General features: G+C 35.0%; 4 protein-coding genes across 4 annotated transcripts; 3 read left to right on the forward strand and 1 right to left on the reverse strand.

The window, feature by feature from the left end:
- Nucleotides 1-360: 360 nt before the first annotated feature.
- On the reverse strand, nucleotides 361-3,866 carry LOC116208777 (probable proteasome inhibitor). Its single transcript, XM_031542337.1, has 9 exons — nucleotides 3,584-3,866; nucleotides 3,183-3,360; nucleotides 2,933-3,079; nucleotides 2,294-2,410; nucleotides 1,502-1,579; nucleotides 1,369-1,403; nucleotides 1,165-1,234; nucleotides 980-1,057; nucleotides 361-693 (listed from the first exon to the last, which is right to left on the reverse strand). The coding sequence occupies exons 1-9, from the start codon at nucleotides 3,762-3,764 to the stop codon at nucleotides 612-614; spliced, it is 966 nt and encodes a 321-aa protein (XP_031398197.1). The 5' UTR covers nucleotides 3,765-3,866; the 3' UTR covers nucleotides 361-611.
- Nucleotides 3,867-13,586: 9,720 nt separating this feature from the next.
- Nucleotides 13,587-15,640, forward strand: LOC116209107. Its single transcript, XM_031542664.1, has one exon. The coding sequence runs from the start codon at nucleotides 13,689-13,691 to the stop codon at nucleotides 14,853-14,855; it is 1,167 nt and encodes a 388-aa protein (XP_031398524.1). The 5' UTR covers nucleotides 13,587-13,688; the 3' UTR covers nucleotides 14,856-15,640.
- Nucleotides 15,641-33,350: 17,710 nt separating this feature from the next.
- On the forward strand, nucleotides 33,351-37,305 carry LOC116208862 (protein NRT1/ PTR FAMILY 5.6). Its single transcript, XM_031542426.1, has 4 exons — nucleotides 33,351-33,682; nucleotides 34,975-35,192; nucleotides 35,460-36,007; nucleotides 36,218-37,305. Exons 1-4 carry the CDS (start codon nucleotides 33,478-33,480, stop codon nucleotides 37,098-37,100), a joined length of 1,854 nt encoding a protein of 617 aa, XP_031398286.1. The 5' UTR covers nucleotides 33,351-33,477; the 3' UTR covers nucleotides 37,101-37,305.
- Nucleotides 37,306-60,410: 23,105 nt separating this feature from the next.
- LOC116208487 (BEL1-like homeodomain protein 9) lies at nucleotides 60,411-65,482 on the forward strand. Its single transcript, XM_031541962.1, has 5 exons — nucleotides 60,411-61,614; nucleotides 62,850-63,217; nucleotides 63,306-63,366; nucleotides 63,805-64,489; nucleotides 65,184-65,482. Exons 1-4 carry the CDS (start codon nucleotides 60,667-60,669, stop codon nucleotides 64,357-64,359), a joined length of 1,932 nt encoding a protein of 643 aa, XP_031397822.1. The 5' UTR covers nucleotides 60,411-60,666; the 3' UTR covers nucleotides 64,360-64,489; nucleotides 65,184-65,482.
- The last annotated feature ends 6,607 nt before the right edge of the window (nucleotides 65,483-72,089 follow it).

The raw sequence follows: 72,089 nt of genomic DNA on the forward strand, positions 1-72,089 counted from the left end.
TTTTAAGCGACATTGACAAACACTCCACATCAATCGAATGATGATTTATCGGGGCATTTCTCAGTACCGTTGGCGGACAATTCTGTTAGGGAGTGGGATTGGTGAGAGGTTCAGGCATTAATTGCTGTATTTGAAATAGGACTCAGATCCTCGACAGTTTGATCTTTGGACTTAATAAGGGAAGAAAGATGAGATCTGAACGGTAGCCAAAAGGGACTGCAACCTTCCAATGGCTGCCAAACAAAACAAAGAGCCAACCCAAGACATGTATCGGCATATAGCATATAATCAATTGACACTGACCGAGAGTGAAATCTCCCACCGCATCAGACACCGAGACATAAATTTGAGGGAAGCACGTACACGAATAAACAATTATTCGTCAACTCAGCAAATATCAACCAGCCCTGTGTATATATACACACGCGTGCACATGTATATGTTCCAAAGATTAAATACTAAAACAAGGTCGGGTAAAACCGTAAGCTATATACTCGTTTGCAATCTTGAGTTCCCGTCTCCTAAAAACCCCAAACAAACGGAAAACACAGAGCACAAAATTCTGCAGTAATCAAAGAGGAGGAGGAACAGCCAAGCAGGACGAGAAGTATTTAGATGAAATCCGGACCCCCGGGAAAGTGTTGCAGGTCTGGATGAATTCCACCTCCTCCCCCAGGCCTCCTAGGAGGGTTCCTGCACGAACAAGAAGAACAATGGATTCAGCATATAAGTTTTCTTTCTACAAGGAACAGGTCACAAAAGACGCCCAATTCATGCTAAACTGATAATTCAGATAATTCTTTCATCCTTCTGTACTTCACTACAACTTTTCCTTCGATCTGGAATAAACGTCAAACTAGAGACTATTAATGGCTGAAATGCAAATGGACTTCGCCGTAGGACCAGTACAATATACAAACTAGAGTTTTGAGATCAAACTGTAGTTTTGAGAAAGCAAGGAAGGGGTGAGATTGGCTACCTCATGAACCGAGTGGGGTCAAAATCTGGGACATCAGGAGGACCATAGGGGTCAAAACGAGCACCTGGAGGGACACCTCTGTTTAATTTGATAGAACCTGCTGTTAGCACATAACACACAGAGGAAGCGCGCATGTACGCGAGAGAGAGAGAGAGAGAGAGAGAGAGAGAGAGAGAGAGTCTTACGGCTGCGGCGGGCCCCTAATGAAGGGACGCTGCCGATCCCCCCCGCCAAAGAAACGTGGATCGTCTGGTCCTGCAATTACGGACGCTCATATAGTGTTAATTTTTATTTTTTTGGGCCACAGTCAAGTGGGCTTGGGTTTGAGAGTGTTGGAAATAGAAACTGCGATCTTTTGAGATGAATATTTAGAAAATCATGTTACCAACCTAGGAGCATGCTTCCATCGCCACCAAAACCACCTCTGGAGGAGGACAGAATGAAAACTTAAGTATAACTGTACTAAATGCAGGTTACTTGGAAGGAGAAATCCATGGAATAATGAACTGCTAAAGAACGAACCTGCCAGGATACACGCCAGCACCAGGCCCTGGAACGGTATCACTGAAACCATCAGGATAAACAGGAGGAAGCACGACCCTACATTCCAAAAAGAGAAATTCATAAGGAGCAGTTCAGTTTGGGATTGACAAATTATTTCCCAAATAATACAATTTCCCTTTGTTACTAAGAGAAGTTCAACCTCAACTGTTAGCGAAAAATGCCCATGCTAATCAATGCATGTCTCACATGAATACACACCGACCACGAAAGCAGTCGAACTATACTATGTCTCAAAACCAATAATCTCATTCTCAACTTTAACAAGAGTCTTAACCATCAACAATGCACATGGACCTTAAAGACACTATAAAAGCTGTCATATGGCAATTATTTTCTGCTTGTTTCCCCATTCATATGTATGCTTACGGATCAAAGACGCACATCATGATGCGACAAAGTGTCTAAATATCATTCCAAGGAGGTCATCTAGGAGAACAGAAAATGCTAGTACTGCAAAAGATAAAGTACTGCAATATGTTTAATTTCTCCTTTCTCCTCTTCAGATCCGTTGCGCGCGAAAATTTTCCTCAAGGCACCAAGTAGAAAAACATCATCATTGATAATAAAAGACAACAACAAGCACTGCCTTATAAGTCTCTGGTATGTATCCGTTCCATTATCCAAACAAAAACATAAGCTAACCCATAGATCACCACATCCTTTGTCTATCAACGAATAGATTATTAGATGTTATACAGTTATTGCATGCCAGAGTGCCAAATCACAGAGAGAGAGAGAGAGAGAGAGTACCCTGAAGGATGGATCCGAGGTCCCCATGGTTCACCAGCTCCAGCACCAGTTTCATCTATAAGCCTTGATCTATGACCAGTTTCTGCAGTTGATCTACGACCAGTTTCTGCAGTTGTGCTGCACAGACAGAAAAAAGGAGCACAAGCGTTTGCCTCAGAAAGTGGAAATAAAGTCTCTAAGTTGTAAGAGCTCCATATAAGATGACTGACAGCAATTAAAGTTAAAATATCTGAAGAACCAAAGATTCAACAAACGCCCATTTGCTAGCCTACAAAGTAAAGCTTTTCCGAAACCCGCATAACAGTCACAGGATTAAGGACAATGCATCACTTGACACCACGGACAAGGAAATTTTTTCCACTACAAGAAATTTCTGGAAGACATTCTGATTATAGTGCCATGTGGGCAGAAAGGATCACCAGTTCAGCCTGGAATCATCATTGATTACAATATAAGGCAACTCTGCTAGATAATCTTGTACTACTTTAAAACACAAATTTGATGCATTGAGCTTGCTCAATGTAAATTCATCAAAAAGAATCTCAAGACACAATATACAATCAAGGCTGAGGACAATTATCATAGAACTAACAGCTTTATTTCTTTCAGCAATTGATCAACTTTAATCGGACAAAATACCTAGTGGCTTCAGCAGAGGAAAGGGGTCTCGAAGAACCGTCAAATTTTGACAAAATCTCTTTGTCGAAGTTCTCGACCAACTTCTCGAGGTCCTTATACTGATCCGAGTAATTCCTACCACCGCCCTCTGCTGCAAAATCATCAACGCTGCCGATAACAGCAGAGGAAACCCCCAATAAGCACAGCATCCTTCAAAAATTGCTAATCAGTGCACAGGAATAAAAAGTTAGAACAAGTGAAGATAACACACTCAATCTCGATATGAACCGGCTCGCGAGAGCCATTTTCCAGGGCATTCACGACCAACTTATCGTTCATGGCCAGACACTTGACCAGAACCTTCCTGGTGTTCCTCGAGCCTGCGGGCTTCGCGTACACGAAGGCGTACTCATCATCAATCTCGTTCCATCGATCAATTCCCACTTCCTCTGTCAAAACCAAAAGCATAAAAATTTCAATCGGACCGGTTACAGATCACGATTGCATCGTATCAGCTCGCCGAAGCATTGGGGAGTATGTTATTAGAGTGAAAATGAAGACTTTAGGGTTCATGAGGAGAAAAACCCAACAGGCGGAATATCAAAACAATAGTTACGATGGTTGTGGTGGGGGGGGGGGGGGGGTGGGGGTGTGCAAGAGGTTAGGGTGTACCGGATGAGGCGGAAGAGATAGCTCCGTCTTCGCAGGCGGCGGTTCCAGTGGCAGTGAGGAAGTAGCCGGAGGCTAGGAAGGTGGCGTGGACGGCGAAGGCGACCTTGTCGTGCTTGTTGCGGAAGGACGGCCTCGTCGCTCTGATCACAGCCATCACGCCATTCGTCTTCTCCGGAGCCATTGTAGCAGCGGCTGAAGTCGCTCCAGATTCTCTATGGAATTTTCATTTGCTTGCGCCCTTTTGTCCTAATCTCCTTCTCCTGGTATGACAGACGAGAGTCGGCGTTTGAACAAACAATTATCTAGACCGGGCGCATACGCCGACTTATATTTATATAAACGGGGATAACTTCTCTCCGAAGGCTCGTTAAAAGGAGCATACTGGAGAGGCTAATTAAAACCTGTCACGTAACAGTTGTCAGGTGATTATCATTAACAAAATAAATAAAAACTTTGTTAAATAATAAGGCACTTACTATTCAATAAGGAACTACTATAGAGTAATAAAAAATTCGTTAAATAATAAGAAACTTCACTATTATAATATAACAAGACGATTTCTAAAGAATAAGACTTTGTTTGGAAATAGCGTAATTTTTATTTTATTTTATTTCATTTAACTCCACTTATTTTTAATTCAATAGCACAATTAATAATTTTTTTTCTTTTCTTCAATTTTTTTTATCTTAACTACCATTCAATTCAAAATTTAATACTAAATTTTCTCAACTATTCATTCTTTTTTCATAATTCAACAATACTATCATTACTTTCTCTCAACTATTCATTACTTTTTTTTTCCTTTTTTTCTCATAATTTAACAATATAAAATTATTATAATTTCAAATAAATATAATTATTTTCAGTTTGAATGGAATGGAGTTAAACAAAGATCAAAGAAGTTTCTCACTAGATAACAAGAGACTTGCTATTTTTGGGTCATCTTTAAAATCCACCTTTGAAGAATTCTCTTAATACTAGCAACACTATATATATATATATATATATATATCCCATATAAATATATAATGATTAATATCATCATATAGCACGATATTTTAAAATTTTTCACCACATATCATATATCGTATTAATTTCACCATTCAGCGCGATATTTTGAAAATTTTTCATGACATAGCAGAACAAGTAATAATTTACCAAATAGCATAAAATTGTGAAATTTTTTTACCATATAGGATAAAAAATTGACGAAAAACTAACGTCGTGCTATGTGATGAAAAGATTTCAAAATATCAGGCTGAATGGTGAAATTAATACAATATGTACTATGTAGTGAAATTATTCCAAAATATTGTGATATATGATGATATTAACCAATTATATAAATATATATATATTTCGGTGCATACTTTGGTATTGGAGTCTACGAGAAAATATTAGACGAGACTAATACATATACCGTGGTGTGCAAGTCTTTATTAATAATATGTTATATCATGGGGCCCATAACACTTATTCCTTTTGTATTTTTCTCAACATTTAATAGGAACTTATTACATGCTACCTTATAATGTGGCAATCTCAACTAATATTTTCCAATTTGAAAGCTCAATAGTCCATACACTAATCCTATTTGAGTTGGATTAGTCCATTAAGAGGTAAAACTTTCATAATTAAGAATTTTCGCCATTCACAAAATCCAATCTTGAGATTTTATTTAAGGACAATAAGTGTCAACGTGCTTGAACCAATTACTATTAATTGGTGGCGGTCGATTTGTATATTAATTTAAACAAAATATTGGATATTCTAATTTCGACGCTTTTGGAACATACAAAAATTGATGACGTTAGAGGAAATATTTTTATTATTTATAAGAAATTATAATCAGATCACATATGGTTATATTTTGTAGTTATAATGTGACATATATTTAAGTTACTGGTGAAGTGTAAAAAAAAAAAAGTACTAGTTAAGAATTGGATTTAGAAAATATTTATTAGAGATGTAATGTTTGATAATGTGAATTACGTGCTGAAAATTAAAATTTTAACATTTAAACTGAAGTGATTCACTTTATTTATTTAACCCATAATGATTAAATAATTATAAATGTAATTATTTTTTCAAGTAATTCGCTCTCAAAATTTGGAAAGTTGTAAATTGATCCAATTTCGTCTATGCAGTACTGAATGCTCTGAGAGAGAGAGAGAGCGAGAGTGACTAGCGAGGAGGGCGACGGTAGTGAGTCCGATGCCATCGCCATAACGTGATCACCAGTGAACCAGAAGTTATCATCAAGCTTGCCTAAAGGGGTGGTGGCCGTCATCGAAGCCTCATCACTAAAGCTTGAGCCCCCTCTCTCTTTGATTTCGCAACTTGCGTCGAAACTTTCACCGCTTTGATCTCGCCCTCTTTCTCTATTTCAAAAAGAGAGAAAAATGGGATTTTGGGGTTGTGGTTGGCGACGGAGCCCCCACCACCCTTCTCGTGTCTTCATCCGTTTATTATTATTATTATTTTCAGATTTTCTTTTGCTTGTTTAAAAAGTTTTTGCTATTTTATAATTTCCTAGAAATCAAATTTTATAATAACATATAAATATAATTGGGCCAACAGATTTAAAAAAAAAAAGTTTTGACCTTTATCTTAACAAAAAGGAAAATAACTTAAAACACATAAACTTTTCTCACCAAATAGGAGTACTTTATTTCATCAAGCGCTTAATGTATGAAAAACTTAAAATCAAGCACTTAAAATTCAACAATTAATAGTAAATTCAAACAATATACACATAAAAAAAATCAAACAAATACTATTTAGATTTTAAATTTCTAATTTTTTTACGTCATCTGACATATACATAAAAACGAGTTGTCTAATCAATAAAGTCATTTGCAAGTGCCAACTAGTCATCCACTCAACAAAATTTAACCATGTATACACATTCCAGTATTTATGTATATGTACTCAAGATGAAATACTAAAACAAGGTCAAATCATAAGCTATAAACATGTACTAGTTATTGGCCAAAAAAAATGTATTAGTTTGCCACCTAAAAAATCCAAACAAGATGGAAAAACAAGCGCAGAATCCTGCACTTGCCTAAGAGGAAGAGCAGGCAAAGCCGAATGGGAGTACTTCAAGAAAACCTGAACCTCCGGGGAGGTGTTGCAGGTCCGGATATATTATTTCGTTGTGATAAGTAAGGTCCAAATGGCGAATGCATATCAGGAATAATAGGTTTCCTGCATGAACAGCACACCATTCTAGCAAATCGATTCATCACGCAAATGTCTTTCTACAGGGAACATTTTACAGACGATGCACAATTTTATTAGCAAAAGAATCCAAATGTTAACTCGACCAATAATTCCTGCATTATCCTTTCTCTTCACCATACGACTTGCCCTTCAATATTGAATACATATGTATTTTTATTGCAATGGAAGTTCATGGGCATAGTATAATAAAATAAAAATTTTAATATCTAATAAATGGGTACGGTAGTATCATTGGGTATCGAACATGCAACTTTTAGGTAATTACTAGGGTGTATGCTAGTGCGCTGCACCCCTTTGAACATCTTAAAAGTCCTAGAAGAATGGCCGAAACGAAAAACAGCTTTTGTCGTAGGATCAGTACACTATTCAAGCTAGAACTTTGAGAAGAGCAAGCAAAGGGCGAGGTTATACCTCATAAATATCGAGTGAGGTCAAGGTCTGGCGCCATGCTGGGTGGATTATAGGGATAGGGTAGAATCGGATTTCGAGTGGAGTCAAGTTCAAACGTGCTGGGTGGATCATAGTGTAGAAACGGATTTCCGGAGAGACGCTGCTGATCTCGGGGTACAGAGCCCCTGACTAAGTCATCAAGGAGAAGCGGACTAATGCCATCCGGAGGACGAGAACGGAACAAGGGACCCACCGGAAGCCGCAGAGACCATTTCGCCATCCAGTAAGCGCAAGCGTTCCCCTCCCGACCGGAATGGTGGACAGAAACGTCCCACTCTTTGCTTAAGGACCGATGGATAGCCACCACAAAAGTGGAAGTATGGGGATCACAATCACAGGAAATTAGTCTTAGAATCATCTCCCAGGCTACCTCGGATTCAAAGTTCCAACACAACTTCACGAAAACCTCGTTCCCAGACATGCTCCAGCCCTCTTAGAACACCCCGCAGTTCAGCTTGTATAGCGGTTGCCGCTTCAACGTTAGGGGTAAAACCCGAAAGCCACCGACCATTCTCATTACGGAGAACTCCAGTTAGTCTGAGATTCCTTCCATAAGCACTGCTGGTATCGAGTTTGACCCACCCCGGAAGGGGTAGACGGCTGGTTAATTTGCGAGGCGGCAGGCCTAAGGGAGGCCGACCATGACCCCAACTGAAGTAACGGAGGTCATCCCCAAACAGTCCTGCAATTACAGATGATCATGTAGCGTTAAGACGATTATGATTGCTCCTTTTCCAATATTTCTTTTTGGAGGGGTTTAGTGGCAGTCGGGTTGTTGTTTGAGAAGAAGTTAGAAATAGAAATTCCGATGTTCACTTATATGTAGCAAAGAGTGTTACCAACCTAAGAGCATGCTTCGATCAACACCGAAATCACCTCTGAAAGCAGGACCAAATGTTAGACAAATCAAGACATGATGATATATACCATCAGTCTATGAATAATTATCGTATAACTAACAGCACACTATATATCTATCTCAGCAATTGATTAATTGTAACTAGACAAGATACCTCGTGACAAATTATCTGGAAGAAGGATCAAACTTTGACAGTATCTCTTTGTCGAGGTTCTCGACCAACTTCGCAAGGTTCTTGTACCGATCCAAGTAATTCCCGCCGCCATCCACCGCAAAGTCATCAACACTGCCAATAACGCAAAAGGAAACCCCATAAGATCACAACATCCTTCACTGTCAGTCAGCACAGAGGTCAGAAAGTTGGAATCAGTGAAACACGGCGCACTCAATCTCGGTGCGAACCACCAGCTTGTCAGCACCATCCTTCAGAGTGTCCACGACCAACTTATCGTTCATGGCTAGACACTTGACAAGAACCTTCTTGGAGCCCCTCGAGCATGCAGGTTTCGCATACACGAATGTGTACTCCTCTTCTAATTCATTCCAGCGATCAATGCCCACTTCCTCCGTTAAAACCAAAAGCTTAAAAATTATAATCCTCAACTTCTATTACAGAGGGTGTAATTACCGGTATTAGCTCACCGAAGCTATGGGGAGATTGCTAGAATAAAAATGACGACTTCATGGTTTGGGATGACAAGGAATAAGGCTACCGGTGGAGGAGGTATAGAGAGCGTCCCTCTTGCAAGAGGCGGGGCCAGTGGCGGTGAGGAAGTAGCCGGAGGCGAGGAAGGTGGCGTGGACGGCGAAGGCGACCTTGTCGTGGTTGTTGAGGAAGGACGGTTCGTGGCTCTGATCACTGAAGAAAATCAAATATAATATGAGAGGAAAGACGAGATATTGAAACGTGATGGCCAGAGGCCAAAACCACAGGAGTTGATTATTTAGACTGACTCACTAACTCATTGTCTACATAGAATTACTAGCCTATTTATAGGCTCAGGAAGCAATTGGACTTGGATAGAAATAATATCAAAATACTATCATTAAATGTAAATGCGATACTAGTAAATCCTAATAATACCAATTAATCTAATTGATTGATACAATCTTATTTAAATGTTATATTTCCTAATATGATAAACTAATATCTCCAATACTCCCTTCAAGATGAACATGGAGTGCAACAGAATGTTCATCTTGCACACGATTATAATCTCCATAATTTCATGATCTGCATCGAACAATAACTTTCATCTACAACCAAATTTTGCGGCAATGACAAAAAAGTAGTTTCTTTGACTCCAACAAAAGCTCTCCGTTCTTCCCTTAGACGGAGGTGATATGCGTGATCGATGCACGCTCTTCAAATGCCGACTTCAATTGGTGGTTGCAGTGGGCTTGTCTCGACTGATCTGCTCTGATACCATGAAGAAAATCAAATATAATATGAGAGGAGAGACCGAAGATATTGAAACGCGATGGCCAGAGGCCAAAGCCATGGGAGTTGATTATTTTGACTGACTCACTAACTCATAGAATACATAGAATTACTAGCCTATTTATAGGCTCAGGAAGCAATCGGACTAGGATAGAAATAATATTAAAATACTATCATAAAATTTAAATGCAATATTAATAAAATCATAATGATACCAATTAACCAATTGATTGATACAATCTTATTCAAATGTTATATTTCCTAATATGATAAACTAATATCTCCAATAATCACGACCATCATGCAGTTTGTCTTCTCCAGGGGCGCCATTGTAGCAGCAAAGCTTTGATCCAGATTTTCTGCAAGGAAAGCTTTGCCGGGACGGGAAGAAGCCTTCTTTTGCTGTTCTCTTGCTATCATATAGGAACAAATGTCGGTGGGGGGGAAAAAAATTAATTTGTACGCAACCTTTTTTTTTTTTTAATGTAGAGTCGGTGTTTGGAGAAATATATATCTATCTACACCGGGTGCATATACTGATTTACTAATTTGCCCAAAAAAAATTTGATTCTTGATTTTCTAACTTCTGATTTTGATTGCTGTACAATATACAAGGATTGATCATTGATGATTTTTATTTTGCAAACTTAGTGACGAAGCAATTAAAATTGTGGGACTCCTCTTTTTTTTTTTTTTTTTTTGGAATTAGGGGCCGAAGCCAAGTTACAAATTAAGCAAAGCACAAACGAGGGTTATATATAGCAAGTGACCTACACATTTGGGAATGGTATTAAGTCCCATTGGCCCTATGATAGCCCGCCTAGCAAGTCAATTTGCACAAATATTGCCCACTTGCCAATCCAGGCTAAGGAGATCCCAAACACGATTCACAAGACCATGGAGTGATGGAGAAGACCAACCATTAACTGAAATCAATCCCTTGACAATCTATGAATCAACTTCTAGGATGATACTTATGAAGCCTGGGGACAAGGCCGGGCCTGATCGAGGCCCGAAGCAACTCTCTAAAACTCGGCCACAACCGATGAAGCGATCCCAATATTATGGATGAAGCCACTAATCCAATTGCCTTCACTATCTCTAATTAAACCACCTGCCCCAAATTGTGGGACTTGATTTGATTGCTAAATCTGATGAAATCAGATCTGGTAGGCCGCAAGCACTTGCATGTGTAGTAAATTTCATGGTCTAACTCTATCAAAATGCCAACTTGGTGAGATGATTTGGAACAATAATTTCTCCAATGAGGGGTTTCATCGAGCAGAGCTACTCAAGATCGATTTATTTAAATATTAAAACCTAGCAAAAAAAGAAAAAAAAAAGCGGAGCTTCAACACTTGACTTGCAAGTCTAACGAGTTTTTGAACTTGTAAGTTGCAAGTACAATAGAGATAATGGCAGAATATAGAGCTCATAGTTTCCCTGATTACCGTATCGATTTGGGAATTTAATATTACTAATATCTCTCACACCTTATCGAATGGCAAAATTCACTGTAGACATAATTTATTTTTAGTGAGCTGACTCAACTCAAATTAAAATAATCGAAATTTGTTAAACTTTAAGATATCACAGTGAACAACAAAAAAAATATTACGAGTATCTCTCACTGTTATAACTCCCATTATTAATTTTTGGACATATTACACAATATCACCCGACGTTTGACGTTTGCGTGGAATCTAATACATCCTTTAAAAATTATCTGAAAATGTCTAATGTTTCACTTTTATTTCAATTCTAGCCCATCATTATTTTTCCGTGTAGAATTGATGAAAAACTGACATGGAATGTTTATGAGACCAATATTAATATATATATATATATATTATGTAGGAAAAATTAGCGTCATATAGCACAACATTTAATACTTATCTCAAATTTAGTCCATTCCTAAAAGAATTTGGCCGATTGTGGGCTAAAAGTGGAATCCATAAGAAACGTTATGCATTTTCAAATTATTAATTTTAAAGGATGAATTAGATTTGAAATTAATATTTTATGTAATTTGTCCGGCATAATATATTAATTTTTGGGCCACAAATGTGCCATGTCTAATTTTTCATCAATTTTGGACGAAAAATTGAGTGTAGGCTAGAATTGAAACAAAAACGAAATTTTAGGTATTCTCAAGTAATTTCTAAAGAGTGGGATACATTGACGCAAACATCAAATATTCGAATATATGGGGTAATTTCCCTTTAATTTCTCAATAAATGCAGGTCTAAGTTATCTAATTGAATCAATGTGGATTGATTTAAGCGTTCGGCGCTTGTTTCGCTTAAACAAGGTCTCGGATTTGAGTTCTTGTGGATGTAAAAAATCCACGCTGCGATAGTTTTACAATTTAGTGGACCGATCCGACTCGACTGGATTAATCGGGGCCCAATTAAGTTTATGAATACAAGAGTTCACACCGAAAAAAAAAAAAAGTTATCCAACTGAACAGTTACATTTATACACCATCCGAATAAGAAATCAAGTAACCGTCTAGATATTCCTTTCGCAAATTGTCTGTGACTTTCACCCTTCTGCTACTCAATATTTATGGCCCATCAACTATTTTATACCTCTCATCATTAAACAAAGGGGAAATTACGCCATTATCCCAACCTTTACATGTTATTTTAGTTTTATCTCTACATCGATTTTTTTAGGTAGTCTAACGTTAATAGTTTGGTTTCAAATTTACATCGCTGTTAAAGTTCCATCCATTTTTGACGAAATTGCTGACGCGACCCGTTAATTACTTGACGAAGCTCACTTAGAGAGTGTATGGATCCGGATATAAGTGAAAACTTGCACCATATATCCTAATATTTTTGTTATTTCTCAATTTTATCCTAATATTTTAATGATTTCTCAATTTTATCATAATATTTTGACAGTTTCTGAATTTTATCCTAATATTTTACTCTTTTCTCAATATTATCCCAACGAGTTGGGATAAATTTGAGAAATTATGAAATGATTGGGATAAAATTGAGAAAACATTAAAAGGTTGGGATACATGGTATTATTTTTTCATATATTGGAACCCACACACTCTCCACATCAACGCCGTCAAACAATTAACATGCCACGTCAGCATTTCCGTTAAAAATGGATGGAATGTTAATGATAGATTTGACACCAAATCATTAACGTTGAGATATCTCAGAAAAAAATTGACGTTGGGATAAAATTAAGACAACATATAAATGTTGAGATATATGGTGCAATTCCTACATTTCTATGAAATATCTCTCTCTCTTCCTCCTTACGTTTAAGCTTGCTAAGACTTGGCTTGGCTGGCCAACTCTCAATTTTCGGTCAAATCTGATTATGGAGTTTCATATACTCGGAACAAGTTTTAAATTCTTGTGTACAACTTCCTTTTTTTTTTTTGGGTTCCCTGTACAACTTTCAAGTTTAGAAACATATAAAAAGAAACTTTCTTTGGTTCTTTTCAATCTACCAAAATCTTTAAATATACCTGATTTAAATCAAATTTCTATAAGAAAAAGTCTTCCTAAGGGAAGAGTACTTCAGAAAGCCATTATGGGATCTACACGAATTGAGAAAGTTTGAATAAACTGATCATACTGACCACTGATTCTTTGTATTTTCTATCTGGCCGATCTAACTGTTTGGTTTGGGGTTGCGACTTGTGAAGATAGTTATACAAATCAAAAAATTATCAGAGGATGTGATTGTCTCGGACTCTAAACCCCCTATATTTTTAGAAAAAAAACGAAAAGAGTATAGTGCGGTGCAGTGATATATACTTTCGCTTGATAATTCAAGATATTTTAAATTCAAAACTCGTTGTAAAATTATTTTTACCACTTTATTAGTTAATATGATTTCTACTTCATTTTGTAAGGCCCATGCCCGTGAGCTTCTCTTTGTAACCCGGAAAAACTCAGATCCGGTTCAAGCATCAAGCAGAAAGCCGACCGAACCGGTTTCACCCCATTTGGCCAAAACCGGACCAGACCAACTGTGGCCACCCGTTTTCCCTCTCCAAAGAGGTTTTCCGTTCACCGGCGAAAACAGAGCCCCAGTTTCTGTGCTCCGCCGCTTCCCACTCTCTTCTCCGCCCGAAGATGTCGATCCTCCAAATCGCTCCGCCACTTCCCCACACCCTCCTCTCCTTCTCAAGAGCGCTAGTCCCTCCTTCCCACCATCGCCTATTCCTCCACTCGAAACCCTCCAACCTCACTCTCCCATTCCGCCCCGCCCCCATCCGTATGGGCGGCGGCCCCAGAACGTACCCCGGCGGCGTCTCCAAGTGGCAGTGGAAGCGGATGCAGGCCAAGAAGGCCAAGCAGCTCCTTAAGGCTCGACTCACCCGCGAGCGCCAGATTTACGAAATGCGGAAGCGGGCTGAGCTCAAGGCCGCCGTGTCCGAGCTCGAGCGGCCTTGGGAAGCCGTGAAGCGCGCACCGACCCTCTTCTCCGTCAGCGCCGATGAGCAGCTGAAGGTCCTCGCCGACCGGTTCCAGAAGCCTGGCGGCTTCGACATGTGGACTGAGAGGGACGGCCCCGAGCTGTTTAAGGCCATGGACGGGCTGCCCTCTGCTAGGTTCTTCCCTAAGGGGGTTGTGCACAGCGTGAAGCCCTACGGGAAAGTTGCTGAATTGGAGGGTTCGGTCGAGGATTCAGGCTCCGGCGGGGAGAGTGAATTAGATGAAGAGCTTGATGATTATGGGGAAGATAGGAGGATCTCTAGTCGGAGGTTGAGAGGTGGTGAACTGGGTTCGGGATTGGAAGCTGAAAATGGCGGTGTAGTTGGAAAGCAGATTGTTCGTTATCAGAGGAACCGGAGGAACTCGAGCATTGGATACAGCCAATTGGATGATGTCGAGGAAGGGGGTTCGGTTTCAGGAAGTGAAGATGATGCTGGATTAGGCGAACAGAGGGTTGGGAATGAGCGGAATAAGAGGATTTCTGCCGGTAGGATGAGGGGCAGGGCTATGTATAATTCGGAGGATGGTTTAAGATCATCGGGCTTGGATTTGAAGAATGAAGGCAAAAGTAAAGGGAGGCTGGCGAAGAAGGGCATTTCGAGAAAGTCTGGGGCACTGGGCAAGGGAGGTTCAAGAGAGAGTGGCTCTGTTCGAGTCGGTTTTGACAGGAAACAGAGAGGAAGCGAGGAGGGTTATGGTGATGGGTTGAGGAGTGGTAGGAACAACAGAATAAGAGAGTCGAGAGATTCGGATTTGGAAGTTTACGATATGAGCTTGCAAGAAGATGGTAGTTACAGGCTGTGAATGCACGGAACTAATGAAATGTAAAGTATATAGCCTACATCGCGGATCAGAAGAGTGGAAATGCAGGAACTGATTTCAAGAAAAGACTTCGCTTATCTGCATACCGTGATGCTGGGTTTGGCATGAGCAGTGTTTAACTTGAACATGGGTAAGGTGATGGCAGGTAATATTGGATACAATTTGGACATGTGCACGAGGATATCGTAGTTGTTTCATAAGATGTGTTTACTTCAACTGAGAATTATTGACCCATTTGCAATTAATGCGATACCTAATGTTAGTATTATCGAACATCTTTCATGGTTCCGGGTTGTTTATGGCATACAGTTTGAAACTTTTGGCTTCAACTGATCATCTTGAGTACGGAAACGAAGTGAGCTGCTGAAAGCCTGAAACAATATGTCCGCTCGCTATATGTAAAAACACGCTCTGCTTGTAATGAGAATTACAATCGAGTTGTTCACTTGGAAATTCATGGGCGGTGCATTACACAGATCAGATGAGGGGATAATCAAGACTGAAGTCATGGAATTATTTTATGCGACTATCGCTTGGACTTATTTTTATGCAGATTATGTATGACTTCCACGAAGTTCTCACTGAAACTTGTGGAGCTGAAGATTTTGTTCGTGGTGTACAAGTTTGGCTCGCCATGCTAACCGACTATATAGATCTTAAAGAATCAGAGAAAGGGATGATGATTGACAGGCAAAGGTTTTTAGTCGCTTTATTGCCTGACCAACTGAGACATTCTATTGTTATGAATGAAGTTTACATTTAATTGACATGCTAGATTTTTTGACACGAGAAATGTTTCTTGCCGTAGAAGCAAATGTCCTGTAGCAGAGTATAGGCACTTTCTGAAGCAACTTGACCTTAAAATTTTGCTTCTGAGATATCATAGTGCACGATCTTCTACTAGGGAAATTCCTCGGAGAACAATTCCCGGTCAGTCGCCTACATTCTTCAACTCTAAGTCGATTGCGGTTCAAGATTCTGATAGCAAGCTCTGCACAACACATTTCAATGACGAACTAAGATAAATTTTCTCAGTGGCTGAGATCAAATGCAGGTGAAATGGAATTGAGTGAACTGCTTATTTTGGATCAGGATACTCTGCAGTTGAGTATAGCATATTTGATTATCTCTAGTCGGTAATGTGCGATGAAACATCATCTGTTATCTGTTCTCGTCGATCTCTTACTGGAGATCAACAGATAAACATATTACTAAAGGTGTCACATCCAGGATAAGGTGTCACATCCCGAGTCATTGAGCGAAAACGATGTGAAAATTGAAATCCCACGCACCATGCCAACACTGTTCTGAGCTTCTGTGGGACTTATCGGCTTGTTCGATCTTTTGGAGGAAATGAACTGATGAGTTGCTGTCTCGTCTCCTAAAAGCAAGTGCATCAAAAAGGACAGGTTTGCTTCAGTCGTTGGGATTTTCTCTTTCTCCTCTTCCATTGCTACTATCTTTGACGATATTGAGGATGCATGCACTTACAGTAGGTGATGTTCCATTATGCTGATATGATAAGATTCGTGAAAGAGATTTGAAACGTGAAACTGCGATATCCTCGGATCTTTTGCTGTCTATCAAGAGCCGATCATGCGAGCCAGACTGCCGATGACTGATGATCTCATGACTTCCACATATGATGTATCAAAAATGATATGATACTTTCAATTCCAATTTGGACCCCATTTCTTAATTCCAATTTGGTTCTTCTTCTTCTTCTTCTTTTTGGACCTGTAGTTCGTGTGTAGTCTCTCCATAATTAGAATTAGATCTGGGAAGTTTGATATCTTGATTTAAATCTCCTCCTCCTCCTCCTCCTCCTCCTCTCTCTTCTTCGTTTTTTTTTTGGGGAACGGGTATCCTCACCCTATAATTGGATCATTGAAAAAAAAAATTCATCATTATTTATCTCTAGTAAAAACAGATCCTGGAGAGCCATCGTATGACACAGAGCCCTTGTGATGTGGAAACCAATCTAAAGTCGTTAAGTTTGTCAACGTGAGTACAATTTATGACTTGTGAGGATATTCTCTTAACATGTATATATATATTTTTTGGGTGTAATTCTGTAACATACTTATCTTCATACTAAAGCAAGACATGGCCATATTTTCCATTCTTTACATCTTCGATTGATGTACTCGCTACGGACTACACTATCAAGAAATTTGATTGTCGCTAGCTAGCTAGCGTTAGGAGTTGGGACAGCCAAATATTGAAGCAGCTTCTCATCGAACAATATAGATCACTAAGCAAACCATAGGGGCCATTTCGGAACTGCGTGCAGATTACTGGGGGGAATTCGAAATCAACCGAAATAGCACCTGCCCCAGTCTTCACCTTCACTTTTTTTTTTTGGGGCAATCTTCACCTCACATTCCAAAGGTGTAATCGGGGGGTCATGTTACCCAAATCGATTCCAACCCACCAAGACCCTCCCACCATTGGATCTCACCATAGCTTTTCCGAGCTGAAAGTATCAATTAATGATAATGTTCTTGTTACCATTAGCAATATAAGTTTAATTATAGATCCTAATATTATACTATTGTAGCATGTTCCATTTTAGTAGACATGGAGTGTAATTATTGGGGCAAGCACCAACTGGTTTTGCAACTTGTGGCTGAGAATGAAGACATTCTTCTCAGCGTTTGTGCTTAATTTGTTTTGCTTTAAAACAAAATTTTGATCATTATTCAGCATAAGTACTCTTTATATATTCTTTATTATATTGTTGTGAATTGTCTGGAGAAAGTGCTCTATAAGTACAATTTGACGAAAAATGTTCCTCCATCTTCTCCTCTTTAGTCTTCCTTCTTATCATCGAACTTCCTCTCTGTATTACTGTGCGACGAGATGATGCTAATTAGTCTATTATTGATGTGCGAATGTGCCGCAAATTCTCAGGTCAAACAATGAATCGATTCAATAAAAAGTAGATGCTACATTAAGAGAACGATCGATACGCTCCGATAAGATGGAATCTGTCATTCGAAAGACTTCTCTCAGCTATTTCGAGCCTTGTGTGGCTAGACCACATATGCACCATCAAAATTAGCAAAAGAAAACGATGTGTTTCTTTTTTTTTCTTTTTTACCCTTTCTCCTTTTATGAGATCATGAAAATCACGTGGTTATATAAAAAAAAAGAAAAAATTACAGACACACACACTTTGGGCTACTCTGTGGTTGACACTTGATAAATGGATAAATTAGCTTTTATGTGTTGGCAGTGGCACTAGATTAGAGGTTGACCCCTCTGCTTAGTTCACACTTCATACTCAAATTTTGAAATGGAGATAATATGCATTTTGGATAATCATTGCTTAGCTTTTGGAGTGGTGGTCAACATATATATATATATATATGTATATATATATTTATCTGACCGACAGCTATTGGTGTGTTTGAAAGAAAGATCAAATTGCATCCGCAAGATTACACCTTGTCCCTCCAATCAATCACAATCCAAAATGATGTCTACATATTATCCCCCTATATAAGTATATGTATATATTAAAAGATAATTACATTAGATATTATGAAAAAAGACATGGGTGCATTTGGATTCCTGATAACATTTCGCTTTATGAATCCCCACGCTTTGAACTATTACACAGCATTATTTCCCATGATTGCGTGAGTAAATTAACATGGTGGCTCTCTGTGTTGATAAAATAGGCATTAACCGAAGTTTGCTATGCATGTCATGCTCCATCTCGTGTGAGAGTTCGTGGCTGACGTCTATAACAGAAGTCGTCACAAAAAGGAAAACATTAAGATTAATGTTTATTTCCCATATTAACAACGATAATAAACTCAAATGTATCTACGAGTATTGAGCATGAGAAATTTCTTGGCCTTTAGGCTTGAGATTCAGTGAAGTATCATGATATGGCAGCGATGGAAAAAATAAAAAGAAAAAGGAAATAAAAAAGGAAAACCTTTAACGCGAAGATTGTACGGTCTTGTCGAATATCAGTAACTGATAATTCCACCAACAATCTCAAATGTATCTACCCTTATTCTCAATAAGCAAAATTTTGCTTTCGAACTAATAAAATATTGTCGAGTGGTTAGAAATTTCAACTCTTGTAAAGAGAAAAATGCCAATCCGAATTATGGAAATGGTACTTATTGGGAGAAAGAATAATTTTAAACTATCAATTTTCTGAAATTATGAGAGCAATATATCCCACAATTTTCTATACCTAAAAAAATTTTAAGTTCGAGTCTTGTTAATTAAAAAAAACTCTTTGATTGAGAAAATTTTTATACCTTAATGACCCAACCTAACTTATATTGGATTAATTGGGCTCTACTGAACTTTTGAATATCAAATTACATACCAAAATATGATCTAACTTTCATCTTCTAACCCATGTAATTTGTATTATATTATTTAATTACCATTCGATTAAAAAAGTAATTGTAATTGTAACCGAAAAATTGGTAAAAATTTAATCGGAAAAAAGAAGTAATAATAATTTCATAAAATAACTAGGAATTTAAACGTCGTTGTTCAATGGCAATATGCGCACTTGGGGATAAAGAGGGAGAATCCCATAGTCCCAAAAGAGATGGCAAAAGAAAATGGGGACAAAAAAAAAAGGGTGAATAAGAACCAAATCTCACCAAACCTAACCCAATACAATCACAAATCACTCTCGATCATTACACAAAAGGCCAATTACGGCATGTGATTTTTTATTATTCCTGCAGTTTCAATTTTTGGGCCAATATTATGCCTGCAGTTGAGTCAGCTTTTATATATTTTCGAACATATAAATATTCCTAAGCAGCTAGTTGGCTTCTCCCAGTCGACTACTAGAACTTTTGTTCTTTCACATTGGGAACGTGTAAAATATGCTATAACACTACAAAAAAAAACACTTTTCTCGATAAATGGGAAGATGCCATTCACTTCAATTCGACATAGTCAATGGGCTTGTTTAGTGAACTATATAGTCTTTTGAAAACAGGCGTAACGTGTTATGTGGTAGATTCAATATAATAGAGTACTTGCAAATGTCATAAAAAATACATAGATATAATTTTAAGAAATGAAAGAACTCATATACCGTTTAGAATATATCTTGTCTTATCGGAATTGAATCGATTATCATTTAGTCAACTTCAGATTAAGAGAGGTGGGAAGAATTATTTGCTCGAAACTCAGATTAATTCCTCGAACCGACATCACGTATGGCTTGAAAGACAGAGGTTTCTTGCAAAGAACAATCTGTATGAGGACGGACAAAGAATGAAAAAGTAGTAAGCAAACCCATGAATAGCAAATCCCAATAGATTTAGTCTAGTGATTAAAGAAGAGTTTGTGTATCCATTCAATTTCAGATTCAAAACCCATTGGAGTCACTAAGGCGCCTTTGAGGTGATTACGCACTCCATACGTCACCGATGATTTATAGAGTCTCAAGAATTAATCAGGTGAAGCCTATACACCGCGAGTTAGCAATATTGTTAGCTAGCCTCGATATATATAATCTATAACTAATCTAAAAGTGCAGAACTTGAAAGAGGGTGTAGTGTTGTGGTGTACGTCATCGCTTCTCAATCCAAGAGGCGTTGCGTGTTCAATTCTCGTAGTGAGATTATTCGTACCTTTTTATTAGTTATTAAAATTTTTATTATATTGTACTAGACACACTGATCTGCTTTGTAAAAAAAAAATATGAAACTCAACAAAATATTATTTTGATTTTTTTATTTATCTAGTTTTATCCTTTCAATTTATCTAGATATACTTTCAACTTGGACCTTATACTAGCCTATGTATACATCCGATGTATCCAGACGACTTTTAGTCGTTTTCATATATCTAGACTTTTTTCTTTTTTATAAAACATTTTATGTAACACAAACTATTTTAAGTTTTTCAATGACAGGTGTCTGTTAGACCTAGACTAAATTGAATTTTGTCTAAATGTACATTCAGAGACAAATTTTAAACAATACTTTTTGTAAGAGTATTTTAAATAACTCATTCAATGTTCTTGTTATTAATTTTTCTAAAAAAGCAAGTATTTCTTATAAGTACTAGCAATTACTATTTAAAAATAAAATCACATGTTATTATATATATATTTATTTATTTATTTATGCTAAACAATAAAAACTCGTCCGTCCTTCTCAGGCGGCGAGTAGGGGAAATTTCCCCACTTGCAGGGGTTCTCCCCTTTTTCTTTTCTTTATTTTTATATTTTTTTATATTCTTAATTGTTTTTAATTTTAGATTCTTCTAAAAAAAATATCTTCCCTTTATTGCGTGTTTTAAAACCGGTAAGGACAATGTAGTGAGTAATTCGATTGACTCATTCGCTCAAACTACTCGATCATTATGGCCCAAACCAATTATTTTAAGATATTTTTCCCTTCAATTTTTTTTTCCAAATTTAGGTTTCTATTACAAATTGATCTTATATAAAAATAATTCTTTAAAATTATACTAAAACACTAAAGGTGGTCGTCCCTCTCACAAGGCGAGTAAGATGGGTTACCCCACCCGCCGAAACCTCCCCTTTTTTTTCTTTTTTTTTTTAGTTCTACATTTTTAAAATTTAAGTATAAACATTTTCTTTTCACCAGTGAACCAGTTGGTATCTAAAGTCAGTGAGACTTAATTTAAGTATAAAAATCTTTTTTTATTCCCTGATGTGCACCAGTTGGTATCTGAAAGTCCAATGAGTCTGATTAATTTATATTCGAGTGGAGTCAGTCCAATAAGAGATCAAATTTTCTCTTCAATTACAAGTGCTAAACCATCTAAAATCAATGCACATTGATGAAAAGCCTATTTCAATCAATTTTTAAGTTAATCTCTTTTTATCCACAACTTTAAAAATATCCTTATTTTGTTGGTGATGCAAGCTGTAAGATTAAGCCAACCGATTGACTAAGACTAATTCTCGCTTGGTTGACTTGAATGTGATGATAAGATACTTTTAGTGAGTATTGAACCTTAACTGCAAGGAAAGTTCATCCACATATATTAAAGGGCCACTTAAGGCATCTTATATTGCAATCGTGATTTTCTAATTAGAATTATTATAAAAAAATTCATATTAAGATTAACATAGAGAAATTTTAGCCTTTATGCCGTCTGAAATATTAATTAGTACTATCTTTTGAAAAATCTATATTATTTACTATGAATGGAGAGTTTTAAATTTTTATATATAAGTAGTTTTATTATTAATTTCAATTATACTAAATATTGGTTATTAAGTACACAAACTATTACGATAAATAAAAAAAATTGAAAAAAAATTTCAACCCGTCACACTGTGCGGGAGTCGCCCCTAGTTACACATAAAAATACATCTTTCCAATGCATTACTCTATTTATTTTCCAACATTCATCTTTTCAATTTTTAACATTATTATTCCCAACTTTAGTTAAGATAAATTGCTTATAAGATCATCACATGATATTCTTTTTTTTAAAAAATAGATGCTTAAATTTTGATTTTAAAAGTCATAATGTTACATTTTTTTTCCCCAAATCAAGGTAAATCAAATTAGTCTGACTATTAAATGTTAAAGTAACACGACCCTAGTGGCATTTTTGCGGACACGGCACCTGAAAACTTGAAAATTTTAAAAATGAAAGATTACATTGAAAAAGAAAGAGGAGAACCTAGGCGAGTAGGGTACGTACGGTGGTCTCGTTGGCAAGGTCTCTAGGCAGGCAGTGATGCATCCTGCGATCTCGCCGCCCTCCTTTTTGTCATGTAATTTTTATTTTTTATGTTTAAGTTTTTGGGTGCCACTTTGACTTGGCAGAAACAAATGCCACGTAGGATGTGCCATGCCAAAATTTAACAGCCAAACTAAGTGTTTGGCTTGACTTAGAAAAAAAAAATATTGTGATTTTTAAATTCAAAATTTAAATGTTTGATTTTTTCTTCCTGAAAAAACACCAATTGTGGTGTTTTACAAATAATTTGCTCTTAATTAAATAAGAGAAACAACTCATATTCCATTAACATGTTAATTTTGTCGAAAAAAGCATATAACAAATTCTTTTTGTCACACACTAACATGTTAATTATTCTTTGTAAAAAAAATTTCCTATCATTATATTATAATTATAGTTTGCTGCCTTTATGTTCTCTAGATTTTAAATTGAATTGAAAGTTAATGAATAATTTTTTTTTAAGAATTCCATAAAATCGAAAAGTGCGTGGAAATATAAACTATCATTTGAAGAATAAAGGAATACGTCGTTTGCATATATTTTTATAGTAACTAATATTTATTCAAAAAAGATATGCAATATATTTCAATGAATCACATTATTTTTACGTATAATGCACATGATTATTTTCCTAATCTTTTAAAAAAGTCTAATAACCAGAGGACGGGTGTGTGCGATTCCGGCAGGAGAATGCTCGTGCATATATGAGCTCGGCGATCCATAGACGTATCTTTTTTAATTATCTTCTCACTTTCTTTTCTGTATGCTTCTGGTCCTTTGTTTCGATATGCTAATCCGGGTCTAATTTAAACGCAATGTCTAAAATTGCTGAAGCATCTAACATAGAATTGACACATGATTTAACAATTTATAGTTCGAGCATAGAAGAGCGTTTGGAGAGAGAATGATAGGGTTTCTATTATTGCATGCATGTCTACTCAACTATATAAATAATCATCACATGTCTAATACATCGATATTATTCGATGTTATAGATGTCTAATATACAATTTTTAAGAGATTTTACTCTTGAGGAAATCCCATTCGATGATAGTTGATATAGGTCACTTGATCAACAATTGGACAAGCTATTGACAGAGAGAGAACAACTAGGCCGGACTCAGATATCGCGGATATATATGAATTTCATATATTCGTTTACGACGACATGACAACCACCTTTTAAGCGCACTTATCTCTCCTATGAAAATATCCTCTTTGTACATACTGGTTAAATGATATACACGTGTGTATATCGTTTTTCGCTTCGAAATCATTCGGATCTTGGCCGACATGTTCAGGTTGGATCCTAGTCATTATATGTAACATGTACACTTCTGGATCACTTCTTTTCTATCATAAACCTTTTTTTTCCTTGCTTATTAGACTGATTTGATGTGTAAAAATATCCCAATAAAGATAAAGAAGGAGAGGAAGGGGGGGAAAAGATTGAACAACATCTAATAAAACTTCAAAGAGATAAACAGCACATGGTCCTTTGAATTAGGGCAGATTAACATCGCTCCACAGAGCTTCTCTGTGCTTCGATAAATGCCCCCACTAATGTTTGCTTAAAGAGCTTTTTTTTGCCAAATTGAGTAAGCGATAACGAGTCAAATAAAGTTGGGGGTGTCACTGTGGATGGCTTTGTCATTTTGTCCAAATAGGGATGATCCTTATGAAATTGACGAGAGTGCTCTGACCACCAAGGAAAGGTCTCATTATTTGTCATAGGAACCCGGAGCCAGCTTAGCTAGTTCACTTGAATTATACATATAAATTAATAATTGGATGCTTAATTAATGAGGAAGAGTAATTATGGAGTTGAAGAACAAACTCTTCTTTATGGATATTGACTTAGGCAGACTCATAATGATTTGGAGTTTTTTTTTTTTCAATCATAAGAAAGTTTTATTGGTCTCATACAAAAATATGAAATAAAATGTAATAAATGAGGACATAAGTTCCATTGGCAATGATCGAACACGTGATTTTTTTGATCCCGAGTTAACGTTTCGTGCCACTGTAATAAAACCTCTTCCTCAATGATTTTGGCAATTTGCAGCCAGGTATCTAGTGCCTGTCGTTAATGCATCTTAGAAATGTGGATGTGCACCTGTAAGAGATGGATCTATATAGAGAAACAAGTTCGATATATAGACCAATATTTTTCTCCCTTCATAAAATCGAAAAAAGAAAAAAAGATTTTGTTCTTTCGGTTGTTAAAAACCTGTCTTTATTGCAAGGATCTGGGAGAAAAAGCAGAGGTCCATACACACAAATAAGACAATTGCTATATATGCAAACTGGCTTACGGGGTGGAAAGCTACGTCCCTTCTGCAGTGAGTTCATCCTCTTGATTTGGTTCCTAATGTCTTAGACCATCTTTTTGTTAGACAATATTCTTAGAGTCTGCATACATCATTCCTGTTTGATTAATTTTAGTTTGTCTGGGCAGTAGCCCTTACTCCACTGAAATATATATATACATGTACACTCACACATATATAGTGCATTTTTTAGCCTCCGCCTGTAAAACGCTAAACCTTCATTTATTTTGCTAATCATAGAGAATGTTAATTTGTATAGTTAGATTATAAATTCGGAACATCATATATATCTTCAATTTTTTACATGATATACATGAATCTACCAATAAGTAGTGTCCATCGTATAAAGAGTATCAGTTTAAACACTTATTGTTCGGAGTTTAATATATATATATATCCTCATAAGATAAATAAAGATTCATTCGTTATATTTGAGCAAATTATATATTGTTCCAAAAGAGTAGGCAGATTCGTCAAAATAGATTCCACAATTCCAAGAGTGGGGGAGGGTCGAAAAAGCCACTTTGAAGTGGCAAAAGAGATTGGCCAAAAAAAAAGGCCGAAGAGAATTGCAAATTGGCTGGTAATTGAAAAAAAGATAATAAATAAATCAATATATATAAATATATTTTGCTAAAAAAATAATTTATAGAAGTCGGTGTCCTCAAAGCTCAAGTCGAAGAACACTCAACGAGCAATTTTTTTTTTTTACAGATGCACTAGAGGATATTTGAATTTGAGACTTGAGGTTAACACGTAAGAATAAGTTTATTAATCACTAAACCATCTTTAGTGTCAATTTACCACTTTGGAGCGGCTTTTTGCAAAAAGATGGGGATAAGATATGGGTGCACCAACCTTAGGCTTGGGCTTTTTAGGTCATATGGATTGATTCCCCTAATTATATAAAATTAAAAAGCTCTTCAAGGCATTGCTGTCTGCCATCGGAGGAATTTCTTCCCCGATCTTGACCTCTGAGTCTTTGTCAGGATCGGGGAAGTAATTATATAATACGGTTAGTCAAGGCACCAGGTGGTCGTATCTAACCAATTCGATACTGCCATTTTGTCAGACATGAATTTATGAATTTTATGCAGCTGTATAAATTCTTGTCTAAAATTAAGAGATTTTGATTTTCATTTTTGATAATAAAATTTTCCGCATTCATCTTTTAATTTCACTTTTCCTATTATTTACTAATTACTGATGAACCTTTTTTATAATAGAAATATATGACTAAACATTAACCTTGACACGTGTTAATTAATTGCTAACGGTGGGAAATATTTGCCCAATGGCTGGAAGCCTCACAAAGTTTATGGGAAGGCCTGCATTTTTCTTTTTTGGTGGGAGAAAGGCCTATATAATTAACAACTATATATATATATATATATATATATTCTCTAAATCTAATTAATTATATGTTAGACTATGGGATTTATTATAGGGATACATGTCGTTGATTTAAAATCAAGAGATACATTCAATGCTTATTTCTAGAACTATAATCGTTGATTTAAAATCAAGAGATACATTCAATGCTTATTTCTAGAACTATAATGTTTCCTCGTTCTCAATTTCTTATGTTACGTTTGGTGCACTCGAATTTGATGGAAAGATCATTCCTTCATACAAATTAAATAATGCTCATCCCATCATTCCAACCAAATTTCTAAAGTATCATACATTTTCTTTTAAGCTCCTATAGACATATTATAACATTTTGGCAAATAAATTCATTATTCTAATTTAATTTTTTAATATTTTCAACTTCACATGAAAAATAGTATATATTTCTATATAAAAAAAGCTTATATTCTTCTACTGGAAAATAAGCACATATTGTTGAGAAGTCAAAATAAGAAGCAAATCCCACACCGGCCAAGTTGTTGAAATTAGAGGGATTTATATGATATTTAGATATCATGATCTAATAGTTTAAGCTTTTGGATTGAAGATATATCAAGTCCCTGTAAAGATAATATGAAAGTAAAGACATTATAAAATGAATCATAGTTGTATTACATATGAAGTTAGAAAACTTTCTCCAAAGTCCAACTACAAATTAATAGAGAAGAAATTAAAAACGAAAAGAAAAGAAAAGAAAAGAAAAGGGAGGCCAATGGGGTGGAAGGGAACGGAGAGAGGAGTGCACGGGATGTGGGGAGCACGTGCAGGGATGTGAGGAGAAGGAAGAGAATTTTGTAAGGCACGATGAGACTTGAGAGTAAAGATTTTATGATTTTATTCTTATATTTAATATATTATTTTTTACTCTTTCAATGAAATTATAAATTATTAATGAGGTAATTTTATAAAGGGCAAAATATATACCGTAACATAATTTTTTACTTTTGTGTTAATTTTATCACAATATTTTAAAATTACACTATATAGCACATTATTTAAGGTGTAGTGTCAATTATAGTATGACATTAAATTTTCCGTAAAAATTAAACGAAAAGTTGATGTGGCACACATGTGGATGAATAGTGAGCCTATGCTCTTGCCACATACGGAATAACTCGTATTCTGATCAGTCCGGTGCCCTTTTCTTCCTTTTTCTTACGTGCAATTCCCATCTTTCGATAAGCATCCAATATCTCAGCAGATGAACATTTCTCTAAGCTTATCTTGTAGTTTATACGTCTAAGTTTTGCCCATTTTAGATGGTGGTAAAATGAGACCACAGAAAGAGCTCTTCCTCGTTCAGTCAGATTTCTCAGTAAGATTTGGTTTGATCCTTTTACTTGTTGTTTGAATCTTCATATAGAAAGTCGGCCTTCCTCATACTCCTTTCCTCGTGGATGAATAGTGGGCCCATACTTTTACTACATATGAAATAACTCATATTCCGACACGCTCGGTGCCCTTTTACCCACCCGATTCCTTCACTATTAATACCCAAATTCCATTCTCACCTATTCACATACGGAATTTCTCTTTATAAAAATAACCACATCATCAATAAAATAAAATAAAAATCACATATTGAACTTGCAGTGATGCGAGGATGTAGGGAGCACGTGCAGTGATGTGAGGAGAAGAAGAGAATTTTGTGAAGCGTGATCAGACTTGAGAATAAAGATTTTATGATTTTATTCTTATATTTATTTTTTATTTTTTACTCTTTCAATGATATTATAAATTATTAATGAGGTAATTTTATAAAGGGGAAATATATACTGTAACATAACATTTTACTTTTGTATCAATTTTATGACAACCTTTTAAAATTGCACTATATAACACATTGTTTAAGGTGTAGTGTCAATTATAGTATGGCGTTAATTTTTTCTTGAAAATTAAGCGGAAGGCTGATGTGACTCACATGTGGATGAATAATGAGCCCAGGCTCTTGCCACATACGGAATAAGTCATATTTTGACCCATCCGGTGCCCTTTTCTCCCTTTTCTTACGTGTAATTCCCCTCTTTCGATAAGCATCCAGTATCTCAACTTATGAACATTTCTCTAAGCTTATCCTGTAGCTTATACGTCGAAGTTTTGCACATTTCAAATGGTGGTAAAATGAGACCACGGAAAGAGCTCTTCCTCATTCAGTCAGATTTCTCTTTTCCTTTTTGTTTGAATCTTCATATAGAAAGTCGACCTTCCTCATACTCTTCCCATCTTGGATGAATAGTGGGCCCAGACTTTTGCCACATACAGAATAACTCATATTCCGACATGTTCGGTGTTCTTTTACCCACTCGACTCCTTCACCATTAATACCCAAATTCCATTCCCGCCTATTTACATACGGAATTTCTCTTTCTGAAAATAACCACACCATTAATAAAATAAAATAAAAATCACATATTGAACTTATCATAGTTCATTCAATGAACAATGGATGAAAATTTATTAGAAACAAAAGGGAAGCTCATACCTATCAAATGAAAAGCAAACATTAATTTGTTTTCTTCTATGGGAATAAAAGAGGGGGAAGTGTGAAGAGAGAGACTGATAAACACATGGGTGAAGAGGAAGAAGAAACGACAAAGTGCTTAACTGAAGAGAAATTTGGGGCTATAGTAATTCGAGAGATGTATAAAGAGGCGGAAATGTGATTCATGTATTGATGATGAGGGAGTTAGGTAGGAAAAAGGCACCGAGCATGTCGGAATATGGGTTGTTTCGCATGTGGCAAGAGTTTAGGTCCACTATTCATCCACGGGTGCACCGCATCAGCCTTCTATTTAATTTTTAAGGAAAATTTGACGCCATGTCATAATTGACATTACACCATAAATAATGTGTTGTATAATGTAATTTTAATAAGTTATGATAAAATTGACACAAAAGTAAAAGGTTGTGCTATGATTGACATTACTCCCTAAACAATATACTATATAGTGTAATTTTTAAAAGTTGTGATAAAATTGACACAAAAGTAAAATATTATGTCATGACATATATTTTTCCTTTTATAAAATCACAATCAAAATAATTTCCGCGGAACGTCAAATCTCTTCTTTATTGTAGTATGAATATATCTAGCCATTGTATGATCTTTTTTTTTTTCCTATGAGTATTGAAATGAGTTGCTTCTTAGTTTATCACATGTTCTATGCCAAGCCACTATACATTTTATCGAGTGTAGTATCCGAAAACCCAATAAATATCGAATAATCCAAGTTGAGTTGGATAAATTTATTAAGAAACTTTTTTCATTAACAAAATTTAAATCTGAAACCTCACTTAAAAAAAAAGAAGGTATCGAATCACCTATATCAACCCATGTCGTTCTAACCAATCATTCTTGTCTTTATGGAGATTGTACTTTATGTTGAGTTTCAGGCAAATTATTAGTCTAAGATGCAATAGCAACGCGTAACTGAAACTTACAGTGTATTTATTCTCTTTTCTTTTTGATAAATAACAGTGAACTTAATCAACCAACTGGAAATAACTTTTAATAATCAAATAGTTTATAAAAATAATCTACTTGAGTTTAACATTTTAATCACTTGAGTTGCTGGGTGCGCGGCTTTGCAGCAGATGTTAGTGATAAGAGAGAGTCCTAATTATTTGAAGAAAGGCACGGTCCATTGCTGCAAAACGTTTTCGCTTTGCTTATAGTGTCTCTCATTCAATAGAGATTAATAAATAAATAATTATATAAAATACTAAAAAAAGGAGCTATATTAAAATTTTGATACATATATTATGACGAACTTTTTGATGGTTCTAGTTACTTTATCACGTGATGTGAGGAAACACTAATGTAATTACAACCAACTAGTAAAATGAGCTTGTAGTCATGGATAATTGAGTCGTAAATTTATATAATAAGAAAAATTTATTGGTTCTTTCTTGATCATCAGTTCACTATGAGAAAGGACCATTTAATATTTTATATATATTACTTCAATAATGCTTTTTTTACCCAAATTATCAAATAATTAGAGTGGCTTTCCAATTGAGAGAACTATTGATTAAATGTGTTGCCACTAAAGTGTCTGCACCTAATTAATGCGCTCTTCATAAGTAAAAGCTAAGACCCTAGATCACATTTTAATCCATAAAAACTTATGTCATTATATAACTAAATAATCACGTGACTTTTTTGCACACACATAGGTAGTTCAGTTTAATCGAAAACCAATTAAATATTTGATGGTTAATTATTTTAAATATTATTTGGTAGGGAGGTCAAAAAATGGTCCACTATAGTTCACCGAAAATCAAAAAGGCCCATTATACCTGCTGCAATGATTCACTTTAGATAAATTTCTACAGAAGAAAGATTATATATTAATTGTATGTTTTTCTCAGCACAAAATATCACTCAGCTTATTAGTTGGCGATATTAATTTTTATTTAAATATCAACATGTTCAGCCATCGAAATACTTAAAAAATTTGGAATATCTGTACTACAAGTATGCACACTAACTGTCGGTCCAATTTATCAATTGCAATTATCAACAAAGGAGTCTCTCTTTCTTTGAAGCATATCCAAAAGGCGGGAATATTTTAAACCTTCTGACTGTTTTTTGGACAATCTAGTCAACTTCTCAACTAGAAGAATACTTTTTTATTTTTTTAAAATTTTGAGAAAAAAATTGATTTAATATTGTCAAGTTGTGGCTATTTCTACCTATAATGTATATATATAGTATGTCTTACCTCTGCTAAGGTTTTCTTCTTTTTTTTTTTTTCTGGTTATTTCTCTCTTTTTATGTCATTTGGCTATTTCTTCTAAGGTTCTATCTTGGCCTACATCTTATTTAACTGTTCGACGAGGTTTTATGACCATCCTTTTCTAAAACAGATCGGAATTAGCACATCTTCTTGAGTCATTAAAAAAGAAAACCAGCTTAACTATGATTTACGACTCCATAATGTCAAGCATCATTTTCGATCGAGATAGTTTATGACCATAGGATAGCCAAGCCCGAGCCAGCTTTGAGTAATAGATTGGTCCACGAACAAATCACTCAGAAAAAAAGGGTGAGTCGAGTTACTATATTCTCAACCTTGCAGCTGGCTTAATTACTTTGAATTTCTAATCATACATATATATATATGGGGCGGATGAGATTCCAAGATATTGTTTCTATGAAAATAGTATACAGCAAGGTTAAAAGTTTTGTTGTTTAATAAAATGAGATCCAGCCGGCTCGAGTAAACTCGAAGACGAGTTAAAACTGCAAAGTTGATGGAAATGAAAAGATTAAAGAACAAATTACCTATACAGCAAGTACATGCATCTGCTGGTGGAGCATTGATATATGATCAACAACCTTAAGAATATCGTTCAATTATGATTCAACTTCCGCCCCTTTCTGGTTAGAATCATGACGCTGTATGACTGTGATCAATCAATTAAGCATGATCAGCTCCGGGGATAGTTCTACCAATAGCCTCATTATAAGGGCATGCATATATAAGGGCATCATATGTAAATGAATCGTAATGTGTCTTCAATGAGGATTATGTTGAAAGTGGACCGTATAAACATAATAATAGCGACCCTTTTGACTTGGGTACCGATATATCCATATACATATAGAAAGCTGTGAAGAGCGGAAAGTACAGGAAAATACAACGAATATGGGCACCGATGCCATTCCCATTCAAAGTCCAATAGTGACGCCCATTGAGTGGAGGTGAGAAAACAAAATGAAGATATTCTCCACCGCAATCATATTCATGCCCAAATCCCTAGTTTCTCATGCCCACGGGGAGTTTCGGATCAAACCCATAATTTATCGTTTATCTATTTTGGGGTAACCTTAGGCATATTCAAAATTCCATATATAATTAAGAAGTATATAAGTGGCTAGTTGGATAATTTCTTTTTCTTCTTTGAAATACAGAGCTATCTAGTTCAAGTTAATATTTATTAATTCTTTTTTTTACCATTAATAATCATTGATAATTCCGAGAAAGTTTTTTATGTAATGGTACTGCGTGACTTGTATCACAAGTCAATAATTGTTTAAATACATCGACACAAATGATATCTCAAATCTGTGACAAATTGTTGTTTAAAAAAATAAAAAAAAATTATTGAGTCTTATGAAACAACACGTATGTAGTACACTTGTTACAAGTAACATCTTTTCAAATTCCACTGCAAATTCCAAAGGTACAGTCACACCAATATACACCCAACAGCTCACTGAAAAAAATTATATAAAAAAAAATTCCAACCACATTACGCCCAATATGAAAATTTATATGGGAATTAGGAACCATCACCTATTAAGATCGATCTTTTGGGTTGGAGACGGACACGAATCGTATGAGCTCAAAAAAAATTTATGATTGTGTCAGAGTTGACCTATTACATCTGTTGTGTTGCTTATTGGCCCGGTTCTAATTCGCATCCACGCCGCGTGTGAGGGGTGAGTATTAAGCAAACCATTCTCAAAATTTCTTTCTGCATCTTCCCTAATCACTCTTAAAGACTTCTTTATAAGAAATTTGAATATCACCACCTACTAATTCATACACATGAATTGAAAGATGGATCGGCCAACTCTACATAAGCGTAATAACATTTTAAAAGGTACAATCTATCTTGAATGTTTAATCTTATTTTGACACAGTGAATTTTGAATACATATTTTCTTGGTAAAAAGTACATATGAACTTTTGAGTTCAAGCTCATCCATTAGCTGCAAATATGCATTCGAGATGACACGTATACGAGTACGGGTTTATCCTATGTTAAGATGGAGGCCGGAGGCCGGGAGTAGTACCGAGTACATTGGCCACTTGCTCATTACGTCTTATAAAAGATGCTTTTTGAGGGGTAGAACTGGTCTAAATTTTTCGCGTTGGAAAGTGATATAGTGGACGGAGGGGATGAGAGAGAGAGAGGGAATGAAAAGGCCATGCCATGACAATATTTGGGCAGTCATGACAAAAGGCAAACCTTCTTTGGTTTCTTCCTATATAAAGGGGTCCAAACCAATCCTCCCCTCCCCACCAAAACCTCCTCAATACTTCACTAGCTAAGACAAAACACACACTCTTTGCTTCTCTCTGGCTTCTGTGTTTGTACATCTCAGAAAGAAACCCTAAGGTGTGTTGGTGATGAAGGAGAAGGTGATGATGGAGGAGGAGAGGAAAGGGGAGAGGAAAGGAAATGATCAAGCTGCAGTGATGGCGATAGGAGCTGCTCATGATGATGAGCAGTTTGATGGTGAGAAATGGGTGCATGATTCTTCCATTGATCACAAGGGGAGGATCCCTCTTAGGGCTTCCACTGGTGCTTGGAGAGCCTCTCTCTTCATCATTGGTGAGGACTCCGTCCATCCATCCATGGTCTCATGGATACTTCATTTCATCTCTTATTAAGTAACTTATTTTATGCTCTCGGACCTTTACTTAGCCAGCTCGATCGTTGATTTTAATAAACACATACGTACGTGTACGTTCACAAATATATATTACATATATGATCGTGTCGTAGTACTGCTATATATAATTCGGGCATTAACTATTATATATCATAATTAATATAGGGTATCACTAATTAATTAATTCATGTATCATGTATGTGCTTTGTGATTGATCATAAGAGCACTCATGATCGATCACAGTAATCTAGAGCTTTGAAAAGGGGATGCATACATATATATAATCTTTTTTTCTGAGTACAATATATATATATATATATATATATTCGTTTTATTAATTGAGCACCTTTATTCTCTCATAACTTTAAGAATGACATTAATGTTTAGTATATTAGTTGTGCTTTTCCTTTACCTGATTAATTGAACATATACATGAGATAAGATAATTAACGACGTCCAAATCCTGCTTGGTATACTGTTAGGATCTTGATTTATGTCAAGTCAAAAAAGTGTCAACTTGCAAAGATAGCCTTAGGAATTTAAGAGCAGTAATCAAAGTTGTAATTAAGTAGCTGTTTTTCTTATCCGGCCTTGGCCCGTGTTTTCCACCCAAAAAAAGGTTAACACTCGTAAGCTCTACAATATCATGCTCAGTCGAAATCGCACTTCCGATTAAAGATTGTCAAGAGGAGAAGACCATATATGCAACTCGACCACTTTGAAGCATGTGGTGGCTGGTAATGTAAATATATCATGTGCCACAGTATTTGATCTATGACAGCTGACTTTCTTGTTGGGACCATTAAAGATAGACCAATCGTCTTTATTGAAGAATTTTGGTTTTAATGGCTGTAATCTCCCAATTCAAAATAGAAGATTCGGCAAGCAGGAAGACTGGTCCCATGGTGGGCCAAGACAACTCCCACATATAACCATTAACCACTGGAATCACCATACATTTATGTGGCCACAAGCATCTAATATTCTTTGTAGTAGCTTATGGATGTTTATGTCGGCTCCAATCAACTGTCACTTGGACCGAAATTTGGTATCTTGAAAATACCAAGTATTGATAAATGACAGTAGATGAAGATATACTAGTATATTGATAATCTATTTGGATTTGAAACTGAATAGATGTGCAATCACATAACATGTATTGTCTATACATACCTAATACTGTGACTCTTGATCATAACATGGCACTTCCTCTGTCCTTTTCTTTTGGCAGCTATCGAGTTCAGCGAGAGGCTGAGCTACTTCGGGCTAGCAACAAGCCTGATCATTTACCTGACCAAGGTCATCCATCAGGATCTGAAGACGGCAACAAAGAGCGTGAACTATTGGGCTGGTGTGACCACATTGATGCCGCTGTTTGGGGGGTTCTTGGCAGATGCTTACTTGGGTCGATACTTCACGGTCCTCGCTTCCGCAATCATTTATCTCATGGTAAAGGACACTGATCTTTTGTTCACGGAAATTAGATACAACAACAGATCAACTAATCCTTGAGACGTCATATTTTCTTGATCCTATTGGATTGAAAACGTCGGTGACTTCGGGCTGATTCTATATTGTGGCCCATCATTCACCCCCTTACCTAACAAAAATGGGCCGGAGATGCGAATCTCCAAAGACCAATCAAATTAGAAATCCAAAACATTTCGAGATTCATAGTTGTTTGTAATTGATCTCTGTTTCTTTGATTTGGAACAGGGCTTGACACTCCTGACCATGTCCTGGTTCGTTCCAAGCTTAAAGCCATGTGAAGGCGAGGAAGTATGCCAGCAACCGCGGAAGATTCACGAGGTTGTTTTTTTCCTAGCAATTTACTTGGTATCAATAGGGACAGGGGGCCACAAGCCCGCGCTGGAGAGCTTCGGGGCCGACCAGTTTGATGATGATCACGCCAAGGAAAGGAAGAGCAAGATGTCCTACTTCAACTGGTGGAACTTTGGGCTCTGTTCGGGGCTCTTGCTCGGTGTCACGGTCGTTGTCTATATCCAGGAGCATGTCAACTGGGGAACTGCCGATATAATCTTCACTGCGGTGATGGCCTTATCTCTTGTCATTTTTATTGCCGGAAAGCCAGTCTACCGCTATAGGGCACCAATCGGGAGTCCGCTAACGCCAATGCTTCGGGTTCTTGTGGCGGCCTTTGCCAAGAGAAACCTTCCTTGCCCTTCGGATCCTTCAGGATTGTACGAGGTAGCCAAGTCGGAAAAGACCAAGGGAAGGCTCTTGTGCCACACCGACAAGCTCAAGTAAGCTAAGCAATGGTTCCGTACACATCCTCTATAGTTCTTATGATGCGTTGATATATAGTTTTGTATATGATATTCCTATTGGAGAATCATCATCAAACGTGTATGCCATGCTAAACCGTTTTAGCAATTCATCAACTTATTTTGTAATTACAATTCCGAATAGGCCCACTCAATTGGTTCCGGTTTATTACATGATGCGATTTTCAGGTTTCTTGACAAAGCTGCTATTATTGAAGATAACGGGAACCCCGTTGAGAACAAGCAATGCTCTCGGAGGCTAGCAACAGTGACTCAAGTCGAGGAGGTAAAGCTGATCCTCAACATGATCCCAATTTGGCTAGCCACACTCCCGTTCGGGATTTGCGTGGCCCAGGCAGCCACATTCTTCATCAAGCAGGGGACAACGCTGAACCGTGACATTGGCGGGTTCCTTATCCCACCAGCCTCGATTTATGCCCTGGCAGCAATCGGGATGATCATCTCAGTCACGTTCTATGACAAGGTCCTGGTGCCGGTCCTAAGGCGGGCCACGGGGAACGAGCGGGGTATCAAGATACTCCAGAGGATCGGGATTGGGATGATCTTTTCGGTCATCACCATGGTGGTGGCGGCCCTGGTGGAGAGGAAGAGGCTCGGTATCGTCAAGAGCAATGCCGATAACAACCTCCCTGAGAAAGGGTCAATGACAATGAGTGTGCTCTGGCTGGCTCCACAGTTCCTCATCATCGGGTTCGGTGACGGATTCGCCCTAGTAGGCCTGCAGGAGTACTTTTACGACCAGGTCCCGGACTCCATGAGGAGCCTGGGAATTGCATTCTACCTGAGCGTGATCGGGGCTGCGAACTTCTTGAGCAGCTTGTTGATCACAGCTGTTGACCGCATCACCGAGGACCATGACGGGCGCAGTTGGTTCGGGAAGGACCTGAACAGCAGCAGACTGGACAAATTCTACTGGCTGTTGGCAGTGATGACACTGGCGAACCTCTGCTTCTATGTGGTCTTGGCGAAGAGGTATTCCTACAGGAGTGTGCAGAGGAGCAGCTCTGTGGCTGTGGCCGACTGCTATGACAAGGATGCCGAAGAGGTCTGATTGGGCTCACTGCCTTGGAATTAATTTGATAAAATAGAATATAAAACGTAATGTGTCTGATTACAAAATATGTATGTTTTGGTTCCATTTAGCTTTGATTAGGAGTTTGGTGAATGAATATGCTCCTTTTGGATGAACATTGGGGGGGCCATTGTAGTGGGCATTTGATCGTATACATTATTACATTTTGATGTTCTTCTTTACTTATGGCAAAGCATCGGCAAGGCTTTCTTTCATATCGAATACGATTTTAAGTGTGAGCGGAGCTTCATATATTTTAAATTGAGGACAGGGCCTAGGAAGAGGAAATTAGACAGAAGATTGTCGGCAGTGAGTTAGGGATGGCTTCCTAGAAGATGAAGGGAGATGAATCGGTTGAACACAAACGAGGATATGGTACTAAGATAGTAATCCAATTGGATCATGTTAAAGGTTCCCGCCCAAACTCTTGGGTAAGGGCTTCAACTTCAGATCTTCTTCAGGCCGGTGGGTTAAGGAAAAGGTCCGGTCCCCCAACTCGTGGTTGTAGCTTTCGCTAGCTACGCTTGACGACTTCCTAGCTTAGATGGATTCATCATAATCTTATGGCATTTGGCAGGGTCGAGGTGAGGGGCCTAAGTCCTTTGAATCTTTGTGGTAGCTATAGTTTGAATTGGACATTCCATAACAGGGAAACCTCATTGATCACGCCGGCATGGTAGTTGTGTCGGTTGCTCCTTCCCCTTTCGACTCGACAAAAGGGAAAAGAGGAACTGGATTCTTGAGTAATATAACTACCAAGATTTTGCTTAAATGGCATAGTCTGGTTAGATAATTCCGCATTCTCCTTTACGAACCTGTAACATTATGGAATCATCCTGCCACACCGAGCACGACTGAGTAAGTTACTTCTCCAATGGGAATCGTATGGGTTGGTACGATATCAACTCCTACGGTATCTCGAATTCAGTACCTATAGATACTCATCTAAGCAGACACTAGGGCCCTGGCTGGCTCCTGAGGCTGATGAGCTGATCAATTATGTTAGGGAGATTTTACTTTTCATTGACTGCAGAGCTTTCAGATTGGATCAATCGATGAAGACGGTCAACTCAAACAGATATGGGTTCGTAATTTAGCCTATCGGACAGAGAACCAGGAAAAAATATTTCTGTTAAGTAATTATACAAATAAAAATAAATTCAAAGGGAAAAGAAAAGGAAATAAAAACCACTGATCAGAAAGCCTCAATTACTCCACGTGAGCAACTTTTGCTGCATCATCATTCTCGTATTGTCACATCGCATGGGCCTGGGCCCCCAGCCCATCTCTGACCCATCTCACCTCCCCCATTTTTCAATATATATTATAGAGTTCTGATAATATATACATATATATATATATATGTATAACATATAATATATCACGATCACATACCATATATAAGACCAGTTAGCTTTGAACCCGTGTTATACAAAGGCTGTCCCCAGTTTCAGAACACTTGCATGATATTGCTCCCTGCAAAAAGTTCCTGATCACCCAGATATATACATGCATGCATATATGTATAGTATAATATAATATAATATATATGTATGGGGTATAAATTATATTCCACCCAATTTTTTGAGTTTTTGGTAAGTTATTTCGTCGACGAGTGATGATTCTTGCACTTACTATAATTCTCTATTACACTGGTAATAAAATAGGAAATATCTACCGACGTAAGTTGATTTAAACGTTTCGACGATTATTCCGCTTAAGCAAGATCTCGAGTTCGAGTCCTTGTAAATACATAAAATTCATGTTGTGAAAACTTTGTCTCTGAATGAGCCGACCTGGCTCTACTGAATTAGTGAAGACCCAATTGAGCTTTCGAATATCACGATTTACATCAAAAAATAGAAAATATCTATCTTTGATTCGCTTGTAACTTATTGATCATCGAATACATAATGTGCATTTTTTGTTATAAAAAGAGAGGTCTATAAGCTTTATATGACAATAAAAAAAAGCGAAATAAAATACCACATAAGTTTAATCGACAATAATCAAATTCGAAATTCTTGATCTCAAAATAATAACTTGTATCATTACACTAATTTCCCTTCATCGATACATAATATGTACGTTTGGCCTAAAGCGAAAAGAAATTACACGTGAGAAGTCATGAAAAAACAATTGAATTGAAATCATGCATTAAAGTGGGAGCCTGGGAAAAAGAAAATTCCAATGATTTCTTGTGAAGTTCACTCAGTGGCTTTATTTAATTAAGCAGATGGGGCTGACTAATGCGATGCCTTCAGCAAGTGAAGTTATGCATTAAATATAAAATCCTATCAAAAGAAAAGTCATGCATTAAATGATGAAACAGGTCCCCCCCCTTACCTCTGTTTTTTAGTGCCTTCTTCATGAGAAAATGACAGAAAACATGTCGGGGACTAGTTTGGCCGGATTGCCCTGGTTTGATTTCATCCTCTCGTCGTCCAATTAAATGAGGATTGAGGATCATGCGTAAAGTTATATATATATATATATATCTGTTAGATATTATTTTATCTTTTTATTTTTATCACATTCAGAACTCATACGATATATTTTATAACGTAGTTCTTTTATTTTTTTGGTAAATTATAATATAGTTCATTTCTCCAAGATATGTGCTCATGCAACTAATTATTAGTCAATAAAAGTTTGTTCGCAATATATATATATATATATATATTTAAATTGATTAAATAAAGTTCAAGGTAGATCATATATATTATCTGTCCAACAAAAGAAAAGGCAATTTATACTTTTAACATCATACCGTATCATAAATCTAAAGTTTTTTTTTTCAGCATTATGAAGCAATGAGGATTTTATTTCTGAAAGTTTCACTTGATTAATGTGTACTACAAAATAGTAAATTTTTGCTCATCAAAAAACGAAGTGGTAAGTTTTTTTTCTTTATGTAAGCTTTACCATGACACATAAATATTGTCCTACACAATTAGTTTTGAGATAGTATATTACTTTAGTATGCTATCTTGCTAGGATATACATCAGTATTATAGGTTGCGATCATTAAAAATTATTAGTATTGGAAAATATTTTTGCTATTATCTATTTAAAGGGATATGTCAAATTCAACAGGATTTTTTTTGTGACCATCAACAGTAGTTTAATCGAGATAAGTTTTATGTCAGATTCAAGTTATTTCTTCAATCAATTATTAAATCATGTACAATTGCACCTATGCACTATGAATTAAACATACAATAATACTGTACATTCATGTTATAATTAAACATCAATAACCGCAAAAGAATATTATATATTTTATATGGATATAATAACTGTTCAAAAAAGAGAGATGGATCCCGCAACAGGAACTCCACCAACAGATCCTATTCTCGAAATAAAAAGAGAAAAGATTAAAAAAATTACAAAGGAAAGGAAAGAAAAAAAATGCCTTTTTTCGAGGAGAGTATAAAGTAACTCTCTCACTCATGATTTAAGGTTTGGGATTCAAAGGAACCTAAACGATCTTAATATGGAAATTGCGATCCTCAATTAACATTAATCCGATTGGCTTCTAGTAATTAAAAAGAAATATTTATGCAGAAGTCCACATCACGAGAGAATATTCACAAGGCAAGTGGTTCAAGTGCATTTTCAAGTAAAGTTATCCTCCCAGCTAGAAAGGAAAAAGAAAATTAATGCTCATATCCACCTCCTAATAATTGAATTCAGCTACATATCTTCCCTAGTCGAGTTTTTTTTTTTTTAACTGTCATTTAATATTAGGGGTAACATCATGCGCGTCACTGATGATTAGATTTGTGTGAAATCGACGTCCGACTTAGGTTTTTGTGAAAGGTATTTTCCATCTTTTGCATAGTGAATTGATTCTTCATTCGAAGTTTCATTATTGATAATTAATCAATGAGTCTTACGGTGAGTGAATATGGACCTACATGGGGTAGCCCTTTTACTAACAATTGTGACATCATCGTACGGGCGAGAGCCTCTGATCTCTTTGTAAGACTATCTCGGCTACGATAGAGTTGCATAAATATTTTATGGTAAAAACTAAAACTACAAGGAAAAAAAATTCATTGGACTATGCATGTATGTCTAAGGAAGAAAGCACATGGGAAATTCCAGCAAAAATCGAATTTATAACATTTTGACTTTAAGTTCACGGCAATATCATTGCATAAAAATTCCTTACTCAATTTGTTTTGTAATCTCCCAACACAAAAATAGGGAGGGACCGACTCAGAATTTAAATATTGGGAGTTCGGATCCTTAAGAGGAAAATAAGAAGGTACTTTTTTCAAAATAAATGGGCAAATATAAAATAAGTTTTATCAAAATTTAAAGAATAATATAAAAATTTTCTTAAAACATCAAAATCTTAAGAGAGCGCAATTAATTGCCCTTTTCAACTGAGCGCAAGGTAAATATAACGGGTATATCATATGGTAATATCATAAATTAATAATGATTTCTCAATTTCTTTTGGCCTTTAGAAAAAAATACTATTAACAAAAATAGAATTTTTTTTTAACGTATAGTATATCCGTTACTATTACACAATATCTTCTCATCTCAGGCTCTGTCGATCTATCCCTACAAATAGGCACGAATTTCGGTGCAACTGTAATAGCAAGTAGCTAGGGCTCGTAACTGTGGGTGATGATTTGTACGGATCATTGCTTTGGAACTGCGAACCTCGCCACAACTTCCATCCACAAGGAGAAAAGGACTGAAATAAATTCAACCATTACTTGAACTTTGGGCTGACCCAAAAATCGACGGCAAAGACGGGCGATTTCTCACTGTTGCAGTTACTTAGAGCAGAGCTGCATGCAGATGCAGCCACAGCCATGGCTGCCCCTTGGCAGTGGCCTCCCACCATTGCTTTGCACAGCTGACTGTCGTCTGTATCACTGTATGGGGTCATCGCTCTATGTCTCTGCTCTTCTATTTATTTATTTATTTATTTTCCATCAATATCCTAATATTCAAAAATCTAATTCATATACTTCGATTAATTCAGTTCTCAATTTAGTTCATTAAGGAATAAAAACTCTCCATGTCAAGGATTTTTTCCTTTCAGAAGAGTCACATTCAAAATTTTATTTGAGAGAAATAAACGTCAAATGACTTGAATCAATCTTTATTTACTTTTCTTTATTTATTAATTAATTATTTTGTATATGTGATTTCTTTAGGTAGTTATGTATGTATGTGCAGTGTGATCTATTACGTGCGGCAAGGAGCAAAAGATCTTCTTCCTTTCCTCACTGGAGCCCCATAGTAACCGCGAAAGGCAACCTACGTAAGCATTGCGACCATGTCACCTGATCAGACAATGTATCCATTATGCAAACTAATATAGTCGACCAGAAAAGATATAAACAAACATATACGTACGTGTATATATATGCACCCAAAATTGTTAATACTCTTCATGAACCGGTGGTAGCATGGATGCTAGCATTTTCCATATATCTATACTATATATAAAATCTATATTGTATATAAAAATATGACAAGTTTATCCAATTTTTAATATTTTAAAAATGTTATTATACCATTGTGACTTTTTCTCATATCCTTTTAGCTTGTACCTTTTGGTCGCACTTTTTCATTATATATATAAACCATCTCTTTATATTTATTGCTCATTTTCGACGTTTTATTGTCTCGCATCTCTCTCAATTGAATTTGTCCTTCATCACATGTATATTTGTTCTATTATTATTTTATAACGATTTATAGTTTTAAAATTTCGTTGCATAATATGTTTGTTTCCAACGTCTATTGTCTTAACAAGTTCATACTTTATTTGTCTCATCGCTATGAATCACGTGATTATTTAATTTCTTGCTTTCTCAATTTTTGTTCCAAAAAATATCTGTATTCTTCGTAAATTCCTACTTTTTTTTCCATACCTTTTACTCTCATATTTTTGATGTGTTTTGTTAGTATGACTTTTTCTCACACATTTTCAACTCTCTATTCATCGCTCATTCTTAACATATGTTATCTCACATGTTCTATCATATGTTGCCTCATCTGAGTTAAACTCTATTGGTGTGTTTGGTTTTAGAGTTAAATAGAGTTGAGTTTTAATTCTAATTGAGTTATAATGATTGTGTTGTTGAATTATGAGAAAAAGTGTGAAAAAGTAATGATTGTGCTATTAAATTGTGGAAAAAGTAATGGATAGTTGAGAGAATTTAATATTAAAAATTGAATTGAATGGTTAAAAAATTGAAGGAAAGGGAAAAGTAATAATTGTGTTGTTGATTTTTGTTGTGTAGTGAGTACTGAGTAGAGTTAAAGTTAGAGTTAAAATTTTAAAAACATGATTGTAAAACTAAACGGAATGGTATACTTTTCTTCTAAAGTGCGATCCTTCCCAAAGTGTTTCTCCATTTTTTTCCCTTTTTGCCCGTGATAAATTAATAATATTTCTATTTTTCTTTTTACTCAAATAATACGAATTCTACTAGACATCACATCTTTTCAATAGTATGGCATCATTTCTTTCATTTTAATAGAAAACTAACTTTTACGTATTTTTTCTTATAACCTTTCGACTTCAAGGTATAATTTCATACTTTTTTACTATAAAAATCACCTAACATGTTTTTTCTCATAATTATTCATTTAGACGAATGCATTAAATGTGAAATAACTTCTCCATTCAATGCTCATGGTTCCTCTCTCCCCTTCCCTATTTACATTTGTATCTTTTATATTTTCTCTTTCGGTTTTTAATTACTTCTCCTTTTAATTATTCTTATTCTTTGACTTTGCTAATCGTTGAAAAAAATTTCTCGTATTCTCTTTCTTCGACCATAATACATTTATTTTTTTCAAGTTCAAAAACCAATTTATATTTATTTTTTCTCATGACCCTTCAATTTCAAGGCACCCCTTTATACGTTTTCACTATAAAAACTATCTAGCATGTTCTTTCACATAATTATTTACTCTGATGAAACATATCAAATATGAAATAACTTCTCCATTCAACACTCTCAGTACCACTCTCTCATTTCCTATTTACATTTGTATTGATGAATTTTCAAAATTTATATTAAGAATTTTTAAAAATTATTTTTAGATGGATATTTTCTGATGAGTTATTGACATATATCTTGTGGTGAAATTTTTTATATTTTTTGATGAATATTTCAAAATTTACATTAATTTATTTAAAAATTATTGAAGACATTATGCCATCGGTAATTTGTTCTCAAAATCCCAATCAAAATTTTTATGGGATTCTATGGATACAAAGTACGCATTTGAGAAAATAAAAAAAAAGAAATAGAAGAAGAGTTTCAACGAAAAGAGATACTATATCATTAATTTCTTTTTTATTTAATTTTGTTTCCTCTTATCTCATATTTTTTCTTCTCTCCCTATTCGTTTTCTTCTGTCTACAGATATTAGCTACCGTTTTATCCATTACCACTGCAGTACCTGTCACCACCACTTGCTAACAATGTTGCACAAACTTAAAGTTCTCAAGCTGTCAACGTTCTCCTTCACGAGCTTTAAGTACATTTTTGTTCTTACTCCTTAAGAGTATGTGTGCAAAAAGGGAGATTATAAGTTGCTTCCAATGTGAATCTAATATCGATTATCCATGCAACTTATCAGTTTGTAACTGAAATTAAATTTACTTTTATGCCTTAGATGGGATCTAAAGTGTATTGTTTGTTTTTTTTTAATTGTTAAGTATAAATTATAATATATCATATGAATTACTAAAATAAATTTATATATACATAAAATCGGGTCCAATCAACTTCCTTCCAATTTTCTTTCTTTAATACTTCAACCCGACCCTTAGGCTACGTTTGGTTCGCAAGATTAGAATAGATAGGGAATAGAATAAACAGATAATAGAATAAATATGGAATATAATAGAAAATCTAATGAAATTTTTTTGTTTGGTTGGAGGGAATAGCAAAACTGAGAATTATAATTTTGATGTTTGGTTGAGTTGAATAAGGAATAGAAAGAATATAAATAGGATAAAAAGACAGAAATACCCTTCATATAAATATAATGGGTTTTATAAGATAAATAGATAACTTTAATGACAATTTTTATAATTAATAAAAAATAAAAATTTTAAAAAATGTAAAAGTAAATAATTTCTAAAAATTTAATTAAATTACTAAAAATTGTGTTTATTAATAAAATTAATTATTTTAATAATGTAATAAGCATAATTATCTATTATTATAATTTAAAAAATAAACATTTTAAATAATTGAAAAGTAAATAATATTTACAACTTAATATTTGTAATTAATAAAAAATATCAATTATTAAATAATTTGTGAAAATTAACTATTTTAATTAACTTACTAGAAATAGTTTTTCTTAATAAGAGTAATCATTTTAATAATTTAATAAGCATAATTATATATTTTTATAATTAATAAAAAAATAAACATTTTAAATAATTTAAAAGTAAATAATATTTTTAAATTGATTATTTTAATTAAATTACTAAAAACATTTCTTAATAAAATTAATTACTTGTAATAATTTAATAAGCATAATTATCTATTTTTATAATTAATAAAAAAATAAACATTTTAAATAATTGAAAATTAAATAATATTTACAACTTAATATTTTAATTAATAAAAAATATCAATTATTAAATAATTTGTGAAAATTAATTATTTTAATTAACTTACTGAAAATAGTTTTTCTTAATAAAAGTAAATATTTTAATAATTTAATAAGCATAATTATCTATTTTTATAATTAATAAAAAAATAAACATTTTAATGAACGATGGCACGTTTTGAAATTAATGAACAATGCTGAGGGCATTTTAGTCTTTTCAGCGTTAATTCCGGATGCTCTTTAGGTAATTCGGATATTCACGTGAGGCTTCCTCAATCCAGGCGAAAGCCAGATTATTAGCCCATCCGAAATAGGTATTCCGCATGACCTATGAACCAAACGTCGAATTGTGTATTTCGCGCGGAATACGTAATCATTTCCTGATCAAATCCTGCGAACCAAACATGCCCTTAAGGTCTTTAATTTTTGAAATTTTTTCAATTGATTTGGGTGGGATTTTTTCTGAATTTTTGGGTTATTGGTTTCATTGCAAGACTATTTGTGAAAATAATATTTCTATTGATTATTTTGTAAACTTTTATTAAAAATTTAAATTCATTTCTCTATTTTTTTAAGGATATTCTATTGAAATGAAATATCAAGTCTGAAAAATATATCAACTGAAAATTTTTCTTGAAATAAATTATTTTTAAATTGCATTAATTTTATTATTTTTAAAATCATTTCCAATATTTTAATCATGTTAATCAAATTTTTATTATTCATACATTAGATTTTGCACTAATGCTATGTGCAGTGTTAAAAGAACATAGTTTAAAACGTTGTCTCTATATTTTTATCATTATATACCATATGTAATTTTACATAGTTGTGCTATTATAAAAAAAATGTGATGAAAGTTGAAAATATAATTTTTTAGTGAAAGAAAAGAAAAATAACTTAGGTTGAGATAGAGATAGAGTGAGATTGAAGAGAAATGAGTAAAAAGTAGAGTAGAAGATAATCACATGTGAATTGATTGAGGAGCGATATACGATATATGAGTTTAAAATTTGAGAAGTTTTATAGTTTTATTCTTGCCTTCAATTTTACTTTTCTTTAATAGAGTAATAAACAATAGGGATAATTTCATAAAATTTCACAAAAATTGATACTTATATTTAGATATAGTAATTTGTCATTAGTATTCTAATTTTGCATATACTTTTTTATGTTACCCATATGTAAATACTATTATTAATATATATACACCTATGCGTTTCCATTAAATTTAATATTATTTATTTATTTAATTATAAAATTAAATGAAATATTTTTTGTTTATTAGTTTCCTTTAATAATTTTTGTTTTAAATTTAATATTTAAATACACACTGGTCCACTTGGTAGATTTTCATGTGCAATGTCTATAATGCCATTGCCATGTTAGAAAATCAATTAAAATTGACAGAAAATTGATGGCATTCTAGAAATAATTAAAAAGTCAAATTTTTACTTTTTTTTGCCATCAACCCTCATAGATATTATTAACTATTTTTTATTTTATTTATTTATAAATTAAAAGTAAGAAAAGATTTTTAACTAGAAATAGTTACAAATTCATTCAAAATAAGATACTATTAATTTACTTATAATTTATATATTTCTTTTTTTTAAGAGTGTTCTTATATGTTTTGTCGCTCGAGTGTTACGTATTTTAACCTTATCAAAGAAGGTTTCACGTGCAACGTACGTGTAAATTCACTAGTACATATGTATGTGTGTGTGCGCATGCTCACATGCACCTAAAGTCATATCGAGCGAAAAATCGATGGAATGCATGTACTCGGGCCTGGTATTATGTTATTCACGTTAATGACAATGGTTAAAAACTAAAAGGATGTATATAAGCATAATGATACTTTAGCCATCATAGAACGTCAATATATATACCTAAAGGAACCGATGGTCTCCAGCCAGATGATCTTATCTTTATTATTATTATTTTTTAAGCTGTAAAGGTCTAAAAACCAGGTGATCTAATGTGCTGGTCTAATAAAGAATTTACATAGAAGTAGGTTAATTTCTTATCTTTTAAAGTCACAACACCAGAATTTCTAAACTAATATTGAGATTAAAATTATGTTTGGGAATGATGTTGCTGATATGAGAGTATTGAAATATAATTTTTGAAAAATAATATTAATTTCGTAATAAATTAAAAGTGTTTGAAATATAACAATTTAAAATTGTTAAAATTAAACTTAATACTTCAAATAAATAACAAGCAGAACATTTTTAATTTAGAAATCACATTTTCAAACTTTGGAGTCAATAGAATTACGATTTAAAATAATTCATCAAATTTTATTTCTACCTAAAAAAAAAACTTATTAAACGATCATCACACTTCCAAACGTAGCCTAATTCTCTCATTTAGGCATCTTTTAAATATGAGTTTTACTGTGCAAAAGATCATTAACCATTTGACAGTGACCCGACAGTCTGTGCCATGAGGATTTGACAACATTTCTTTGATAAGCTTTTCACTTGAGAAAGTCTTGGTTCCATTCACCTGAGAGTTGCTTTCGAGCAGCCTCTATTTTATGGCATGTATTTTTCCTCTAAGTGACGGGAAACTTCTTGTCAGAATTACACGAATTCGTTTTTGGTCTAATTTCATTCAGGAAAAAAAAATCTTCTTTTTTCACCAAAAACCATATATCCCTGTCATTTGACTAAAATACCTTTTATTCCTTAAAGGCTTAAACTGTTCTTTTTTCCTTTTTCGGTGAAAAACGGGGCCGAAGTCCGATTATGAGCTGTTCCCTGATGGCTAGTTTTAGTCTTATGCTGAGTTTTAATATTTTGCTACTTCTCACTATCAGAACTTTGACAATAATCAATTCGAGACAAAAAGGTCCATGTTTGTCTTGAATTATTATTAATTTCTTTCACCAATAATAGACCTACAAAATCTCCTTGTTTAAGAGTTGTACGTAACAAATTAGTCAAATAATAAAGACGCTGCACGTGACAAAACACGTAGCAGATGTTGATTGTTTTCGGCCAAAATGATTGTATTCATTACCTTTATATTTTTTAAACATATATGTAGATGTTATAAAGTTATATGGTGTCCTCATATACATCAAATATGTCATGGATATATTATACGTACTATAGTTTATCATTCCCTCATATTATTAGTATTTCTAAATTAAATCCCTTTAAATAAGACGGCATTTGTCAACTAGATGGTCGACCATGGACCGGTGACAAATTATTAAAATAAGAACAAAAATGTAGAGAATAAATAAAAAATTAATCAAGTCACTACATATGTATTATAAATCATCGCTACGCGGAACTAATAGTGTATTTGTAAATAAATATTAATTAACATATAATTATGAAATCATACAATTCTCATTTTTTAAGTGATAATATAGTTCTCAAGCCTTTTTATTTTGTTTTAGATATCAGAATTTTTTATTTATTAATTTTTATTTAATTCAATATTACTTACTATTAAAAATGAAAAATAAATTAATTCTTATTTAATACTCCTTATATATCGAATTTATGTGAAATTACTACTAATTTATTAAGAATGATTACAAAGCAAGTTTCAGCATTTTAGTTTGGGATAACTGCGAACCATATTCAAGTTGAACCTCTGATGTCAATCATTTATTAAGGATGATTATATGTGAGAGACAATGGTTGGAGACAAAATTTTAGCATCAATTTATTAAGAATTATGAAAAAAAGGGTAAAAAGTGGAATTGTAAGAAGTGGAGAAATAATATGTTGAACTCCGTACAAGTATTAGTCATAGATTTTTCATTTTTCCTGGTTCAGTAGTTTGGATGCATGCCTGGGGTAGGATGTACCTTTTGATGTGTACCGAACGTAGCATTGGATAGATTTGGATGTGCGCTGCTGACCTAACCTTAATCGTAGGTCTAAAAAACAAAACAATACACGAACATAGCGTTTGATAAGAAATTAAATTTGATTTAAGAAGATGAAGATAAAAATAATTTGAACAAGTATGTGAGAGATTTTAAAAAGAAAAATAAAAAAATAATGATTATGTTGTTGAATTGAAGAAAAAATATTAAAATTACGAGAAAGTATTGAATAGTTGAGAAAATTTAGTATTAAAAAGTTAATTTAAATAATAAATAAGAAAAATATGAAAGAGAATTTAAATAAAAAAATTAAAAATTAATGATTGTATTATTGAATTAAGAGAAAAATTAAGTTAAGATAGGTAACAATTATTTTTGTAAATAAAGAAACCGAAAATTTGTTAGGCATGGTATCTCATATTCGAACGACAAACGCGCCACTGCCATTCATAACCTTCCAAAGTTTGTGGGGCCTCACCGTTTCAAGAATTTCACACCCCTAAGCCATATAACTATTTCAGGTGTATTTGGTAACAACATCAATTTTTACTTAAGTTAACTTAATTTTTTCTTCAATTCAACAACATAATAATTATTTTATTATCTTTTTATTTAATCCTCTTTCGTACTTTTTCTTATTTATTATTTAAATTGAATTTTTAATATTAAATTATTTCAATGTTCAATACTTTTTCCTCAATTTTAATATTTTTCCTTAATTCAACAATACAATCATTACTTTTTTATCTTTTTTTTTAAATTCTCTCACATACTTTTTCCAACTATTTTAGTCTTTTATCTCATCAAATAAAACAAAATCAAATTAAATCAAACTTAACTTCGTTGCCGAACGCTATAAAAATATTTATGATTAATCAAGTCAAAAAGGGTACTATGGTGAAATTAAACTAGATCAATCTCATGCTCATTTCTATATCTTGCCTGGAATATAACACAACGCATTATTCTGATCGACCACGCCTACTATAACCTGTATGTATATTTATCCTAATTGACTGTCTATTTGAATCGACGCCCCGGTTATCCTGCAAGTGCAAAGCTCTACCGATTATTTATTCGTAACTAGTTTATATAATAAAGACTAGATCATATTGTACAATTAATCAAGAGGCTTTTTGCCCGTCAACCATATAAAGAACATAAGATCCAATATTTGGACTTAACAAATCTTGGGTTCCGGTGGTTTTTTTATTGATGATTTTAAAAATAGAAAACGTGTACTGCCAATATATCTCTGCTAGATATATGTATCGGACCTCAATTGCATAGGAATGAAACCGTCAACCCCGACTTAATTAGTCCAACACGGTCCGGAGCCATATATAAAGAATGTCAAAACAGAACCCATGTAAACCCACAAAATTGGACATTTCAATTCATGTGAAGAATTAATTTATATATATAGACCCTACTCTCTCGACTGTTGGTTCACCCAGGGATTTTACATTCACTTCCAAAAAGGACAATATGGCCCATATATATTCATGTCACCTCCTCCATTAAAAATGCGACCAATTAGTCTCCTCATCATAAATTCGCTTCACTGTCTCTTGTCTTTTGTTTGATTTCCGGATGGGAAATCAACATTTGTGAACAATTCTAGCAAGCTCTTTGCTTTATTTGCCAGACTGACTTATCTGGCTATTCTTCTTGGGCTGTTTTAGGCAAAACGATGCCTTTTTTGGGGGTTATAAAATATTGCCTGTCGAAACCTACAAAAAGGCACATAGGAGAAGAATCACTCTTCTTAGGTCCCGTCATGCATATTTTCCATATGATTTTATCGTATTCGAGTTTATCCCTCTATTCCATCTCACCTGCAAAATTTCTAAGATATGTATATTCAGGAAGTCTAGGAAACATATATTCTTAATGATATGCTTTGTTGCGTGTTTAGCTTCTATTTCTTATTTCGTTTTTGAATTCTCTATCTTATAAATCATTTTTGATTGTTCAGATCTATTACAGTAAATGCATTTTGATATTCTTTTATGATTATATATCATATAATCGTAATCACCCAACCTTATAGGCTCTGGCTGTTACATACTGTAAATATTGATCGACGTGTACCTAACTTGGATATATGCAACGCATATGTGGCTTATCAGGGAGGGTAAACAAAACAAAGTTCTTAAACTTGAGAAAAAGCATAAACTTTTGCAAACTCTAAATGGTCGCGCCGCAACGGGCTCCAATTCAAATATTGCACCGATATAATTGTATGGATTGCCAAAAAGAGGAGTTGATTGATGACAAACAGTCATTCAAATATAACATTACATGAGACGGTTATGATCATTAAAGATGCTTATATGATATAATTCGACCTCAAGTAGCCTAGTGGGGGTGGATTAAAAGAGAATAACTTGCTTTATGGTTGGAGCTTTATGATTAGGAATTAAGTACCTTTTGTGGAGCTAATTAATGATTGTCGATCGGAGCTAAAAAGCAGTAGCTGGGCTTCATCAAATTTCCACCTCATATACTCGGAATGCTTTAATTTGTAGGTTGGAATTGGAATAATATGAGAATTATTAATTAAACAATTCATGAGTATGTTCTTCTCCCTCCGTTTAATTGGTTAATTGATTAATTAACTAATTATTTGAGCATAAAGAAATTAAATCTAAATAAAGGGAAGCAATATAGTTCCACTGATAAATATTAAACCCGCAACATCTTATTTATCAGGTGAGAATGTGTGCTACTGCATTATATCTATTTTCTCTTACTTAATCAATTAATTAATTACTCAATTAATTTTTTAATACGTTTGCATGCATGGCGCCTTTACTTTGTTCGGGGCAATGATAATCAAAACAGTTTACATGCATGAATAATTTTTTAACTGGGCAAAAAGAAAAAGAGGGTTTTAGAAAGGTTCCTTTACTTTAAACCCAGCCCAACCTCTCTTTTTTTCATGTTTTGGTAAATCACACAGTGCACCGACCCTTTAATTTTTGCAGTGCACTCGACACACAGTAGTAGATCAAAGTAATGTCTACTTTCGAATTATCAAAGCTCCCGTAAAAAGTTGGCGTTTTAAGACTAACTTTTCCGTTTAGATAGAAAGGATCATCGACCAAACGAGCAATCATGTAAAGAAGAACAGATCACTCTAATGTGAAGAGTAGCGCAATTTCGCGTCCGGTGGTTCATATGGGCGCATGATTGGACATCTTATCTATTAAACTCGCACACGTGTAAAGTTAACGCACCCGTTGATCGATCCATAAGAAGTTAACATCAATACATGGGGAACCTACGTACAAGAGTTTTCCATGACTTTTCCTTTTATATGGTTGGCATACCAAATAATAATGATGACGATAATTAATAATAATAATAATAGTAGTAGTAGTAGTCGTAGTAGTAGCAGCAACAGCAGCAACAGTATAAATTTATAAACTAAATGTTATTTTTCTTTTAGTTTTTGAAATGGGAGATAGACAAAAAGAAAGGCATAAGTTTTCTTAAGCTAGCGATTGATGTTACCATACGAGCAAGTTGAGTATAATTTCGTTTTGTTTGTGCATTAATATTGTTTTAAATGTTTTCATATATAATCTTTGAAACTTCAATAGGATTGCACTTATATATGTTATACCAAACATCAGAAAAAATTTAATATAATGATTTGACCGAAATATCATCAATATAATTCCTAAAATAGGGTAAAACAATTGTACACTCTTTTTTTAGAAATTGGCGAGGGATACTATTTTATTTTTTTTACTCAAAGGGTAACGTGGATTCATTTCACAACAAAAGCAGATACAAAGAAAATATGCCCAAGCGAAAATTATAAGAGCGAAATGCATTAATGATCCGCTAAACAAACTATAAAAGAAAATATATATGAAATTATGACACTAGGAGATGAACAATACAATTGCATATTGCCATCCTAAAACAAATGTTCTAGATCACTACCTTCTGGCAACATTTTATCATGGACTCTAATAAAAATCAGGAAGGAGGATTCTCAGTGCAGTCTATAAATTCATGGTGAAATTCTATTAATTTCATTGTGAGAGTCCCCAAGGGATCAAAACTACAGCACAGAAGCTGGAATTGGCTAGGGAAACTATTACCAACAAAGCCACAACAACCTCACACTGATCACAACCACTGAACGCCACTTCCAAATGCTAGTCACATAAAAAAAAAATGTGCGCTCTCCGTCTGTTAAACATATAATCAATCAATGAAATCAAGGAAACCCATAATCAGGGGCGAAGCCAGGAATTTAACTCAAGGGGGGCAAAATATAAAACGAAAATAGACTTATATATGAAACTATATCAAATGTATATTAACGATAGAGATATATGAAGTTCATTGAATTAAAAACTAAATAATTACAAATATCCCTTTCGAGATCTCATAACCTGAAAATTATTTAAGATTCTTTCATTATCAATGTTAAAAAAATATCTTTCTCAATATAAGTAATTAAACAATCGTTCATCCAAGAGTCTTCCATCTTATTACGAAGGCGGTTCTTCACAATTTTCATCGCTGAAAAAATTCTCTCTACCGATGTAATAGCAACTGGTAATATCAACGCCAACTTCATAAGTAAGTAAATCAGTGGATAGACAATATGCCTTCTTGCGGCAACCAACTTCTGAGAAGATCTCCGATACTTTTTAGGTTTAAGAACTCTTCATGAGATCTCATATCGAGAATGTAAGTCTCAAATTGATTGTCAAGCAACTGAATATCAACCTCAGAGAACTCTGAAGGATAAAAACGAGCAAGTTGAATCAATTTGGACTTATCAAATGAGGCAAACGAATCATTTGGGCTTAAGCAAGCCACACAAAGAAGCAAATTTGTGTTCACCTCATTGAAGCGGTTGTTGAGTTCTTGAAATTGCCAATCAATCACACTGTTAAAAAGCTCAAAACGGAAATAACTCAAATTTGTCAAGGCTTCACCTTTCCATCGCGATCGTCCTGGAGCCACATACATTTCATTTATATTTATGATATCAATGTCATTTCTGTCAGAAAATATAGATACTTCACTCATAAAGAGTCTCATCCTTCATCCCGCATATCTTGCAAACGTTGCTTTGCCGCTTCAATCAAAACCATAGCATTCACAATATCTTGATCTTTCCTTTGTAATGTTAGAGACAACTCATTCGTGATTCCCAAAATAGTTTTCATCAAGTGCAAGATGAACACAAATTCAAAAGTTGGCATAACACTCAATAAGGAAAATGCTTCACCTCTTTGATCTACAGTTGAGCCATCTTTCTCAATGATTTGGAGAACTTCCATAACCGATGAGAACATGACAACCAAACTTATCAATGACCGATAATGAGATCCCCAACGTGTATCACCTCCTCTTTGAAGACTTCTCTCTTGATTTGAACCATTACCCATTGAGCATTCACCAATTTCAAATGCTTCCAAGACTCTGTTTTGTTGCTTCTCTTGAAGACGATCTCTACGCTTGCATAAAGCTCCAACAATAGTAGTTATAATAGTCACTGAGTTGAAAAATGCAGTAACTTACGGTTTCTTTTTTGCCACGGCAACAAGAGCTAGTTGAAGTTGATGAGCAAAACAATGAACATAATAAGCAGAAGAATTCTTTTGCATGATCAAAGTTTTGAGTCCATTAAATTCCCCTCGTATATTACTTGCCCCCGCACATTAGACAAGCTCAAATTATGCTTCAGAAAAAAAGTTGAATAGCCGCTTTTAGTGAGGAAGCAGTAGTATTACTAACATGAACAATGGCAAGAAAACGCTCAACAACACACCATTCCAAATTAACAAATCTTAGAGCAACCGCCATTTGTTCATTGATCGAAACATCACGAGATTCATCAAGTAAAATAGCAAAGAATTTATCCCCTAGCTCATGGAGAATAGCATTAGTGGTCTCCATAGCGCAAGCACGGATAAGATCCTTCTGAATATCAGGGGATATCATTTTCATATTTCCCGGAGCATTATTCAAGACAATATTTTTATAGCGTCATTGTGACTAGCAAGAAAATAGGAGAGCTGAAGAAAGTTGCCCTGATTATACGATTCTTCTGCTTCATTGCAGCCACGAAAATGCCAAGCCTTGAGATAGAAGAAAACGAATGCAGTCAAGTGACGCAATCAGACGAAGCCGATAATCTTTACGTGCTTGTTTTGATTGCTTCTCAAAAGTAAATTTGATATGTTGTTGTTGATTCATCAAATCTTTGCATTTTCTCCGAGCTTTGTTATGAGCACTATTTGGACCTCCAACATGCTCATTGAATTTTTCTTTTTTCTTCCAATTTGTATATCCTTCCGACACAAATACTTCACCACTTGCTTGTGCTCCAATGTCCGGCCTATAAAGATAGCAACACAAACAAAAGGAGACATCTTTCGCAATACTATATTCTAGCCAATTTTATGCTCCTCAAACCATTTTGGAATAAAGCGCCGTAATATATTTTCGAATTTCTTTTGAGGAAAATCGTGTCCTTTCGATTGACATGGACCTTGTTGCAAATAATGCCTTCTAATTCTATCATGATCATTAGGATGATAATCAGAAATTTTTTTCCTAAGCTCAGGATCCGAAGGGAGATCTTCCAAATTGATTTCCACATGTCTTCGTTTTGAGATGTCATTATTTGCTCCAGTCTTTAATGTTTCTTCTTTATAAGATACTTATCCATATCTACACAAGAAAAAAAAATTCAATCTAAATATAGCACAAAAATAAATTCAAAGAGACAAGGCGGAACAACAAAATCAGTAGCATAGTCACTAATCAAAAGAAATTCTGCAGACAAACCTGACTTAGTGGGCTAGATAGAGTCCCTGAAGGACTATTTGAAAAGGATGAAAACATTGAGTGTGTACAACTCTTACAGCCGACTAAAATGGGACACAGACCACAATGCACAATCTGATGATTCCTGTGCCTAAATTACTCTCAAGACAACTATTCATAGATTTTCTAGAATAAATCAATTTGCAAAAGTACCAACAAAAAAAGCTTTAAGATGTCCCAACAAAAAGGACAAGTCCAAAAAATCTAACATTGAAGTATATAGTTTTCTAATCGAATGAGCAGTGAGATTAACAATCAGAAAACTAAGTAGCAAACATAAAACTTAGTTACCATATTTCGTATCTTCACCCATATTCTCGAATTTGATTACTAGAATCTATCTGAAGCTAGCAATCATCCAATAACAAATATCAAGATAGACAAGCAAATTGAAATTACAGATATATATTATCATTAAAAGCAAATTATACAAAAATTATCCGCCTACGCATTTGATTTTCTATTTGATCATGCCCGAAGAAGTTATCCAGAAATCCAAACATAGAATCCAGTCCAGCCCACACACCCCAGTTTCATTAGCTTTCCAACCATAATACCCAGAGGCAAAAATTAAGGATTTACTATAACACCACATTAACATACCGACATATAGAGACCAAAGCGGAAACAGGAATCTCAAATTATACCACAAACTGTTGTGGGTCAGGCCAAGACTGTTTGGAGAACCGTTTAATGGCAATGAATCGGTTGTTCCTCAACTTCCCTTTGTAGACAACATTGGGGGCTTTCTCTCCACTCTCTAAAATAATCAGCTCACTGCTAAATCCATTAGTAGCAGCTCGGAGCTCCGAGAGGCCAAACTCTTTGAATGCAGGAACTAGGTCTTGGTCCACTTGCTCACCATTCGCTACACACCACAGAGAGTTGCAACAATCAAAAAGACAAAAACTTTCATGCGTATAAATTATAATAGTCAACAAAGACTAATTGATTCCAAAATAGGTTCAATAAGACTCAAATAGATTGACCAACAAAACCTTTGACCCAGATTTCCAAATTAACTATATTAACGAAGACGGAAGACCTACATATCTATCTGCCGGAATCCATATGAGCAAGAGACAAACAAAACAAGTTCCTTAAATTGGGAAAAAAAAATTTAAAGGACCCAATAACTGAGAATAGGCCTAATCTAGATCAGGTGGACCAAGAGAAGAACGGTCGAGATACATATATGAGGGGCAAAAAAAAAAAAAGGACATGCAAATGGAAAACAAGGAATGGGGGAGATGGGTACCTGGATGGGTCACTACCTCACCGGAGTCTGGTCCGTCTGGAGACAGGGCCAGCGAGACAACGATGCTCTCTTTATCAAGGTCGTGCCTTCGGCTTCAGCAGTCGCAGAACTTCTTCTTCTTCTTCGGCTTCAACAGTCGCAGAACTTCTTCTTCTTCTTCTTCTTCTTCACCAACTCCATTCTCGGTTGCCGATTCCAATCAGCCTTCCAAGTTTGCTTTTGAGTTATGTCAGTGAGTGTCACAGTCACAGAACTTCTGTGGTTGGGGTTTGGTTCTTGACGTCTTGTCTAACTCTAAGTCTTATCTCAGACTCTCAGTTATCTTCCCGCTCAAGTTAAGTCAGTTAAAATTAAAAATGATTTTTTTAATAAAGGGCTTGGGATCTAGAGGGGGGGGGGGGGGGGGGGGGGGAACAAGGCATATTTTAATATTTTCAAGATGGCAAATATTCGACAAAAGTATATTTTGGGGGGGCATTTGGGATTTTGGGAGAATCTCAGGGGGGGCAATTGCCCCCCCGCTAACTCATTGGCTTCGTCCCTGCCCATAATATTCAATTGGTAATCGTCACTTTTATGCCGTGTCAAGCTAAACCGTCCGTAACTTCACCAAGTCCAATGAGAGCCGTAAATAGCATCGATGTCTACTCATGGCACGATCAACATCCCAGATAAGAAAACATATGTTACACGTTTGGAATATGATAAAAATGGATGATTATAAGGTAATATTACCCTTTAAAAGGTGAAAAATATCGAACATCACCTCCTTTATCATTAGATTGATTGCTCCAAAGAGTCCTTAGATGCAGAAAATGGAAATATTCAGCTCGATAATACTGTCAACGTGCTTTAGTTTTTATCTCTCGTACTTTCTCCCTATCCTATATATTTCAGGCCAAAGGAAATCATTAGATGATTTTAGATGGATGGCGAGTAGACACCACTTTGAAAAACAAGCTCGTCCAAAAAGCTGGCATAGAACACGTCTTCAATGTTTCCTTGGAGGTTAGGTGGTTGTCATTAGCAGGGTGGGGGCAAATGCCATGGGATAGGACATGGTGTCGCGACTGTCCTCATCCGATTTCGTACGTAACAAACTGAACCGGATTTATTCACGAGCTCGGCAATTAACTAGGTGGCCCTTCTCAAATTGGACCAGAACAAGCCCTCTGAGCAAGTTTTATTCTTGTATGTATCTGTTTTGTTTCTTCACAACAAAATAACAAAACCTTCAATCCGAAGTTCAAGCTCCTAAATATATGTGTGTATATATATAATTATAAAATCAGACTCACAACCAAAAAGAGTAATAATTGGAAGAAGAACAATTCAACAAGAAGAAGAAGAAGAAGAAGAATAAATGGAAATTTCTTTGGCGAACCTTCTCAATCATATGTGCCCTGGTCCATTAATTCCTTTATTTTTCTGACTAAATAATAATAATAATAAAACTTGATATATTAGATAGAAAAAGGAAAAGAAAAAAGAGAGAAAGAAATAAAGCCTCGTGAAGTGAGACGTGGGAAGGAATTTGGCGGATGAGTGTTGGAAACGGGAAACGCCTCAAACTCAAAGCCCTTTCATACAACGTCCCATTCCCCTCCGTCTTACGTGCGTCATCCCATCCCCCCTTAAAATAAAACCAATAAAATAATATTATATTTTGGAATTAAATTATTTACGTTTCGTTTGACTTTACAATCATGTTTTTAAAATTTAAATTCTAACTTTAACTATATTCACTATATAACAAAAGTCAATAACATAATTATACTTTTTTTTTTTTTTAATTTTTTAAACTATTCAATTAATTTTTTAATATTAAATTTTATCTATTATTAATTATTTATTTTCACAATTTAACAATACAATTATTACTTTTTCTTAACTATTCATTACTTTTTCACACATTTTCTCGTAATTCAATAACACAATTATTACAACTCAATTAAAATTAAAATATAACTCTACTTAATTTTAAAACTAAACGTACCAATTAATTTTTGGGCCAGGAATAATATAATTATGAGAAAATCAAAGTACTTTCCTTCCAATGATATCGGTAGGGTGTGGGATTAGGATACAGAGACAACAGACGAAGCACCAAAATGAACAAAAAGACAAGACAGAAGAAATGGAAGTATTTAAAGAAAAAAATTAAAAAGGAGAAAAAAAATTTAAAAAGAAAAAAAAAAGGACCTGACAATCTTTTACCCTACCGGAAGTGGCCGGTCGTCATCCGGTTATCTGTCCGCACACGGACAGTGACAGAGCAGTGACTGTGGATGAGGAAGGGAGTGAGATTTGGTTGGGTGTCCCGTGTCTGTGGATGCGTGAAAGTATGTGTTTGTGTGTGTGTGTGTGAGTGAAGGACTTGCTGCATTATTAATTGAAGTCACTGTTTAGGACATGCGTGAGCAAAAAGCTTATTAAATAATTGATCGCGTCCTCCCTCGGTCACTGCGCATGCAATCCCAAATCCATATCGACTTACGGTTTATCCATGTGGACCGGAAACGCTTACCCGTTTGTCAATATGCCATTTCAGGAGTGGTGATAAATAAGAACACGTTACTGGAATTATCTAAAATGTGCTTTCGCCATGAGATCTATCTGGGTCAGTCAGGTTCACGTATTCGAACTAAATGATTGATTCTGTGCATCGTATCACGGGTTACGGTACGATGATACAAGGAATGGGAGGAAGACCCGAATAGTTTCTTTCTTTCCCTACCAAATTATTTTTGCAGCTCATTGTCATTGATAACCTTTCATTTCATGATCACCTCATCTCTCTGCTCGCTCTCTCTCTCTCTCTCTCTATCTCTGTCACTATCATCATCCCTCCATAAAAATTTGCATAATTTTCCTTGTGATAATAAATCATCCTTTTCTCTTCCATCTTTTCGTCGCCCGTGGAAGCTTTCTGATCCTTTTTTCCGGCCATGGCGGAGGGTTTCGAGCAGTATCACGTCCCCCAGCAGAGCCGCAGAGACAAGCTCCGGGTCGGCGCCGGCGCGGGCGCTGAGCCCACCTCGGCTAGCCTCCATGGCTTGCTCCCCCACTACGACCCCTCCCTCCTGCCGTCCGACCTGCTGAGCTGTGCCGCCGCCACATCCACCGACCACGGCTTCCACAGCCACCACCTCCACCCGCTGGCCACCGCAGAAGACGGCGGAGGCTGCAAGTCACACTCGGTTCACTCTCTGGTCAAGGAGGAAGGAGGCTGCCGGAGCTTGATTCCTCCTTCCTCCTCCTCCTCTTCCAGCACACACCACCACCAGCTCTACGGCTTGGATCCGCCGCCTCAGCTGGCCGTGAACCCTAGCTGCTCGGCCACGATCCATGACTTGGGCTCCAACAGCGCCTTCCTTTACGCGCCGCAAACCCTCCAAAACCTCCGGGACTTCGCTCACTCCTACAACAACACCCTCTCCCTCTCCTTGTCATCCCACGACAACCACGCCGACAACAACCGCCCCAACGACAACCTCAGCCTACCCCTCGAGCTGAACCTCCAGAGGTACGGATCCAACGCGGCCTCCGCCGGAGGGTACCTGATCCCGGCGGCCGTCTCCGTCGGCGGCGGGCTGGCCTCCAACGAGGTGTCGAGGAGCTCGGTGCCACTCGGGCCTTTCACGGGCTACTCCTCGATTTTGAAGGGGTCCAGGTTCCTGAGGCCAGCCCAGCAGCTGCTGGAGGAGCTCTGTGATGTGGGTCGGACCGGGCCAGTCGAGAAGATCGGCGAGGCGGACTCGAGCTTGGTGGTCGATGCCTCGGCGCTCGAGGGTTATCTGAGTGTCGAGGACAGTGGTAGTTCTCTCAGCAGCTGCGGAGGAGATGCCGGTGACGTTCGGAGGAAGAAGTCGCGGCTCATTTCGATGCTCGAGGAGGTTTTATACAACTACCACAATGCTTTGATTTTAATTCAGTTTCCCCGTAAACGTTAAATTTCTTGTCCTCGCATATTTCACAGCTTTTGCATTTCGTTACGAATGGGAAGGGATGGGCTGCTGATCACAGATGATCCAAAATATCCATTAATACTCAAAATCGAAACCTTTGAATGGCCGGGATAGTAGCGATTTTTTATAGTTTGCTCGGCTGAATTAGCGGGTCATTCAGATCTTTAGGAGATTGATTGACGAGCCTCGGTGATCGAAAAAATTACATCTTTTTGGTAAAGTTGATGATATGGTGAAAGGAATATGTGCAAACAGATAATTTATTAGTATCATAAAGTGTCCGATGACTACCATAGAAAGGGTTCTCATAGGGGCTATGTCCCCCAAATCTATGAGTTGCAATATGCATAAAGTTATAATGGGGAACCGTTTGAGAGATTTATGCCCTTGAAAAGTGGTTGGTGTGCTAATTAAGAAAAGCATAACCAAATTCCCACCCTTAGGTTCCTAAAATGGCACCAAGTCATCGCAAGTTTTTTTTGTCCTTCTCTTTTTAATTAATGTGCTAGCTAATGTTGATTCCCGTAATTTATAGCTTGGCTGTGACTTCGGGATGTAAAATTTATTTGGTCAGTTCTTGGTACGTACGGCATAATTCTGCATGCAGTGCTGTAAGGAAAAATATTAGGGCAATGCATGATTGTTGCACTGAGTGGTTTCATTCCACATATAGTCTGATGAACTGCTAGAGCCATTGTAATGTACCATATAGCAACAGTATGCTATTTAGCATATAGAATGTTGATATTGATGATGTAAACCCTTCGATGAAATAATTCACCTTTATGTGTGTAATTGAGTGCAAATCTCTTGTGAATTATATTTAGTTCAAATAGTTGCCTTCAATAATGTGAAGCTTTCATTTCAAAGTTGATAGAAAGTAATTTGAATGGAATCATTGATCCGTGTATGAAAACATGCCTCCTTAAGTATTGTGATTAACAGGTTGATATATATGTATCTTAGGACATGGATTTCTCCTTTAACAGGACCCTATAGGCTGTTCCATGAATGACAAGAAGCAGCTTTTGCCTCATTTCAAATATAATACGACTTACCTGTGTGCAGAATGTCGTCAGACAACAAAGCAATGTTGTGAACTGGACTTCTTAATTACACGTTATATCGGCATTTCCTAATTTGTGGTTTTTGAACTTTGCTAGGTATGTAGGAGGTATAAACAGTACTATCAACAAATGCAAGATGTGGTAGCGTCATTCGAGTACGTGGCAGGATTCGGTAATGCAGCTCCTTATGCAAACTTGGCCTTGAAAGCTATGTCGAAGCACTTTAGGTGCTTGAAGAGTGCGATCACTGACCAGCTACAGCTCAACAAGGAACAAGGAAACCCTGGAAGAGATGATGGCTACCCTAGGCTTGGAAGCAAGGATGGGGTTTCCTATGGCCAGAGACCACTCTCGAGCTCGGGATACTTTGACCACCACCAGCCTGTCTGGCGGCCACAGAGGGGGCTACCTGAGCGTGCAGTGACTGTTCTAAGGGCATGGTTATTCGAGCATTTTCTTCACCCGTAAGTATCAAAGTGCCCTCCACCCAGTATTTGGAATTAGCATTTCGTGGCCTATACTCTATTAACTAAAGTTAACTGTATCGTACAGTTATCCTACTGATACGGACAAGATTATGTTGGCCAAACAGACAGGTTTATCTAGGAGCCAGGTAAATTGCCTCTTTTGCCCTTACTGTTCTCAAGTTTCAAAATATTTTCTATTTGGTTCCTTAGGTGCTTGTACTTTTCGTTGATGTGGTCGGGTATGACTTTCCCTTAAGTTTTTTCTGAAACGGATATTATGTTTGTTTGATTGTTGGTGGAATATTATTTTAAAAAAAAGGTGAAAAAGACTACTTTAGAAGGCAAACTTACCAAATGAGGCGTGAGAAAGCTCATGAATGCTCTATGTATCGAGAAAGTCTTGTGCATGACGGTTATATGTAACGGAATCCACGTAGACTCCGTTTATTCAATAAACATCACCACAGTACACCCCAAAAAAAAAAAGGAAAAACATTAAGACATGCATTTGGCAGGGGGGAAATTTTCTACTTGTTCAATTGATTGCCTTACTCTAATTGATATTCCTTCTTAATTCGGAACAGGTCTCAAATTGGTTTATTAACGCAAGAGTGAGGCTTTGGAAACCGATGGTTGAAGAAATCCACATGTTAGAGACTCAGCAAGCTCAGAAAGCTTCGAACTCGCAGAGGGAAGATGGGAATGCTGACAATAACTCTTCAAGGCCAGTTGATCACCAGTTACCTATGGCTTCTGAAACTCCGTCGACTTCTTCTCAGAGGGTTCATGAACCTCTGTCCAACAAGCGGACCCGAAGCGATCTCCCGGAGTTTCCCATGAGGAACGATAGTGAAAGACCTCATCATCTCTCTTACGATCCGTCTACCCACCCCCATCATGTTTCGGTTGGAGAAGGAATCAGGGGTTTAAATAATAGTGTTTCCTTGACACTTGGCCTTCGCCAGAATAATAATGGGATGAGCTTACCGGAGGCCTTTCAGGTGAATGCGGTTCAACGGTTCGGTCTTGGCCTAGAAGGGAGCAGTGAGGGTTTTGTGTTAAGTGGTTATGAGGGTCAGGACCGGCAGTTTGGGAGGGATGTTTATGGAGGGCAGCTCTTGCATGATTTTGTCGGATAATCGGAAAGATCTGGTTCTAGGAATCGTCATTTGGCATCCCTTGTTTGGATATTAAGTATACGCTGACTCGATTTCAAGTAAATCTAAGATTCTATCTTGATCAGCTCCACAGCCCGGCAAAATCAAGAAGGTATTCCTGTTTCCTCGATTTACTTATTTTGTATGCTCTTCTCTTGTGGATCTATCAGCAAGGTGTTCGATATAGTCAATGACTAGACAGACATTTTTAAGATCTCAACGAATTTGTGATTCCTAGTAAAATTGTGGCCTTTATCTAACTTCATGGATTTGCCGAATTCATCCATTTTGTGGAAACCATTCAAACTTGTTCCTTTGTTAAATTTTTATGTACCAAGTGTTGACCTTTGAGTAAAACAGCGAGAACTAATATAAGATATACAGCTTCTAAAGTAGCAGATTTTGTGCTTTAATTTGCTTCGAGGAATTGTAATGAAAGTATGTTTCTATCTTTGGATAGATTTGGTAGTTGGAAACTTGGAATATTGAGGATCTTTGGATTGATGGAATGGTTAGAATATTGAGGGGTGTAGTGCAGTGGCTAACATTCTCACCTGGTAATTTAGAGGTTTTGGGTTTGATTTTTATCAGTGGGACTACCCGTACCCCTTTATTTAGATTTCGTTTTTATTTTTTTGTACTAGGCCATAAGCCTCTTATTGTATATGAAAAAATTAGTCTTTATGATTTTTTTAAAATTTTTTTTTTGTTTTTTTGTTTTTCTGAGGATAAGCTCTTCGGGAGTGATACGTGTTTGACATAATACGTGATTTTGGTGTCTCATTGTAACTTTGTTACTTTTCCAGGTTAATCGAAGAATTGGTTTTGATGGAGAATACTAAGGTTATGGTGGGCTATTTAAGGCTAATCTCGAGCCGATACGATGGTTAGAAAAGGCAGCGTTTATATGTTTGTATGGTTGAAACTTGAAAGGTTAATGATGTACGCGGCAATGCCGATATAATTATTCTTCTTAGAACAAAATTTGCTGTATAGAGTGACAGACTTGTATGTTATCGATCCAAATGGACACGGAACACCGATTATCTCTTGAGCCAAAGAAGAAGTTGAACCAATTTGTTCAATGGGCAAAGTTTATGGGCCAGATTAACTTCCAGTTTAAAATAATTATATTTCACGAGTATGCCTCATTAATATATATATATATATATATATATATATATATGTAACTAGTTCATTAGACTTGTGCGTGCTCTGCATGATTTTATAAAGAAAGTTTAATTATAAAAGTTTATATACGAAGACAATAATTGGTATGAATTCATAGTTTATATTAACATGTAATAAGCCTAATTTTTACATTATATAAATTTTAATGCAGTAAATTCATACTTATAGTAAAAGAATATATATATATATATATAATATCAAAGTTATATTGAATGTTTATAAGTAAGAAATTCATATAATACATATATAATTGCACTTATCAATTTAATTTCTAAAAAAATTAATGCAAAATTGAAAACTTTAATTTACAATTTATATTACTATGTAAAAATTTTATTTTTTACCTTGTATAAATTTTGATGTGGTACATTCAGACTTGTATTAGAAGAGTATATATCAAAAGTTATTGAGTAAGTAATTCAAGTAATATATAAATCATTGCAATTATCAATTTAATTTGTAAGAAAATTAATTCAAAATTTGAATACTTTTAGATAAAATCTTTAATTTTAATTTATGAAAGAATAATACTCTTAGAGCCTATCAAAACTTTTAGACTTCATTTTTACTTATACTTTATTATAAGTGATATTCCATATATTAAGTTCTATAAATTTTAACACTTTTATATAAAATGACCCAATCACTTTGATGACATATGTACCTAATTAAGCTTTTATAAGATTAGCAATAATTCTTAGAATTTATTAAATTAATTTTGAGTTTATATAGGTGATTATTTATTTTCTTAAAATAATGACTATATTTATTTATTAACGATATGACAATAAATGATTGAAATATCCTTTCATATTTTAAATATTTTCTTTATATTCAAGTATTAATAATTCTAATATTAATTATTATCTTCTAATTTCCATATGGTATATAAACATAGGAATGAGTAATGTTTTACCATTTTACCCCTATTTAATAGGGTTTTTCCAAATATATATATATATATATGTATTTGAATTATCTTATTTTCTTGTTAATATAATGAGAAAGAAATTTTTTTTTATTCAAGTACGTCATCCTTATGTGTCCACAAAGTCATGAAATGATATGAAAGATGATAAGAAAATAATGCAAACTTATGATATATATATATATATATATATATATCTACCGGTTAATTGCAAACTTATCATACGAAATACAATACGAGAGGTTTTCGCTTATAATCAATATATGCTGGGTAGATTAGTTTTAAGTTTTAACTAATGTTTTATGACAAGTGGCAAATGGATTAAAAAAATGTTATGTTTTAAAAGAATTTCATATTGCAGTTTAATAAACTGAGCACCAATAATGATCAATTAACAATTATTTTTGGTTCCTTTGAATAACAATGATTGCGTTTATCAAAAATAAAAAGTAACAGTGATTATGTCTGTTGAAACTAATATGCCTTAAATCTTGTGAATGAAGAAAACTTGGGATCGAGAAAGTTCACCATGTTTTAAATCTGGATTAGTCAGAATTTAATGTTACTTCTGGATATTAGGTGGTACACAATCTAAAGAAGAAGAGGAGGAAAAAACAATGAAAAACAATGAAAAACAATGTGCCTAAGGTGAATATCTAAGTCCAGCCTTCATACGTGGGCCGAAGTTTGGGCCTAACTCTTCAATTGATCCCAAAGGGGCATGAATCTTTCTAGGCTGTGATAATTCACGAAATCGGGAAAAAGCAAAAGTTAAGGCCAAGCCAGCGCTAAAAGTTTCATAGAATATCATCCAGGCACCGCATCAACCTACGGAAGATTCTTTTAAAAAAGAAATATATATATATATATATATAAGGATAATTTGTAATGCGTAATTTTTATATTTTTTTCGATTACACCTAACCTTTACATTTTAATTGATATGGCTTTATATGTACCATAATTATTCTTGATATGAGACGATACATACGTTGTCACCTTCATAGGGGTCTAGTATAAAGTATGAGAAGTTCATGAGCACAAATATATGACAGCAACAAGAAATATTCGATCCAACGATTTCCTTAATTATACAAAGCATATTTCATTTCCTAGACTATATGATTTTGTTTTCTTTTTTTAATAATGACGGATGTCATCAACTCATCATTGATATTCGTACAGAGCCCCATCAAATTGATTCTAGCACAATTCAGTAAATCATTGATTTTCCCGTTCTTATTGTACGATAACTACGCAATTACATAGGTACTGACATCTATATATATTAATTTAGTCAACTTCCGTGAAATTCTTTCGTTAGTGCAATAACAGTCTTTCACATAAGCGTATTAGACTCATGAAATTCTTTTGTTTTTGCCCCTCGACTCGTGGTCAACCTTCTCTTCGAGTCTTCTCATTAACAGAAACATATTTTCATTTTTTTTTTCAAATTTTCGTAATATATTTATAATTTTATTTTATGTTCCTAAAGAGACTTCTTTTTTAGAGATACTAATTAATGTTACTATTCCCAATATTTTTATTTATTTCTAATATTTTGTATTATGAAATTAACATCAATATTATCAACAATATATTTATAGCACTTTTGGCTAAAAAAATTACTAGTAACCGATAATTTTCAGACAATCGATGTGATTCAAGAGCTTATTCGGTCTTGAGTGAGACCAGTTTAGGGTTCTCAAATGCACATATTCTACTGCAAAATTCAACACAATTAATTACACTTTAGCTCCAGTCGATTATGTTCATTTTGCAGTTTACTATGTTCATTTTGGGCCTTCTTGATCCAATCCCTGCCCTGGATTGGATAAATTTCCATGTGATTCACACACTTGACACGATGTGATTGGCTTGTCATAGTACAATAGAAACTGCTCGTTAGGATGGAAAATACATTTTTTTTTCTTGGCTGAATAAGGGATGGAAATGATATTTTTTAGAAATCAACCACAATTTGCTTTTTAAAATAACTATTCATATATCTATGATATTTATAATGGAGAATCTTAAGTGGTATAATTAACAACTTTCAAAAATACCCTTAGTAAGTCTATAAAAAAAAAACCCCTTAGTATAATATTTAAGGTAATTAGAAATCATTGAATTAAAAATATTATGATGATTTTTGCAAAAAATGGTCCTTATTTTCTCTCCACCACTCCCACACTCTCCTCTCTCTCTTCCCCATATAAGGCCACCTCCCTTTTATTTTTTTTATTTTTGATTTGCTTTTATCCTCTTTCACTCAAATATTTAATTAAAATTCATAAAAGATTGATAGGCAGCACGAATTCGCTCCAGCATATATATATATATATATGTATATATAGTTGTATATTCTAATGCATATATCCTCTCCTAATAAACCCACGCTTATGTCTCGGGCCAAAATGAAATAAACTTTGGTAAAGAACAGATGAGAAATTCTATAATTCAATCGTCATTGTATAGTGCAATCGTTTCTGAGCCTTTAGATAATTATTTATTTATTTATTCAATAATGATTGCAATCCAAAAGTTTAAAAAAGTGATAAATCACACCAAAAAGTGCCTGCATTATAGAACTTCTTGGAATGGACATGGGCTTGGGTTCCTCGAATGATATATAGCCGGATTCCAATTCTTGTGGGGAATTGGGGAATAGAATAATATGCGCACAGTCCCATTAAAGCCGACAAAGACACCAACATCACCCAAAATTATATGGAAAGAGCCTTAATTAATTTCCACCTTTCTAATGGCATCATTCTTTAGATGGAGAGCTATGTTCCTTGAAATCATGCAACTATGACTGCAAAAAGTATCTCCAAAGCAAGAAATTCCACACCTTTACCTCCGCAGCTTCAAGCACACTTCAAGTCACAATCCATCTATCAAAGTCTAGCTATGAAGGGACAAGTTTTGCGTGATCCAGATCTCTCATGAAAATATATTCGACTGGACTTATAGTCGTGTCAGCTGCTAGGTTATTGAATATATTCGACTGGACTTATAGTCTCAACTTGAGTTAGTTCTAGCGATTCGATACTTATTCTGCTTAAATAAGATCTTCGGTTCGTATTCCTGTGAATGTAGAAAATCTACACTGGGAGAGCTTTATTCTTTAGTGGGCCGACCTGGCTCGACTAGATTAGTCGGGACTTAATTAAACTTCGAATATCATGATTCACATCGAGAAATAATTCAGTATACTTGAACTTATTTGATCAATTTTTCCATAATGAGGCCCGTATCACGAGAAATTGGTCTGGCGATGTACAGGGCCGGCCCTTGAGTGAACAACATACCATTGGTAGATAATTACAAATCACGTCGTCTGGTAAGGGCAAAAATTCATTCCACCTTAAGCCAATAGCTCAAACAATTAATGTTGTATACTCAAAAGTTCATACTTACAGCTTATTTTATTTTATTTTTATTTTTTACCCCTTCTTTTTTGTGCTTGAAAAGATCATAATACACTATCGACAGAAAAAAGGAGAGAAAATAGAGACAACCTGTGTTGATGTTGTACGGGCACCACTCATACTTGCTTGATGTTGTACGGACAACCTACATCAACTTCCAAAGTTCCAAGGCTGACAGCGAACGTATACTTGGCTAGCCTCGCTAATTTGAGAAAGTTTCATATTCAATTCTCGTCAAAATATGACCTTTTTTTGTGTTCTTTTGTTTAGTTTTTCATGTACTGTACACTCACGAATCTCATTTATAACGGGAGAAAGGAAAATCTAAATATGACAAGAAGCTGCTTACTCAAACTGTCTCTGTGAGCTGAAGTATAGTATGATGAAAGACGTAATTGTCTTTCCTCTACGCATGAAGTAACGTATATGAAGTCCAACATATACAGCTTTACTATTACTATATCCAAGCTATTGCCTCTCCATTAATCACAGTCAATAATTTCGTGGTTAGTAATCTGAGGATTTGAATTACGTCTGTCCTTTCCAGGAAAAAAAAATACATCTGTCCTATTTAATTAGAGGAAATTTATCCAGTTCCGGAGCTAAACCAATCTAGTTGACACAAAGTCGACTACAAAATAAACATAGTCGACTGGAGCAAATTGCAGTCAACTATGTTACATTTTCTATCGATTATGTTCAACTAGACCGGTTCCATCTCGGGATCGAATAAGCTCCCTTAATTAGGATTGCCTACTTTGTTTTTGTAGGTTCTTTCTCTATGAAAGGAAAAAACTTTTACCAAATGAGATTATTTTAAGCAGTTCGACGCTTATTTCCCTTAAATAATATCTTGAATTCGAATATTGTGAATTAAGAAAATTCATGTTGGGAGAGTTTTACCCATTCGTGAATTGACCCGGCTCAATTGAATTAATCGGGAGCCAATTGAACTTCCGAATACCCTGGTGCATACTGAAAAAGGAAAAAACTTTGCGTTACTCATTGTTTTGAGCTCATGACTTATAATACGGCACGTAGTTAGAAAGTGTGCAATACACAAAAGCTGAAGCGCCTGACTTGAATCTGCCATATATAATATGTATAGTAAATCCTCAACTCCATATTGAGTGTCCATTCAGTTCTACTTTTCTTAGGTTAAATGAATTTCATCATACTTTTTATTTGCGTTAAATTCAACGAATCATCTTTATATAATTGGTACATATTATCAGTACATAGTCAATTATTATTATTATTGTTTCTTGAAAAATGACAAGATTTCTCAATATATGTAAAAATATCTCGAGATATGAACAGCTTTTCATATAATTAGCTGTCCTTATTCTGAAAATGCTATATATAAAGCCATTTTCATAAGTGAAGTACGTTAAAGTTGACCACGTATGATTTGTTATTTTATAATATTAATTTAATTATCATATGTTTTAAATGGGTATATATTTTTTAAAAGCTTAAATCTGTCATATTATAATTATAATATGAACGATTATTGTCTTTTCATTTTTGATCTTATTAATACTTTTTTATAAATTTTTAAAATACAAATTCGACATCCTATTTCCAATTTATATTTTGATCTATGGATCTGTCATAATTTTAGCAAGACATAGGATTTCTATTTCGATCATTCTAAGAATCTCTATATTTTCGCGATTTTTTAATTGCTTTATTCTTAAAAAAATTATGATTATCATTATTATATTGAAAATCATAATGAATCATTATAACTTTTCTTCAAGAAAAAGCAAATTTTCTAGATTCGCAAATAAATATGATATATTTTCCTTAAAATATCTCAATAAGTTAAATAGTTTCTCGAAAAATGCATGTACGTACACGCGAGATTATACCTAGTTTATAATTAGTAGGAAGAAACAGGTTACAAATGAGGCACTTTATCTTCTTTTTCCCCCATAACAAATGAAGCCCATTGGACTCAAAGGGGGATAAATAGAAGGGGTAAATATAGGAGCTGAGAAAAACCGAATTATTGCTAAATTTTCCTTTATAAGCACAGCTGAAGCCTTACTGCACACAATTATAAAAAAGTCTCAAAAGTGGTAATATGCTTAGGACAAGTTTAAAAATCCACATTATTAACCTATTAATTCGATGTGAAATTTTAGGCTTAGGTT

Source organism: Punica granatum, chromosome 5 (assembly GCF_007655135.1).
Source record: "Punica granatum isolate Tunisia-2019 chromosome 5, ASM765513v2, whole genome shotgun sequence".
NCBI classification, from domain to species: Eukaryota; Viridiplantae; Streptophyta; class Magnoliopsida; order Myrtales; family Lythraceae; genus Punica; species Punica granatum.

Excerpts from the sequence above, each read along its gene's own strand:
- LOC116208777 (XM_031542337.1), bottom strand. The coding sequence starts at position 3,764 with ATGGCTCCGGAGAAGACGAATGGCGTGATGGCTGTGATCAGAGCGACG. Across the intron at positions 3,080-3,182 it reads CCGGTTCATATCGAGATTGA|CGTTGATGATTTTGCAGCAG; the intron begins GTGTGTTATCTT and ends TGTTATCGGCAG. Across the intron at positions 1,404-1,501 it reads GCTGGCGTGTATCCTGGCAG|AGGTGGTTTTGGTGGCGATG; the intron begins GTTCGTTCTTTA and ends GTCCTCCTCCAG.
- LOC116209107 (XM_031542664.1), top strand. The coding sequence starts at position 13,689 with ATGTCGATCCTCCAAATCGCTCCGCCACTTCCCCACACCCTCCTCTCC.
- LOC116208862 (XM_031542426.1), top strand. The coding sequence starts at position 33,478 with ATGAAGGAGAAGGTGATGATGGAGGAGGAGAGGAAAGGGGAGAGGAAA. Across the intron at positions 33,683-34,974 it reads AGCCTCTCTCTTCATCATTG|CTATCGAGTTCAGCGAGAGG; the intron begins GTGAGGACTCCG and ends TTCTTTTGGCAG. Across the intron at positions 35,193-35,459 it reads CCGCAATCATTTATCTCATG|GGCTTGACACTCCTGACCAT; the intron begins GTAAAGGACACT and ends GATTTGGAACAG.
- LOC116208487 (XM_031541962.1), top strand. The coding sequence starts at position 60,667 with ATGGCGGAGGGTTTCGAGCAGTATCACGTCCCCCAGCAGAGCCGCAGA. Across the intron at positions 61,615-62,849 it reads TCATTTCGATGCTCGAGGAG|GTATGTAGGAGGTATAAACA; the intron begins GTTTTATACAAC and ends GAACTTTGCTAG. Across the intron at positions 63,218-63,305 it reads TTCGAGCATTTTCTTCACCC|TTATCCTACTGATACGGACA; the intron begins GTAAGTATCAAA and ends TGTATCGTACAG.